Raw genomic sequence first — 72,089 nt, forward strand, 5'->3', positions numbered from 1 at the left:
GTAATGGACAAAAGTATAAATAAATATGCATATTCCGTTGGATAGACAAAATACAGCAGCCACGTTTTACCCAATAAACGTTCTCGCTCATATCGGTCACAAAAGCCACAGATGGAAATAAAGAAAGCGATAAACGTGGAAGGCTTAATCACGCCAGTTGCCAGAACCGATAAAATATTAAATGTAAATAAAAAGTGCATGTGAGAGTTTTGAATTCCTCTTTTTTCAACGCACAAGCAAGGCCACGTATCAACTTGAACACAGTGCCACTACTTTGTGCTATGCTAAAGCAGATTTGCTCCTTCTTCACGTGCTGAAAAAAACATACAATTTTGTCGCATTTGCCTTTGCTCTTTAGCCATTTGCACGTTGATCTTAGCGGGATCGCACTAAAAACAGTATTTTTATTGGCCACGAAAATGTCCTGGATCTCAGTGAAATAAATGACATATGCGGAGTAAGAAAAGTCGGTTCATGAACACTGAAATATCATCAAAATGTCAGTCGTTTCTCCGCTTTATTAAGGCAGCTTTCTTGAAACGAAATCCAGAACTGTTTTCACGCCCGTGTACCCTCGTGACAGAGCGCGATGACGGTGGCAGTGCTGCTGTTGTCTTTACTTTGTAATTTTGGCTTTTCCTCGGCAATGAGAGGTACGTGGGGCTTTGTTTTAATAATTACTCCTGTTGATGACCGGGTTTATAAAACAGAGCATTTGATTTTTTGACGATTATACCTTGGTTGCACTAGTTGCACTGCGGGAAAAGGACAGGCAATTATTTAAAATTTGTTGTTAGCTTTTATTAGTAACTTCTATTGATCTAGTTGCCATGTGGTATTTATAAGTTGCACCTAATCGTAAAATAAAATACATGATAAGTAAGAGAGCGTCATTTCAGTGATCTTGTTGGGCCTATTTCTAGCTGCTTAAATATAAAAACACAGAAAAATATTTAGCACTTCGGATTTGCGAGTTTTCTGTTTCTACCTTGTTGTGCCACGGTTTTTCCTCTGCTTAAATATTAAGCAGTTTTACGCTCCAAAACAACTTTCTGATCATGAAGCACGCCGTAGTGGTGGACGCCGGATATTTCGACCACTTGGGGTTCTTAGCGTGCACCTAAATCTAAGTGCGCAGGTGTTTTCGCACTTCGTCCCCATCCAAATGCGGCCGCCGTGGCCGGGATTCGATCCCGCGACCTCCATGCTCAGCAGCCTAACACCATAGCCACTGAGCAACCATGGCGGGTGCCCTATTTGCTTTGAATCAGCTTAGTGCAAAAAAAAACATATACTGATTGTTCGAACGTTCATTCCAATTAACCCCGGCATTTCTTGCAGTCATGGATGTGTTGCGCTTGTACAATCATTATTACTATCTATATCCGCGGTTAATTCCAGAGACTTACGTCAACCTTTTAAAACCTTTTAATTAACACCATCGCAAAATTCTCCATGGTTAATTATGTTCTTACGCAACGCACGGAATCCCATCCAACGCTAGGGCTAGTTCAAGTTCAGAAAAGAGTAACATTCTTTAAGCAGATTCCCGACCAAATTACAGAGTAATAAACCCATTTATGTCACGAAAGTGCACTGTGGACACATTTATTTTGGTGTTTATACGTTTTTTTTTATACAGCGCTATTTCAAACCCTCAAGCTTCCGTCATGCGTTACGCCAATGAAACAACATTGCTGATTGCAAGCAGGGCATAAAACAACGCTTGAGGGGCCGTGTAACCTGTTTTACATCACTTTATTTATTTGACGGTAAAAAAAGAAAGTTTCAGCAGAAGCAAGAAGCGTGGATGGAGATGGTGAAGTTAGTGTGGTACTCGATATCTTCGTCGGGTGTGATAAGTTGAGACGATCCCTGCTGGGTAGACGGAACAGTGTCCTGGATCATAGCCGCCACGTGTCTCACTGCGCTGGCGTGATGAGCATTGCCAGTGGGTTCACCTCGATGATGCACGAGACGAGGCAAACACGGGCGTTAGCTTGAAGTCTGCTGCTCACACTAGACTATACACACACCACCTTAGCAGCAACACTGGTGTGCTTTTCTACAAGGGTCATGACAGCAGCTCTTGACAGCTGCACTTGCTCCGCCACCAAAACGAGTGGGCGTAATACGTTTCTCTTACAAAAAAAAAATGGTTCTTGAAATTCTGGGTACATTTTGATACCTTGATGCATCGGGTTGTTGTCATAAACTTAACAGCTGATAAGTCAGCTGATAACGTCAAGTTGGCAGCGGTCATTATAGTCAGTATAGATTATATGTCAGTTTTTTTTAGACAAACCTATGCATATGTTCAGCTTATATGCATGATGTATAAACACGAAAGACAGGTAGGTCAAGCTTACCGCGGTATCTCACTAGCGAATACAAACTAGTATTTTCGTCAACAAATGCAAAGAGGTGTCTGTAGCAATTACTGATGTACATACACCTCATTTGTATATCCTCCAACCAACACACGCAAGTGTTATCTACATATATACATAGATATATACATATATATACATACATATATATAATATATATATATATATATATATATATATATATATATATATATATATATATATATATATATATATATATATATATATATATATATATATATAAGTGAGGTTGAGGTTTTATTTCCTTCAGAGGATGAAAGAGGGAACTGCGACAAAAGGCGGTAAAGCCTGACGAGGTCACAGTTCCCCAAAACTGTCGATACAGCAGTGAGCAACACAGAAATAAATATTAACACAGTATGATAGTGAACAAGATACATTGAATCAAACGACAGTATTACCTTGAGATATATGACGTTTCATACAAAGACAGGGCACCGTAAATCTAAGGCAGTGCATAAACATTGCATGAAGGATATATATATATATATATATATATATAAGTCATATCATACGAAACCAACAAACACTGACACCAAGATCAGCGTAGGGTAAATTTATTGCACTTCGTCGAATAGGAAAACGATAAATTAATGGAAATGAAAGTGGATGAAAAAGCAACTTGGCGTAGGTGGGGAACGATCCCACAACTTTTGCATTTCGCGTTTGATGCTCTACCATTTGAGCTACCTTGGTGCTGTTTCCCCATCCACTTTCTAGAGTATTTATGTTTCCTAGTAAAACACTTAGAGTGTTAGCCAGCGCCACCTGTCACAGACGTTGGTGGCGGATGTGGAACATCCTTTTTGCCGCAGGCGTCATGAGAACCTGATCTTTTTTGAGCGAAGGCAACCGGTCAATAAACCCACACGTGCCAGCTGAAGGCATCAATGTTGCCAGATTCGCAGCCCTCCTTAATTTTTCGCGGTCTTTTACGATTCTTTGTGTGCACTACGGCTTAGATACGCGTACTTGGTATGCAGTTCATAGTTATCTCCAAACGTGTCGCTACTCATAGCACTGCAATGCATACACCTCACACGCTGCCCCATTCACCTCATAAGTATTCTGTCTCGTACACATCATGAAGTCTGCGTTGCACATCGCACAGATTTCGCTCATTTTCAGCGATGTCTCATTGAACATGCGCAGCACATACTTCACTTCTCGTCAAATCCATGTGATATGCACGCTTAACTTACGTTTCTCGTACAAATATCATACAATATTTTCAGTATTGTTGTTCAACACCACTTTGAACTCCGTATAGCAGCCACATAGAACCTGTGCATATTTAAGTGCTAATAATAGCTCATTACGAAGCAATGAATACCAAGACTGCCCACCAGGAGCAACCAGAAGTGAGCATGCGCTTGCATGCATGCGTGTGGTCTGACTTAAAATTTCGCTTGATGCGAGGCTAGTTGAGTGTTCAAAACTAGTCAAAATTAGTGAGACCCGTCGGCTACGATACCGACAGGCAGGGTGGCCAAAGCTTAATTCCTAAGCGGGTGGTCACAGGTGATCGTGAGCGCACGACAGTCGGCTTCTTCAGGAAGTACGCAATCATTATCGAAGTTCGAAGGTAGCGCGTAGAAGCGCACTGACCCAAACACTCTTCTTAATTGATGTTAGCTATTGGCCAATAGCAGCCTCGTATAGGTGTCTGCTATATTACAAAAGAAAGTGTCTACAAAAAGTGAGGAGCAGACTTTTGTGGTAAAGAGAGCATTTGTCAGAAAGGTGTCTGTGAGTTCATTTCGCCGCGCATGACTAAAAAAATTTGCTTGAGAGGTTGACCGCAGCGCGCATTCCCTTTTACATCAAACGTGAGGGCTGGTTCCGGACCCCTTTAAACTATGTACATAAAAAATTCCCAGTTCCGCCGGAAACACCAAGCAATGATTGCGATAGCAAATTAGGAGATTGCTGTTTGAAGTATTAAAGTTCTTTGTCTGTCTGTCTGTCTGTTCGAAGTAAAGATACTGGTTTTATCGGTCGTATAAACTTGCAAACATTTGCTTACTAACTCAATCAACAATGATAGAATGCGTAGCGTGACTAGCGTAAGCGGACGGACGCAGATAGAAACACACAAGGAGACAGCGCTGTCTTTATGTGTCTGCTTCTTTCTACGTCCTTGTTCAGTCGCGCTTACACATTCAAATCAAGGATTCAAACCAACTAGCACGTCAATGTGTTTTAACTACATTAACCAGCAAGGTGTCACGCGCGCACAACTAAACATGAACACGCATCACGCGTTGACAGCGGAAACTGTCTGTGAAAACGCTGGAGTTAGGAATCGCGCCAGCATCCGCGAGACAACTGATCTCCGTGCATATGTCGCTTCAACGCGTACGAAATGTCGAAAGCACAGCGCATTTAAAGCTACCGGCCCTACGTGCACTCTGCAAACATCGCAGATCGCTTTGAAGATAAAGTCCGCCGGGCGCGCACTCTAGCCACGTCGTAGACCACTTCCAAAACACGCGAGCGCCGGCAATGCGTCCCCACGGCTTACGCCAAAGGCGTCTACTACGATGATGATAGTGATCTAATAAAGGAAAGTCGCTTGATTCTGTAACCCGTCAGGGAGCACGGCGAAACGTCGTCAGGGTAGAGGGCGTGGGAAGTGAAAGACCATATAGAAAGAGCGAGGATGTGGCCTAATAGACTCCATTATGCGCTACAGGTGGAAATCCTTAGTAAAGTTGCCAGCGTTGGCGGCCGCGATTCGCGTGTCCAACGCCGTAGTAGACGGCGCTGTTGTACGGAGCTGCGGGTGAGGAGGACATAGAGGCACCGTAGCAGCCGCCGAAGAAGAACGCCCCTGCTCCCTCGCTTCACCCCATGGCTTGGCGCGTCACAGGAGAGGGAATGCATGCGCGCCGCTCGCGCAGGCGAGACTGAACCGCATTCGCCGGCTCACCGTCACGCTCTTTCGCTCATACGGAACCTCATCGCGACGGCGATGGCGACGGCAGAAATTGGCCTGGAGTGTCCATATAACTGCTATCGCAATAAAATGTGTAAGTGGTAGGACCACTAGTTTGCCTCATCGATTACGGTTTCTAGATGCAGTGCGTTTGGTGTAGCGTCGCACGCTGCTCAATCGCCTCTGACGTAGCCAGGGTAGCGTTCTGGCTTCCACTGAGCTGGCATCCCCTTTGTGCGTAAGCACATGAGCGCACCTGCCGAGAAGCTGTGTGTGCGTGTAACACAGTCGTGACTGCACAGCTGGTGCTGAACGTATGGTAAGTCTTTCTTCGAGCGCTGACAAACGCCGACGCTTTTCCTTCAGTGACATCTCCTGCGCGCTCGAAGGGTGATGCCTGCAATGCCTGCAAAGCTGTTGATGGCTACATTCCTCGCGCCAGCGTTCTGAAAAGCCTTCAGGACAATAGTTAACATTATGATCACTTTAAATCGTTTGGCTTTGGGTGAGACTGCCGTTTGCATTTTATGCGCAACACACTTTGCGTTTTATATATATATATATATATATATATATATATATATATATATATATATATATATATATATATGTTGTGTAAAACTGCTCAAACTTAGAACTTAGCACAACAAGCCAATTGCCATCCTGCGGGAACACAAGCGCTCGGCATAACTCAGAAGTTGCGCAATCTTGTCAGAGGTGGGGGGGGGGGGGGCGTATTCTGTAAGGGGCAACCTAGTAGACTTTACATTTTAGCCGCTGCTCATTGGATGCAGCTGTACGAGAGAAGAGGAGACGAGCGGCCCTAGCCACTCAGCTTTGGCCGAAATGGGCAGTCCACTAGGTGGACTCTTACAGGATACCTCCACTGGTGACGCCTTATTTTCGGCACCCTTCCAATTAATTTCTCTAAATGTCCAGGCGTCCTTAGTGTATAGAAGAACGTGATTATAGCCGATATATTTTAATGACAATGTATCGTCTCATTTTCATTCATGAAGATTTCTCTTGGGAATTTCAAAATATCAGCCGCAGCCCCTTTGTTGTTGTACTTAACACGAAAACAATAAATCAAAAAACAGTTTGGGAGCCCCACATTTGGTCACTTGTTTTTTGTGACAAACGTGTTTGAACTTGATAAGCTAAACCTATCATATTCCTATAGCGCACCATCTATCGTTGTTTATTTATACATACCTTCTTTGAAATTTCTTCCAAACAGAATATGGCATTGTCTATCCAACCTTACTTAGCGCACGAGGATCTGACGAAGAAAAATCTTTGAGAATAAATGAGCATATGACTCTCAATCTGAAAAAGAGCGAGGTGTTCACTGATGACTTCATGTTCATATCTGAAGAAAATGGTGAACGAATACATCTCCCTGTAAGTACATGTGCTGTTTGCTAGTCCCAGTAATTATTCACTCAAGTTCAGCTCTGCTTTTCGCAGTTTCCAAATAACAACCTTCATTTCTTCGCAGATGCGGAAGGACAACTACGAGAAAGATTTGTATCATGACGCGGAGTTGATGTCTTCAGTTGTGGTTCGCACGGATGGCGGTGTCAGTGTGGTAAGGGCCACTTACTGCTGATAAAGATTTCAAAATACAGGGGAAAGCTAAGGCAGTAAACCCTATCGCTTTTTACAAACATAGGCCCTGGATGGCTTCCTGTCTTGCTCACTGACGTAGGCCACTGAAAGTAGCAAGTAAGAAAGGCATTCGTGGTGACATCGAGTAGCAAGAGTGCGTAAAACTCTACGCCCACTCATTTTCAACATGTTTCCTCTGTACATAACGCCTCTTTTGAATATGAAGGTTGCCGTAAGCTAAACAAAAGATTTGATGTCGGTCTTGAGGCGAGTGTACATGTCTTTTATCGCAAAACTGAAAAATAGTCTTTCCACACAGTGAAACAACTGAAAAACGCGCGTTCTGTTCCGGCACGGTAGACTGATAAGGCCCGTTATCGGAAGTTCTCGTGGTATTGGGGCCGCACTCCAGCTGCAGTTGTCGCGCGAGGAAAACCGTCTGTACAAACTCTTTCGATGGACTTATTTTGCTCATAGCTTTCATACGACGATGCTAGTACATAAATTGTGCCGTATCATAAAACATTCATGTTGCAATAACCAAGGCCTAAAGTGCACTGTTTGAGCAATGTTTCCATACATGTAACTAATGGTGCCCAGCTAAGCACATCTTACTGGGGACGCTCTGCAAGTGACGTTGTTCGCAGGCTTGTTCGTGTTGCGGTTAATCCCATGCAGGCACTTTTCTGAGAAGCTGAAGTACATATTGGTTTTCACTTTCTTTCCTTGATTTAAAACAAAAATACAGCTTGGAGCTTTGAAAAAAAATTACTACGAACCTGTCAAGCTGAATGGTGATAATCATAGAATTTCGCGTTATATACTTTACTAGGTAAAGCGGCAAAATATTTAAACAAGTTTCCCAGTTTTGACGCAAAGAGCTGTCTTAAAAGGAACCTTTAGCTAAATAAATCCAAATCTATCTAATACATGAAAAGGAAGAATTCGTTTTTCGTTGCAAAAACTGCACTAAAATTGACGAGGTTTGTTGCATTTAAAATAGAAACTCAAACACTAGTGACTGTTTGTTTCGAATTTTGATTTAGGTCATCACTTATTATTGAGAGTGCCAAAATAGAAAATTTTCTAAAAACGAAACTCTGAGGTTTATAACTCTGTAACTCAATAGTGAAAAAATGATATCACTACTACATGGATTACATTTGATAGTACGTCTAAGACGGACAAAATTTATATGCTACACATGAATCTAAAAAAATTAGTGATATCGAAATACAGCTTTTGCAGAACCATTGTTCGCAACGCGAAAATTCACGTAAAGTATAAAAAGACAAGCTGAATTGGTCAGTTTTCAATGGTCCATTGGATGTCGTTTAGAGCACCGCGATATCTGTCCTTGATTCAGAGCTATTGATTTGTAAACTTCATGTTTCTATATTTTTTTGAAATTCTCGAGCTTCTAAAAATCTTTTAAACAAAATTCAAGCTCCAAATCAATATTCCGCTTCCAACAGTCACTAGAGTTATCTTTCTTTTTCAAATACAACAAATTTCATAAAAATCAGTCCGGGGATTATCTCAGAAAAGAGTTTTTGCGTTTTACGTGTATTTGAATAGGCCACATCAGAGTTGTGCCCGAGCTAAAGCTTCCTCTCAAGTCTTTATAATGCAGCATACAAAACTTTTGCCCGTCCAGAACTTCAATATTCAAGACCAATATTTGTTTTTTCGCTAACAATAAGTCTCATATGATCATATGAGAGCACGTGCTAAACGTACATGTTCTTGCTTGAATATACGACATCATTCTATTTGTACCATTTCTATCTTAACACATTTTTTGATACGGTTGTGAATTATATCTAATCCAAACACTCGGATCTGTCCAGAGCAGTGCTACCAGCTTGTTATTTTTACCTCAATAGTATCGCTACACCGCAGTCGCAAATTCACCTTCGAGCTCTGGCCGATGGTCGCTAAATATCTCGACTAAATTCATATCACAATTTTTTTTTGTCATTCGCTATCGCTTAACAACTAACTCATCGTACCCATATATCGTCGTGTGTACCACCCACCGAAATGCTGTCGTCCCAGCAGGTTCCCATACCGAATCGTTGCAGCAGTCATTTTTAATACGTACTTCGATTTACTGAATTTGCATTCCCAGCCGTTTTGCTACAATTACTCATCCTGCTGGTTTGAAATCTATAATCGAAGAAACTATGTCTGCCTAAAATAAGGCATAGGAAGGCTTACGCTACTGCACTGTACCTCAGGTTACTGTATTCAATTTGACTGTAGGCTCCGCTCATTAAATATCTCAAGCGGAGCGCTTGGGATAATATAAACAAAATAAATTAAATAATTGAGAACGCAGTTACTTCAAAATATCAGTAGGCAGCCAGTAGGTGGCACCACAGCGGGGAGCAGTCGATGCTATTTGTATATGACTCCCAGCAGGACTAGAAGCTTGCTACTTATTTGAAAGATGTTCCAAGCATGCCAAAAATTTGCACATCAAAATGCAAAACATTTTTTTGGTAGACTTAGGCACGCAGCCCTGAAACGGCGAAAGCCATAGTAATGAGCAAAGGTTAATGCTTTGGCTTGCTCTCGACGCAGCTTATGTGACGAACAACAAGCGAGCTTTAGTAAGAGAATTCGTCGTTTAAGTCTTGCAGTAGCTGTCCTAGAACTCATAGAATGAACCGCGTACTGAATTAACTGCGGCATCATACTGAAGAATGAAGAATGAAGAACGCAGTAGCGGAAAACGGTGAATCATGAAACTCACTCTTTATTGGAGGAACCTGCATCCATAAAAAGAGACCGTTGTCAAGCGGAGCGATATCTGCGAGCACAGTCGGCTATCATAGAAAATCTGCCCAGCGGGGCAAGCGTGTTGGCTTGTATACGTGACTCGTGGAAGGTTCCACCGTAATCGCTAGTGCCCGCGCGTCTCCCAGAAACTACTGCAAAACTCGCGCTAAGAATACAATCGCATTACACAAATTCAAATGACAACAGGCAACGGATAGAACCATGAATAACATTCAGACTACTTCTGATATATGCAGGCGCGGCTTGCTTCGAGCGATAACGTTTACCATTTGTTAGACGGGAAAGGCGGTCACCGGAGGAAGATAAACAAGTACACGTGCCGATATCACATACCTCGTGATGACAAAGAACACATGAACGGTTCTCGGGCTGAACCTGCCACATGAGACAAACCTGCGGCTGCCTGCTTAGGAAGGCAATTTGAATTCTCCCGACCACCTAGCGGGTTTGACAGAAAAGCTTCACATTCAAGGTACAAAAGCTGGAAATTTTCTGGCAAATAAAAGCACTCTGAGTAGATGGCGGACAGATGAATGCGACTTTCCTGGGAGTGCTGAACCGTTTCAGTTTGTTAGGGTATATTGGATGACCATGTTTTTACTACAGTTCAGCTACAAGAAGAACCGTAGGCAAGATCCTAATGTAATTTGTGGGCTTATAGCCCGATGCCATAATTTTATGAAGTTGATCCTAACACTGTGGCAAAATAACTGTTAGCTGTAGCGGTAGTAAAGCCACTGCGACGCTGACATTCGCTAAAATCACAGTTTATGCGCAAGTGTGGGTCTCTTGTACGAGAAATGTTGGCCTTATAAACAACGTTCGGTTTGCTTACAGCGACGAAGAATTGCTAGACAATCTAAAAGATGTTTTAGCAATCTCTCCTCACCAGCAGTCATCGTCCCGGCAACACGACGATGGTGAAACCTAGACTACATTCTACAAGAGCGTTATACTACCTTTCCGTTTCCGACCGATGAATGTCTGCTCGTTTGATATCGGGATTTACAAATGATCAAATTCAAGCAACGCAGTTTGCTGGCGTTATGCAGGTTTTTGTCAGCGATGACAAGGTCATGTTGCAAAGTACTTTCCGGGATCACAGCGCCTCTAGGTATGAATGGAATCGCTTAACTGCAAGGAATGCACCCTTAGACGTCAATGTCATTGCACAAAGTCCGCCGTCCACACCCTTTTTATAGAAGATGTCCGAAGAAAAAGGCTGCTGCTGAGTAGAATGGGGAAGATATGTTGAACGGCACCAGAGTACAAAGCGAACCACCGAGAAACCGAGACATGGTGGGAAGTGCTCGATCATAACGTCGCCCTTACTAGTGCTGCAACTCTGTCTCGGAAGAAGGAGTCTCTAGCTTTAATGCCTTGGTGTCTCAGGCGCGTCTAGGAATTGCCGCCCCGAGAAAACATTTGAACTCGAAGTCAGCTGACCAACGAATAGTTGCACCGGAGGAAGACATCAGGGATTATTTTGGGCGATTCCTTTGGCCCCTAATATATGCGGCACTCAAAGCTATAGCGAGTCGGTCAAGTCAAGGGAGACTGAGGAGCGCAGGCTTTGGCGAATATCAACAAGCGTTTTATGACGTAGTGTTATTCCAGCAGAATGCCAATAGGCTGAAAGCAAAGCTTGTTAATTTTGGCGTCTAGTTTATGAACAGCACTTCCCAGTGTAGTCACTTCTTATGATTGTAGAAGTTCCAGCTTTCGCCTTTCAATCTTTGTCGTTTGTCCTCCTCCCGCCCGGATAACACACCAAAGAAGCTGTTTTACGGGTTTGCAAAGACTTAACATGCTGAGTCACGGAATCTCCTAGCACTGAAGTTTCTGAATATGTGAAAAGTGGTATTTAATATGGCAAAGAGAATTGTGTCATCATCATAGCTCGCGTTGAGCCTATAAAACGAGTAACAATCGGAGCCTGTGAGCTTTTGTTAGATTCACTGCCTGCTCGCATGATTATCTGTGGGGATTTTAAAACACATCACACCATCACAAATTGTTCGTTTAAAGGAGCTATGCCATGAGAGCGGCCTTCAATTCCAGCTGTTATGGTTTAGCTGAGGATACTATTTTATCGCCAGGTCGCACACAGCCCTGTGCAGCTTTCGCGTTGCCTCTCGTTATTGTAATGCCATGCAAATAGGTGATATTCGTAGGACCAGATGGGGTTGTAGACAAGTAATGAAGATGCTCTATCTCTATTCCAGAAGTGTGGAGAGTTACACTTGCACCCTAATAAATCCCTATTGCGAACAATGCATAACATTCCGGCGCAAATTAGAAGTATGACAGCCACGCTCAAGATTCGCACACATCTATGTACATCAGATGCGGCAGAGACTGGCGTTGCATGAAAAATATATCTGCACAAAGTGAATAAATAAATAGTTTACGTTTCATTGAGAGTAGGGAATGCGTAGAAATTATTGTTACAATATCGTTGCTTTTTCTTCAGAGGAAGAAATGGTTAGCACCTCAATAATATATTTATTTGATTTTTGCAAGAGATGTGCACATGCCCGAACAGTTGGCGATATCGCTGGCCATCTCCACATCCAACAAAAATACCGTATTTAAGGACTGGAAATCCCTCAAGAAATATTGAAACACCGCAAGTCTCCGATACTTGAGCCGTGTGCACCCTTGGCCACAAATCACTGGCGAGAAGCGATGGGGCACACGCCGCATCGCTATGTCATAGAAGCCGGCCATTCCTACCAGAGGAGTTGCGAAAGGCGACGAGGTCCGACGATATTCCTAAGAAATGCACGTAAATTCTGCAGCTTTGCAAATTTGAAAGAAATGTATACCCCTTACCGCAACCCATACAAACTAGAGAAAAGACGGTCGCTCTGCGGCGACTTCTAAAAAATCCCTGTGTACACGGCATTATAATGAGTATATTTACCCAACCCGATTTCCATGCTTGTGCTGGTGCTGCGCGCCATAGGACACCCTTCGTAACATGGCGATGGGGTGCCCTAGCCTTGCAGAACCCCAAAAGATCTGCAGATTATGCATATTAAAAAATTATGCAGATCCCACGCACACTTATAACCAATGTAAGCGAAGCTTTCTGTGCTGGTTGCCTTGCGGTAATGTTCACAGTGAAAGTTTAAATTTCTTAAACGTTTAGTCTAACTTAAGAGGGCTAAGTTGATGATAAACGTTAACTTGCATGAACCACACAGAGAGAGGTGTGTGCTTGAGGCATTGTTGTGCGCCATATTTCATCACCTTTGAGAGGGTCGAGCATTGTCCTTGCCTCACATTGCATATCGCATTGTCGCAGAAGTATTAAACTTGAATTGTATTATGGGACTGTACGTGCTAAAACCACAATCGGATTATGAGGCACGCCGTAGTAGCAGCCTTCGGATTAATTTGGACACCTTGATGTTCTTTAACGTGTCCCAAAATCGAAGTCCACGTGCGTTTTCTATTTCGCCCCGTCGAAATGCGGCTGCCGCGGTCGAGATCTAATCAGTGACCTCTAGCAATGCCATAGCCACAAAGCTACCACCGCGGCAGACGAAGTGTTGATTTGACGGTGGACCGCTTCCGTAGGGCCGCGTGGACCCTGCGAAGAGTGCCTGGTCAGATTTCAACAAACTCACTCCGACGCAAGTACTATCCTGTGAGGTGCTTCTACTCCGTGGCTTGATGGCTTCGTATCGTTCCTAATTCCGATGATGCCGTTTTAAGCATAGAATTTTAATTGAGGACAGTCATTCCCATGCTCCCAAAAGGTATATTGAAGACTTCTTACTTAACATAAGATATCTAAAAAGCAGGATGCTTCAGCGAGATATGGGGTGTACGCGCGACTTATTGATTGCATCGGCCATATATCAGAATACAAAGATAAAATGTACCGATCATAAATCTATAAGCGACACTGTGTTATTGTTTTTAATATCACTTATTAAACAGTGATGACGCCTGTATGAAGGACACGGCACTTATATCACATTTATGGGGCTGTTTCCTTGAAGCTATCTTTGTACTGTTTTGCCATATGGTAACTTTGCCTATGGTCTTCTCTTTCTGTATTTAGGAAGGCATACTCAATGACACACTGCGCATAAAGCCTCTGTTGGAAATGGCCCGGTCTTCAGATGGTCTCATTGCCCATAAATTGTATGAAATGCCACTCGAGAAGGAAAGATCTCCGGATCGTGAAGACTACAGTAAGGCAAACTGTTTTACGTGAAATCTACTTATATGACTAAATTTATTTCGTTATTATGTAACACAATGTTACCAATTACGTTAGTACCGCTTCTTATGTCTTTTTTGTTTTCTCTGCAAGGCCATTTTTCGCGGCAGCAAAGAGAATATTTTCTAAACACTGAGTGTGTTGGACAGAGATATCGTGTTGCACTATTCTGAATTCCTTAAATCTACAATTCGCCAGAGCTGATTCTCCTATTGGCTCATGGACAACAGTCGTGCAACATGTCGTAGTTAGTTCACGAATGCCGTGCTCTCACGCTTACTTCGTGTCGAAATATGCGGAAACTCATATTCATTGCGTGCAACCTAACCACCGTGCCTTTCTTTAAAGTAGCTCTTCAGGTAAATCTCCATTGCGACGAAAATGTTGTAAGAGCGTCGAGGAGCCGTAGTTTACTGCAAAAAGTGATATATATATATACACATTGAGTGAACATTTCCAAAACATTTGTAAAGGTTGCCTGTGCCAGATACAATTCTAGCCTATGTGCTGGTTGCATACCGTTATCCAGTAGCTGCGCGGTATTTCGCATTAGCTTAAGCAGATAGGGCAGAGAGCGCGAGTTTTTGTGCTGTTCTCTGTCCCTCATAAGCTTTCTGAGCTGTGCGCTATAACAAGTCCCGTGCACAAAGAATCAAGCAAATGCACAACAGCACTGAAAGAAATTTGTTGAATGCTCACTAGGCGTGGTATATGACACCCCCTTCTCCAGTGGACTAAGGTACATGGGCTAATAGGCACATGCTTGAATGTGAGACTGCAGGAACATAGCCTCAACGCACGAGCAGGGCAAGAGGGATTTCTTGATTTACATTGTAATCAATGCTGCAGCGCACCGACATTTGAAAAGATGGCACTAATATCTACATACGCATGTGCCAATAATAGGGTCATCATTGAAGCTGCGGCTACTCCAAAGGTTAACCATTGGTCGCCTTGAGGATAAGGGAATTTTATTTCTATGTTCAGCTGTACGCGGTGTGCCGTCTTATGCTTGTGCTTTTTGCCAGATTTAAATTATCTTTTTAGTTAAGCTATTAGGGATCAGGAGTTCTCGTTCTGATAACTTGTATGGGGGAATAAATATAAGTTCTTCTTTATAAACAAGAGTTAAAAGTCAGCGTTTGCCCCCACTTGCGTGTTTGCGTTCGAGGGTGCCTCATATCCACTATTGGGGATTGGCCAAGAATCGGGTGATCTAGAAAAATGATTACGGGAGTGTTAAAGGAACCACTACTGAGAAATTTTGAGGAGTTGAAAAGAATAACTTCATATAAAATTTAAGAATTTAGCAGGAGAATCGTCCTGATTCAATTATACATCTCAGAACAGCTGCATCAACGTCCCTTTGATAATTTCCCAGAGATGAGGGTGCAAAAGATTATCCCGAATCATATTCAACCCGGCACCATGAAATTTTCTCGCAAAAGTACGTTTTATTAATGGTGAAAAACGGTCACACGAAAAAATGAAGTGTTCTATTGTTTCGTCCTCATCGACGTAGGAGCACAAAGAGGAGGGCGCCAGACCAGGCTGACGCAAATAATATGTTAACATGGGTATTCTACATCATGATTTGGTAAACATGACTCCAATTTTTGTATTGCGGTAGAAAATTTCGCTCCTAGAGAAAAGAAGGGGTCGGTAATCAGTTATATTTGTTAATGATGAGTTCTAAGAGTCTTGCATGACTGCCCGTCTCCTGAACCCTCCAGCAGTTATCAAAGCTGACACAGGAATGGCAGGGAGAATTCGACCACTGAGGGCAGCTCTCGCCAAGCTGTCTGCTAATTCATTTATAACTCATTCTTTGTGATCAGCAACCCATACCAATCTAATTAGCGTTAAGTGAGAGCGTATTTGACAATGAAATGTACCTGAAGTATGTGAGTGATTATTTGCAGTAGGAGCTGAGCCTGAAGGATCCCTTTATATTACCTCGTCGTTCGTTTTTCGTCTTTGCCAGCCGCGCTGTCCACATCTTAATGGATTACCAATTAGACCAGTCTCACACCTTGCTTTAGCAACTCAGTATGCGCCTTGTATCCATGCCTCTTCTTGGCTAATTCTCCATAATGGACATGTCCCACTACGATTCCTAAATCAAGCTGGAGGTGTAGTGTTCGTTGACAGATATTTCTAAAGAACGCCAATTTGATAATATAATGGTCATCATATTTTACGGATTCTCATATTTAGTCATCTTTATTAGCCCTTTGGTGTGAGGCACTGCGGATGCGCTCGTTCTTGGCCAGTTCTGAAGAATAGGTATTCGCTACTATGACAGAAGAGCTATCAAATCACTGAATGTTGATGGACACGTTTCGCACTTGTCTGCGCGAAACACGTGCCGCCCTCTTTCTTCCTTCGACAAGCATCGCACAACGCATTCGTCGTTGTGATATCGTTGCGTATGCGTCTCACACTGTGCCTCCGCGTGATTTGGACTTTGCATTTCAGCACACCGTACGAGTGATGCAATCCCTAATCATAAAAATTGCATGGCAATAAAGTTGTGACATTTGTTGTGGATAAGCATCGTTGTGTAATGGTGAACTCAGCGGATTTGTTCATAAAGCATTTAAGCAAACCCCTTTACTAAAGCTTCGCTTCACATTGATTCCAACATGTGCGGCAGGTTTGTGATTTCAAATCTTAACATTCGTATGGTACTTCGCGCACATACCTGGGGCTATCTATTTGTGTATCTGCGTATGTTTGCATATAACCGTTTTCCCGCCAGTCTTGGTAACATTGTAGTCCATGGAGGAGTGCGGGCTGCGTTGCCTCGACAACAGAGCTAGAAACCAAACGTCTTACCAACTTGAGTCAGTGAGTATGTGGTACGCGCCTTCGAGACACCCAGGCAGTCTTATTCGAGAGGACAGCGAGGAATTAATCACTCATGTTCCACGACCTTGCACATGTGTTAATAGGTAATGTGTAGGCATGTGCTACTCTTCAACGAGCCTCTTTCCCGGTGGCATGGGTCACTGTAGACACGGGACCGCGTATGTACCGATTTTCAGTGAAGCTCTTTGACGTTGACTTGGAGCACTAGGTGTGTGCCATTTGGTCTCTACTGATCTTCAATGAATGTCTTCGATGCCAACTTGAGACTCTGGGCATGTGGCAGTACCTATGTGCCGTTATTTATTGAACGCATTTGACGCCATCTTGGGTAACTAGGTATGTGCCACTGGAAACGTGCCACTCTACAATGGCGAAAAAGATCCCTTAAATTTATACAATGTTGAACAGAATCGAACCCACGTCACAAAGATTTCTCAAGTAGAGCAAACCTGCGATTAAGCAGGCCACGCCGAAAATGCACTAGGTATGTACCGCTTTTCAATGAACATCTTCCATACCAGTGCTTTTGAGAGCTCCGCCATGAATGCGCTGGTTATGTGCCGGTCTGCAATGAACCTCTCGCCAACTTCGGTCACTGGGTATGCTCGCTAGGCCTGTGGCAAGTCAGAGAACCATTCTCAGTGTTCGGAGGCACCAGCGCGGCATGCTTCTTACCTCGGAAGCCACGTGTATAGTTATCGGCAGTGCCATCAGACGGCGCGACGCGTCCAGAAAGAAGTGAATGGAAGGAGCAACCGTTCAACATTCGAGATAAACAAGAGAAATTTAGAGTATTGCTGGCGAAAAAGCCGGAAAGAGATTGATACGATGGATCCACTTCAGACATGGTCAGTTGTAGAAGTTAGATAACGAAGCTTTGAGGAAGGGAAAAAGATTAGGGAGATGCATTCGAAAATGCTAGAGTGAGACGCAAGTATAGCATACGTGAATAACTCAAGCAGGCTAAGTGACTACGTTGCTCCACCCCGTTTCAAAATGGATGCCAATTAATGATCATCCTCATCCTCAGAAGACGAGAGTGGAGCATGGTTGCCGCAGCCCGCTTTTTCAGCATTCACACGCACCGGCAGGCCTTGCATCTCAGAAGCTACGTGCAGGCGTCGGGAGATCTCCGATAGATGGCGCTTACTGCGTTTAGAGAAAAAATTGTCTTTAAGAAAGGCATGGAAGATGGATCAAAATAAACGAGCGGCTAAAGTGCACAAGTACCTGTCCCCGAAAAGCGTGGAGAATCACATCACATCACATCACTTTATTTTCCTTAAAGACCCCTTTCGGGGTGTTACATAAGGGGTGGGGTTTACAAGATGCAGGCGTTCACAGAAGTCGAAAATGTGGATGGACAGGTTATGGCAGCGACATGGTGGGGAAGGCCGTTCCAGTCAGTTGCTGTTCGTGAAAAAAATGAGTTCATGAAGGTAGCAGTACGGGCTCGTGGACGCAAAACTTGAAGAGGGTGACCGATGCGATGGGATCGGCGTGGTGGGGGTGCGCAGATGTATGGTTCTTGTCTTAGGGGCGAATAAAAAAACTTGTGATATAAAACAAGACTGGCAATGCGACGGCGAGCAGAAAGATCACACAAACCTGATTGTAATTTTAGCGATGATATGCTAACGTCGTATGAGTATGAAGAGTGAATAAATCTGGTAGCTCGGTTTTGTACAGCTTCGATGGCATTTGTTAAATATGCTTGATGAGGGTTCCAGATGGGCGATGCGTATTCCAGTTTGGTTCTGATAAGTGAGATGTATGCTTGTAGTCTGACGTGTTCAGGGGCTTCCCTCAGGTGGCGTTTTAAGAAACCTAATGTTTTATTAGCTGATGATATTAGGTTAGTTACGTGCAGTCGCCAAGATAAGTCATGAGAAATTGTGATACCTAAGTATTTGTAAGACTGGACGAGGTCAACAGGGGAGTTAGAAACGGAATAATCAAAAACGAAAGGGTTGCGACGGCGGTGAAAAGACATGTACTTACATTTGTTAGGGTTGAGTGTCATCATCCACTGCGAACACCAGTTTAGCACGAGGTTTAGGTTTGCCTGAAGGGATTCTTGGTCAGAAGGGTTAGTTACCGAACGATAAATAACGCAATCATCAGCGAACAAGCGGATATGGCAAGATACGCGCTGGGGTAAGTCGTTTATGTAAATGAGGAATAACAAGGGACCGAGGACGGATCCTTGCGGGACGCCAGAGGTGACTGGGAGAGGGTCGGAGGATTGGTTATTAATGAAGACAGACTGAGAGCGATGCGTGAGGAATTCGTTAATCCACGCGATGATGTTTGGATGCAGGTTTAACTGGGAAAGTTTAAGAAGCAAGCGTTGATGAGGTACTTTATCGAATGCCTTAGCGAAGTCTAAGAAGATGGCGTCAGTTTGTAGATTAATATCAAGGTTGGCGTGAATGTCATGAAGAAAAATGGCTAGTTGAGTCTCGCACGAAAAACCCTTACGAAAACCATGCTGTGACGGATGAAAGAAGTTATTGGAATCTAAGAATTGCATGATTTGGGAGTAAATGACGTGTTCCATGATTTTGCAGGGAATACTTGTTAGTGAAATGGGCCGATAATTAAGAGGTGAATCAGTATTACCTGTTTTGTGCACGGGAACGACCTTCCCCACTTTCCAGTCGTCTGGAATGGTTCCTTCGGAGAGGGATTGTGAAAACAATAAACAGAAAATACTGGAACAGGCTGGGTTAGCGTTTTTCAAAATTTTTGGATTGATGTCATCTATGCCGGCGGCAGATGAATTTTTTATTTTATCAATTATGCACGAAATTCCAGTACTGCTGAAAGTTATGGCGTCCATGGCTGTAGTAATAATAAGTGGTAATGTAAAACATGGTGCATCGGATTCGTCTGTAAAAACAGATGAAAATGCAGTGTTAAAGATGTCTGCACAGTCGGAATCAGCCACGATTTCACCAGCATTGTTAGTGAGGGTGATAGCGCGCGCTTCCTTCGGGTTTATCACCTTCCAGAATTTCTTGGGGTTATCAACTATCATTTTGGGTAGTACTATTTCGTAAAATGAACGCTTAGAACTTTCGATCTCGGCCAAGTATGCGTTCTCAGCTTCATAATATTTTTCCCATGCGTGGGGGTTAGCGTGGCGTTTCGCTGTACGAAATGCGCGTTTTTTCTTGTTTTCGAGCCTTTTCAGTGTCTTCGTGAACCAGGGTTTCTGTTTACTTTTTCGTAAACTGCATGACGGAATGTATTTATTTGTTAGTTCGATAACTTTATGTTTGAAAAGGGTCCAGTTCTCATTCACACTTCTGGAAAGATAGGATGTTTCAAAGACCGACAGAAAGTACGTTATTTCAGAGTTGATTGCTTCGTAGTTTCCCTTACCATAGAGCCTAATAGTTTTCTGGGAAGTTTGTTTTAATTCAGGTGAGAAGTTAAAGTTTGCATGGATTACTTTATGGTCGCTGATTTCTCGGAGGCCTGTAATGAAATTAAGACTGTCTGGATGAGTGGTCAGTATGAGATCCAGAATGTTCGCTGCTTCCCCTGCGACGCGTGTCGGTTCGGATACAACTTGGGTCAAGTTAAAATTAAGGCAAACGTCAACGAAGTCATTCGGCTCTTCTTGACTAACTATGGGCTGGGGTTGGTTACTCCAGTCGATATTGGGGTAATTGAAGTCCCCAAATAGTAGGATGTGTGCTTTAGGGTGCTTTGATACTAGTCTGTTAAGAACATTGTGAAGCTTGCGGGGAAAGTCGGGGCTTTTGCGAGGTGGCCTATAACACACACCGATTAATAACGTCAGAGGTGAGGCACGGCACATAATCCACAGCATTTCTAAGTCTGACGCGACATTAATGGCAGAACAAGATAATTGTTCGCTGACTGCAATTAGGACTCCTCCCCCACGAGAATATTTGCGATCAGCGCGAAATAGATTAAAATTGGGCAGGTCAAACAGAATTTCTGAGTCAGTGATATCGTTGTTCAGCCACGTTTCGGTTAATACTAGTAGATTGCTGCCTGACGAAGTTACAAGGTTCGATACGATATCGCGTTTCGGCAGGAAGCTGCGAATGTTAGTAAAGATTACTGATAGTGAAACGTTGGCACATGGCGTAGGTGGGGGATACCGCGATGACCGGCAAGGATGAGTTGATTGTTAAGATATTTCTTTTACACATTCTGAAAGTTCATCAAAAACGTAACGTTTGGGGCCAATATGCAAAGTTTTAAATCTCAGGGAAAAAGGCACTGATTTCGCCCTGGCAAAAGTGACAAGATGTTTCCGGCAGTTTTGAACGCGGCGCGAGAAGTCTTCACCTACGCTGTAGTCTGTGCCTTTGAATTTTGAGCCTTTAGAAAGAATTGATTCTTTAGTTTTAAATGATGTAAACTTAACGATAATTGGGCGTTTCCTGTCCTTAGAGTGTCGTCCGAGGCGATGGGCGCGTTCAATGTCGCTAGGGCTCAACTGGGTGTCCAGGTGGTCAGAGCAATGGCGAATGATCAAGTCTTCTGTTAGCGAATACGTTTCAGTGGGGTTGGTATCGGGTAAACCATAGAAAAGTAGGTTATTGCGCCGAGAGCGATTCTCTGCGTCATCTAGACGAGCTTCCAGCACACCAACCAAACGAGACGTTGCAGCCGAAGTGGCCTGAAGCCCCTCCAGATCATTGCGGACTGTAGTAAGACTTTCGCAGTGAGCTTCTAAGGCGCTGAGACGCGTAGTTAGATGACTCATTTTCTGGTCCATTGAGAGCAGTTGGCCCTTAAGTTCCTGCACTTCCTTAACCAATTCTGTCTGGCCAGTAGACATCTTTTTTAGTTCGCCAAGGATTACGTCTAGCTTGTCGGGGCCGGGGTTGCTCTCAATGTCACCGCACATGAGTAATAGGGACCGAACAACATGAAAGCACTCGATACAGGTAGCAAGGCAACACTGGGGGCTCGGAAGCTGTACCAAAAAGTAGTTGCTGGTTTTTTTTGTGAATAGAGTTCGATGGTTACCAACCTGCATGGCGAACACAAGCGGATTAGGCAACCGTGTTGTGGCACAGCCACCGAGCCCACAGAGTGCGGTGGATGGTCGCTGTTCCTTTATAGTTGGCACGGTGATTGTTGTTGCTGACGATGGGGCCACCCAGTCTGCGCTGAGTGTCAAGTTGATTTCAGTCGGCGGGTTGGGAGTTGCTGCGCACAATGTCCAGCCGTCAGCCGCGCCGCGCAACGGCGCACGCTCAATCGAGGTCGCCCAGGTAGCGCAAAAGACAGCAGGGAACATGACGCAGAAGATCGAGGGCGAGTGCACCTGCATGGCGAACACAAGCGGATTAGGCAACCGTGTTGTGGCACAGCCACCGAGCCCACAGAGTGCGGTGGATGGTCGCTGTTCCTTTATAGTTGGCACGGTGATTGTTGTTGCTGACGATGGGGCCACCCAGTCTGCGCTGAGTGTCAAGTTGATTTCAGTCGGCGGGTTGGGAGTTGCTGCGCACAATGTCCAGCCGTCAGCCGCGCCGCGCAACGGCGCACGCTCAATCGAGGTCGCCCAGGTAGCGCAAAAGACAGCAGGGAACATGACGCAGAAGATCGAGGGCGAGTGCACCTGCATGGCGAACACAAGCGGATTAGGCAACCGTGTTGTGGCACAGCCACCGAGCCCATGAATGGAAAAGAATGGAAGAGAATGGAATGGAAGAATGGAATGGAAGAATGAAAGAGAATGGAAAAGAAAGAAGGAAGAGGTCAAGAAATTTGGCAACCCAGTAGAGGGTTATTGAAAGTGTAAATAGACAACCAGGAGTCATCAGAAGGATAGAAACAGAAACAGCGAAGTGGATGCAAAGAATGGAAACAAAGCGACCATGGATATTTACATGAACGGGAAGAAATCAAAAGGAAAAATCTGTACGACAACTAGAAGGAAAACTTCAGTGAGTTGATGGCAATTCATGTTTTGGAAAGTAACAGCCCTAAACGGAGATGTACTGAGACAAAGAAAAACACCACACAGGCGTCCTTGTCGTGTTCTTCTTTCTCAGTTTAGCGCTATCACGTTTGAAAACATGAACTGTACGAGCACACAAAGGGCAGTGCCTTGTTGTTTGAGTTTCGAGCTCGTTGCCGAAGCAAAAAACATACCGCAGCAAATATTTGCAACCGAATGAGGTGTTTGCACGGTGCAAGAAAAATCCGGAGACCACTCACGACTTCCTAATTGAACGCAAAGGGATTCACCTAGTGAGCCCCGGAAGTAACTGACACTTTCCGGGAGCGCTTGAATTTATTCTGGACGGAAGCACAAACCGATCCGCAGTTTACATAAGCACGAGACGTGCAGAGTATTGGTCCGAAAAAAACCGAGGAAGAGATTCATACGACCACATCCGTTGCAGACAGAGCCAGCGGTACAAGGTACATAGAGGAGCGTTGAGGGGAAGAAGAGATTATGGAGATGTATAAAAATGCGAGGACCGAATGCTTGTAAAGTATACCTGAATAAATCAAGCAGGCTGGTTGACTCTGTGTCATCGCCCCGTTTCACAGGGGATGCCAATATTTCATCAACGTCATCACTATCGTCGTCCTCATCGTGGTCATCGAAGAGCAAAAGATCGAGTCCAGCTGCAGCACCCGTATCATACATAATTCGTTTCGACGGTGACAATACGTTTTGGCCCTGTATTGATTCAATGCTAAGCGCATTACCATTGACAGTGATCATGGGACGGGCTCTGCCAATTTTGAAAAAGAGAATGAAGGGGCCGCCTGGACCTCTAAACCACCAAAAATAACACTTAGCGTCCAACCACCTCAAGTGGTTTAGAATACCAGTTTTTATTGAGCCACAAACTGGTTCGTTTCTACTTGTCATGAACTTACGAAGCAGAATTGAGTCAAGTGGTAGCTCAAGAATTCAACATTTTCACACATACTCCGGCCCACTCGGTCGTCTGTTAGGCTCCTACATCGGCCCATGCAACAAATAGCAGCATAGAATTTGACCGAGCGAGCCGGAGTGAGTGTCAGAACCTTGCAGTGTCTTGAGCCAACGTGATCACATTCTGTGTCATGCCGACACGATACAGTAACCTCCTGGAAAACAGAATGCTAACTGTCCGTAGAAGAAAAGTACTACACTATATACTTAAGGTCCTGTTAGGATAGCGAGCTCTTTGTTATGTCAAGTTAAAATAATTTTATGATTAGCACGATTACTTCTCTCCTTGATAGTATATTTTCCAAGGTAACGGCTGGTAACATCAATATAGCATTGCTATACGGTTCTATTTTTGTTGTTTTTAGTGTCATGTAAATTCCTTCTTCTGCAGAACCTGCGAACGTAACTGCAAGGGATGATGAGTTCACGCCTTTCCTAGGTGAGCTATTATTGTTTGTCTATCGCCATCCTTCTACAATGCTTTGGTAGGAAGAAAAAGAGTACAAGATAAGACAAATCGTATAAGAAGTACTCAAAACCGTGTAGGCGGGTAATAAAGTATATATATACCTTTGTCTTCAAGTACATTGTTGTAGAATCCTATATACAAAAGAATAACTCTACCAAATGCCGATTCATTCATTCATTCATTCATTTATTTATCAAAATTTCTTTGTACAGGGTGGATTTACTGGTCAATCTAAGCACGCAGTGCTTGTAAAATGACCAGGCAGTTGGTGAAACAACATAATAAATTCATATTACTACATAACTACAATTACATTACTACTACACTACAATACTACAATTAATACATTCTCTCGCATATATACACTGAACACCGTCCAATGCAGTAAACAAAAACAAACAAACAAAAAACATTTTGAGTTCCTGTTTCATTACACAATGTTGTCAAGAAAAACATCAAAGTCAAAACAAAGTCAAAACATCAAAGCGATACATAAATACACCAGTCACTTACAGGACTACAACTCAATTCTTTAAACTGCTGAATTCAAAATTATACACAGGTATCGAAGCAAGAACAAACAAAAGTTGAAAACAAAGCCGGTAAACAATTCCGTATGTGTCAACTGGCTTTACCTACTAAATGTTTATTGAGCTTGCACACCAATTTCTGATCGCTTTATTCATTTTTCGTTTCGTGTTTATTGTACATAATTCATCACTCAATTGATTAAATACTGAAGGGACATAGTAGTTCCGGGTTCTTTTTCCATAGTGAGTGTAGACACGTGGTTTCACGTACCTCTCAGTTTGTCGCAGTGTCACGTTCTTTTTTACGGCAACCCTGAATTCTTTGCTGAAGTAGTGATTCTTCAAAACTACATAATTAAATAGTTCTTTCACTGGTAGCATACCCAGGGCTTGGTATTTTTCCCTTGTACCTGCGCTATCTAACGCTGTACCGTAGGTTATGCTCTTGACTATTTTACGAATTACGCGATTAATTTCTTGTTTTTTGTTTTCAGAGCAAGTGCCGTATAATGTAATGCCATACATAAGTAAAGACTCAGCTAGCGCCTTAAATACAGTAAGCTTTACTTTAAATGGAGCTCTGCCTCGAAGGTGATACATCATGGCAGCAATTGATCTTAGCTTTTTACATATGTATTTAACGTGACTATTCCAATTAAGACATTGATCGAAAAGCACACCTAAATACTTTACAGTTGATTCGAGTGGCAAAGGTAGGCAGCGGCATGAATTACAGTCTGACGAATGCAAAAAAATCCTCCTAATTATTGTGATAGCTTTGTGGGGATTCTTAAAACAAATTAGCTTTGTTTTCCCTTTATTTATGTAAATATAATTTTCCTGAAACCAACCACATAATTTAACAATATCACTTTGTAGTTGTTCGAACCCTGTATCAATGTTCGCAACATCTATAGTTATCGCAGTGTCGTCCGCATACTGGAAAATTTTAGAATGTAATGGTAGAAGGCTGAGGTCTGTAACATAAATGTTAAAAAGCAGGGGTCCCAACGTACTACCCTGAGGTACTCCATAGTTTAGCGACTCCAAACTGCTATATGTCTCTCCTAACCTAACACACTTAAATCTGTCAGCAAAATAACTTGAAAAAAAACCTAATGAAGTGTCCCCGAAAACCCAGATATTGCAACTTTTTCATCATAATGTTATGGTCTATGGTATCGAAAGCTTTTGTTATATCTAACATTAAAGCCAGGACCATTCGGTTATTTTCTATCGAACTGTTGATGTAATCGGATAGCTCGTCTAGCAAAGAAGTTGTATTTTTATTCTGTGTGAAACCAAATTGCGCATTATTGTTCAGTGAAAATCGATCACAGAACGACAGCAGCACGGATGCTACATGCTTTTCCATTATGTGGGCAAGCGCTGAAAGGATAGAAATTGGTCTGTAATTTCCGCAGTCATTCTTTTTTCCGTTTTCGTATATTGGCCTAACAACAGAAATTTTCATTTCTTTCGGTATATCTCCAGTTTGAAATATTCCGTTTAGAATTTTTAATAATACGTCTTTAAGTTCCTTAAAATTACTACGGAGGTCTCGATTACGAATCTTATCAAAACCCGGAGGCTTCCATTCCTTCAAACCCTTGATGATATTCCATAATTCGACTTCAGATATTTCTGGCAGAAAGGCTGTGTTCGCGCATGTGCGTTTAGGTTTGTATTCGGTGTGCCCATCGCGACTTGTTGCTCTTAGTTTTTCCGCTGCATGCAAGAACGTGTCATTGAACTTATCACACATTACTTCCGTGTCTACTGTGGGGAAGTTCTTTTTTATCACGTCTTCAACGCATGCGTGTTTCGATCGGCCCATCAGGTCGTTTGCCAATGCCCACGTTTTCTTTACGTCGTTTTTATTTAACGAGAATTCTCGTGAGAGGTATCTTCGTTTCGCAAGTCGCAATTTCGCTGTCACCAGATTTCTTAGTGAACAGTATTCTGCTCTTTTCGTTACATCGTGCGGTTCTTTCTTGCTTTTCTGCCATGCTTTGTCCTTAAGGTAGCACAATTCTATGATATCTGGCGTGATCTATTTACTGTCAGGCTTTCTCTTCTTCACCTTTACTATTTTAGTGGAACCTTCGTAAATCCTATTGAATGTTTCAATAAGACTACTGTACGTGGCTATATGATCAAGCGGTAAGAGTGCACTCCAGTTTGTATTTTTGATTTTTGTGTCAACTTGTGCATTATCGATAATAGTTCTTGTAACCAAAGCCTTTCCTTTCGTTATTGGTTGTTCAGACATAATTGCTAACATGACAAAATAATGGTCAGCCAGTTTGTGCTTAACGACTCCGGATGTATACCGCTGGTTGGTTAATCGAAGGATGATGTGGTCAGTGCACGATTTGGAAATTCTTGAGCCCAAGTATTCCTCTCTTGTGTACTCATGTATTGCGTTGTATAACCCATGTTCAGCTAGCAAATTAAGGTAATCAGTTGCAGTTCTTTGAGACTCTTGGAAGATATCTATATTTATATCGCCTACTAAAATCAGGTGTTTCTCGTTCATATACTTATTTAGTAAAAGCTGCAGTTCCTCGATATATTTGTGTGTATTCAAGTTTGGCGGCCGATAGATAATACACAGAGTGTACGTAGTGTCCACTTTACTAATCGACAAGTTGAGCAGCTCGGCATTATCAAATTTTACCTCAATACTGTATGACAACCAGCTATCTTTAACAAACACCAAAACACCTCCACCTTTCCTATTTTCCCGACATACGGCATATTGCGAGTATCCTCTGAGGCAATACAAACTTAACCTTTCCGCTGTAATGTTGATTTCAGACAGCGCAATGACATCCACATCAGGCATTGTTTGCAAATACGCACACAAGTGATCCCAATTTTTCTGCAGGCTACGAATGTTCACGTGTAGTAATTTTAGCTCTTCATGCAGTGTTTCTTCCCTTAATGTTTCGAGGATATGCTTATCCCATTCGCTGAAGGATTCAAATGACCCCATTAGTTTATTTTTGCAAGATCAGCCACGCTATTGACACTAATTACATTAGAACCTGCTTCCTTCCTGACCAACACCTTGCCGTTCTTTGTCCAGACAAATCTGTACCCTTTCTCCTTCGGCAGCTGTCGAGTCTGCCAAAATAAGTGTCCTTGGATTTTGGTCAGATTATCATTCAGGAATATTTTCTCAGCCCTGAGAGTGTTCTTTTTGGATATCCAGAGATCTTTGGTTGCTTGGTCGGTGAATCTGACAATAATTGGTGTGATTTTGCCTTGACGTGGTTTCAACCTGTGCGCTGCTTCCAAGGAATGTCGTTCTAGCGTCGGAATGTCAAGTTTATTGCTAAGGTTCACCAAGACCTCGAATAGGTCTTCCTTTGGCGATTCGGGAATGCCATGAATCTCAACATTTTTCCGGCGCGAGTACAGCTCTGCTATTTCGATGCTATCTCTTATGCGAGCAACTTCAGCATCCTTTTCAGTAAGCCGTTTCTCAAGTTCCTCGGTTTTTGCTTTTAGTTTACAGATCTCAGTTTCCTGGGAGCCGAATTTGGCAAGAAGTTCATCATACTTTTTTGACAGCAGTTCCATGAAGCTTTCTATTGATTTCGTCGTTACGTTTTGCTTGTCAACTTTCTTATCAACACTATCTAACTTGCACAAAACTTTGGCTGATTTCTGATCCAAGCTTTCAACTTTTTGAGCCGCAGCACTTAGCTGCTGAGGCTCCTTGCCGCTTTCGGGGTTTTGGTCACTTGCATTGCTGCTGTCTGAATCCGAATATTCAGTTTCCTCATCTGCGCATGACTGACATTTCCAGATGTCAATGTCACCTTGTTTCATACCTTTAAATCTTTTTTTCTGAATGCCTGAGCACTTGCCCAGATTTTAACAATGTTTACAGCGAAAACATAACAAAAACTGCTCTTTGCCAAGCTTCTTCTGGCATGCAAAACACTCTCGTTCCGCCATAACTTCTTCGAAAGGGCTAGAACACTACAATACTAAATTATTTCAATACGGCAGTCAGTCCAGTGGAGCATGAGGTACAGGCAAGTGTGTCTCATTGAGGCACAATTTTCTTACCTATAACAAAGAAAACACGGTCAGAGCTCGGTCGCTGCTCCACCGGACTGCGGGGCGTTCTTCTTCTGAGCGTCGTTTTGTAGCCCGTAGAACCCGTGGTTTGTGACGTCAGCGCCGCCCCCTTTCGCGGCGTTATCGTCCCGTTGTCATCCGCGCTTGCTTGGTCCAGATGCCCGCGCACATATCTGCCGCAGGCCTAGCACATCGACGCTTCCATGGTCATCGGGAGATGCGGTGGTTCCACGGCTCGGAGCTATAACAAAGAAAACACGGTCAGAGCTCGGTCGCTGCTCCACCGGACTGCATTGTTCATTGTCATGGACTGCATTGTTCATTGTTCATGGACTGCATTGTCCGGACTGCATTGCATCATTGTTCAATTTAAAAATTTCCTATCCTATGGCTCAGTCAGAAGAGTCTACGCACTTTGCGAATGTATTTGAGAATAGTACTCCGAAAAGCGAAATTAAAAACTCGCTTATTTGTTGCTTGCATCACTTGAGCGCACCTTGGAGGCCAACTACGAGAATATTAAGTTACATCATTTAGGCTGCTTAGATTTTCTATCAGAACAATAAATGCGACCAAGGCTCATAGACCAATTCATCAGGTGTGACCATGCATTGTCGATCGACCAGCGGGCATCTGAGCAACTCGAAGTGGTGCCACATGCATCGTGCGCACTTTTAACGATGGTCGATTATGCCTAAACCTAGGACGCTTCTGGACCAATTGTAGTGGTATACCCACAAGTGACCCCGTGTAAGTGTTGAAGCAAAATAGTGACAGCGAGCAGAAACCTATAGCAACAGCTGTAAAGTCAGTGCTCATGGGATTGCATGTATTGCGCATGAAGTGAGAGCTGGAACTGTGTGTTATGTTCAAGACACTCGTGGGGGAGGGGGTGGGGGGCTTTATAAGTGCATCGCCAAAGATGGAAAACCTAACCTCGTATTTGATGCTAAGCTTGCGTCGTAAACTTTTATCCAGCGTAAATAACTCAGAGCACTTCCTTTTACGGCACGTTCGCACGGCAAGCATATCAAGATCAGCATGTTGACTGTTATTGGCCCCAATTATTGCTAAATTTAGAGCTATAAATTTTATAGCTCTAAATTTTCGCTAAGGGAAAGCACGAGTAGAAATATATCAATTTGCTCCAGTTCCCGTTACTGTGAGCTTTCCATATTTGTACTAAATAATTCCATTATCATAACCAATGAATCGTTTAGTAATAACAAAAACAATATTGCAAATATTTAGTACTATTGTAACTGCAAACGTTGAAGTAGACGCAAAATAAAATTTCTGAGTGCACTAGTTGAAAGCTAAGGAAAACGTTGACGTTAAACTAACCGTCCAATGACGCAATTCGTGTAGATGTAGTACTATAATTATGGTGAACAGTGTCCGTGTATGGTGTTTGGTGAAGAAATATAGATAAGAAATTCATTCATCTAGAGGCGAGAAGCACACGCAAAACATACTACCCTGAAATACACATTGTGCAAGACTATGCCCACGCTCAAGCATTTGGATTCAAGAAGGATGATGTCATCCTCTACTTCGCCATTTTCTTCAATGCCGTAAGTATTGCACTTTTGACAGTAGTTTGGGCTATTTTGCGGCTAAGATATAACAGGTAGTGGTGGCAGAATGGTTTTCATCCAGCAGCAGCCACAGTTTCAACGAGTAACAAGTGCATTGCTTAGAATGGAGCCGATACCATCAGGCCGCCGCAGCGTGTACAGCGTGTACTAGCATTCGTGAGATATAAGCCGTAATATCGTGCGGCGCGTGTAGTGAGGACTAAAAGAGTTGAAATATGTTCATGATCTGCCACCGCTTGCGATTGTCTTGAATATGAAGACATCTTGAAGACATCTTGAATATGAAGGTACTAACGCTCAAATACGATGAGCAAAATGGGAAGAGGGCGAAAGCAGGAGCCAACGCCTCGACGAGTTGACCTGTCTTTTTCATAGCGCCAATTCCACTTGTCGAAATGTTGGTTAGTGCTGTCACCTTGTTCTCATTCAGCTCATCGTGTTGAATTTCACTCTAAAGCATGAGGAGTGTTAACGCTAAAAGATATACTTTTTTAAGCAAGTTTTTTTTTCTTTTTTGTTGCTTGACCGATGTCGATTATGGAATAACTCGGCCTTCTTGGTATGTGGCATTGAGTACGCGCGTAGGGGATATTATGGGCTTCTTGGCTTGTGCACGTAGGTAACAAGCAATGGGCATCTGCACTTGCAAATGTGTCCAAAGATACAAGCTGGGCTTCCGAGTATGTGTAGCTTCGCATGTGACACTGCAAGCATGTAAGCATTGGAAGTGCTCATGCTGCCTCACCATCGGAAACAGGTAGCGAGAAAAAATCGGGGAAGCTTTCTAATAAAAAAAACATCAGCCTAAATGTGCGAGCCAGCCATCGATAAACCTCTTCGACACTTAGCTGCTTTACAACTTTGATGACAACAAAAAAGTGTCATTGCTTTCTTCTTTTCGTTTCGCGGCTATCCAGTGCACAGTACAACCATATTTTGTTCTTTTTCTTCTTTTTCGCTCTTCGATGTTCTGTTGTACTTACTTACGCGGTTAGCACGCGATATATAAATGTTTACTAATGAATTCGACAGTCGAGAACCAGCACATTGTCCGGTCATACTGTCTCTGTCGTTCCTCGTCAGTTATAGCGGTGCCCTTAAAATATAAACCAGCAAAAAGTCACCCAGCTTAGCATTCACACGCAACAGTCACCCGGAGTGCTGCGTTTGAGCCAACGTGTCGCATCTACACGTAGTTGCAACTGCCTCTTAAGAGTTTAAGTACAACGTTATGTCTTACAATCATAAACAGTCCTTCGCTCTCGTGCATAACAGGATTTCTTTTTTTTTCACTGCGAAGGAGAACATAATACAAATATTGAGTACGCTGTGCCATATGCAGCAAATACGCCGTGCTTTGGTTGTGAAAAAGCAATTCTGTCAAGTCCAGCGTACACTGTTTCACTTCAGGGGGCTGACTGTGTGTGCCAACGCGCAATAGCATTAATCACCATCGCAGACTAGAGGAAATTTTGCCCCGCCGTTTGATCGACATTAACCTGGGCGCTCTTTCTCGTAGATGCAGGGAGGACGGGTGCAGCAAAAGGACGTGGCCTCATTTTTTTGGCTGATCCGCGCATGGTACATGATGCCAACGCCAAGTCTCTCACTGCTTGGTCTACTCTTAGTCGGAGCGAAAAAAAAAAGCACATCTTTAACGTTCATGACCATCGAAGGTACCTTGCAGGTTATCTATCAGGACTGAAGTGCGCTCGTTTTAAAGTTCCCAATGCTGGGCTTGCAACACCGGATTGATTGTTTCACTTATTGGAGATCGGTAATTACATCATCGGTAGCCTCCAATGACGACAATAGGAAGAGCTATAAACCTTGCTTCTTTTGTGAACACGCTTTACAATGTCCCATGCCACTGTGTTGCCCTCATGTAATTGTATCAGACAAAATGCGTACACATCGCAAAGCGAGTCAAAACGACAAAATATTTTTCATGTGCATGGCATGCAAGCTTGCAAAGATAAAAAAAAAGAAACGCCACGAGAAGCCATGCTCAAGTATTTTATCTTTCATTCTCAACATATTCCTGAGACAACTAGAAATCACACAATAGGGCGTCACCTTTTCATCTACACGACGAAATATGGTTCGTGCGCGGCTCCTTGGGCATGGGCATGTGGAGTCATCTACAGCAACTACAGATGCAAAAGCGTATGTTACCCACGTGCACTCATGCAGTGTAACCATGCTGGAGCCTTGTAGCCAAAATCTGAGCGTGCGACAACGTAAATGCGCTTCTACATACTGTTGTAGCTACAGATCTCAACAAGAATACGTGAGAATGCTGTCAAGCTACAAAAGGTGTATGTTTCATTGTCGTGGCCATGCCATACAAACTGTAGTTCTGAGTACGAACTGTGCTCACCACGCATTTAGAGTGATAGGTGCGATTTATAACTACGTTATACAGTTATATAGTGAGTTATATTTACAAATACACGAACACATAGGCCGCCTGAAGTAAACGACTATTTCGTCAAAAGTTTCGCGTTGGCATCCATATGTCTCAGAATCTACGCACGGCGCCTGTAACTTTTGACGTGTTGCTGTGACCCGGCGTAGTGGCTTTGGAGCTAGCTGCTAAGCCGTAGGTCGCAGGATCAAATTCCAACCACGGCGGCCGCAGTTTAATGGGGGTGAAATGCAATAACGCCCTTTTACCGTGCATTAGTCGTGGTGAAGAATCCCAGGTGCTCAAAATTTATCCGTAGTAATCCCTTATGGCATACCTCATAACCATATCGTGCTTCTGGCACGTAAGCTATTATTATTATTATTATTATTATTATTATTATTATTATTATTATTATTATTATTATTATTATTATTATAATAACAATTATTATTATTATTATTATTATTATTATTATTATTATTATTATTATTATTATTATTATTATTATTATTATTATTATTATTATTATTATTATTATTAGATACGAAAACATACAAAACACAAATGAAACAGGGAGGAAGCAAGCTGACAATTCCCACCGAGAGGGGCACGACGCCTGCCTAATCTTTTGAGAGGGAATAAAAAGAGGAGAAGAGAAGAAGATAGGAATCAAAGAAATAGGAAAGGAAATACGAAATAAACAATTGACAGAGACATGGGCAAAAAAAAGTAGGAACATGAAACAAATGTCTATAAACGGGAGGCCAAACCAGTTTTCTGCATGAAACTTAGCAAGACTCTATGGTCTGGTTGCATTGAGCAACACTTCCTCTCGGAAACAGGCAGTCATAAAGGGTCGTACACTTGAGTCCAACCAGTCCATATTCCTTAACTGTCAGTGCACGGTGTGTGACGAATGCGGGCCACTCCAGTATAAGGTGTTAAAATGTCTCACAGGAGCGACAGGACGCACACGACGGACTGCCCACACGTCCTTGATAGAAACGTTCGCGCACCAACACAGAGGCAACTCTTAATTTCACTAACAGTGTTCTGGCGCTACAGGGCGAGCCACGGCCATGAACATGTAGAGGGAAGAAGCCGTTTACAGCACGCTGGTCTGAGCGCTGCTTTAGGAGATATCGGCGGATTAACACATGAGCTTTGTCAATCATACAAGAAATTTCTGGGCAGTCACTCTCGTTGTGAGCAGAGCTTGAAGCGAGGCTATCAGCCTTCTCATTTACACCAATGCGCACGTGCGAAGGTATCCACTGGGCAGCGAGGGACACTCCACGAGAAGTAATTTTGTCGGTCGACTCTAATATATTGCGGAGGATTGGACTATTGGCATCCTTTCTCAACAGCCTGCTAAGGGCCACACGGGAGCCTGTAAGGATGACGACCTTCGATATGCTCATCTCTTCCTGTACGTACTTCGGAGCAAGATCAATCGCTGTCAGTGCCGCTGTCGTTGATGGGGATGGTTGAGGTATTCGAAACACCCTTTTTATCTCAGTCGGAGGGCAGAAAAAGCTGCCGCAGTGCCATGAGCGTCACTGCTTATTTGATTTCCCTATTTTTAAAATAAGTAGCGTTGGGTCAACTGGAATAGTGCCGAGACAGGCTCGTCTGACTCTTTGTGTATCTCGGCAATCGAAAGATAAATAGGGAAGGGGCATTTGTTGCATTCCTTCGGACTCGTTAGGGAGGTAGTATCGTCTGAACGGCCAGCAATGACCACGAACAATGCTGCCATTTTGCCCATGCGAGAGAACGGTCGCTGAGTCAGCCGGTTAATAAGCGTTTGTCAATCTGATGCTCGATGCAGACGCTCGACGCGATGTAACGTTCTCTGGTGTGCTTGCAACCCCAGGTGTGCTTCAGTGAGTAATGGAACAGACTGCGCCTCGCGAGGTAAGCCAAGAATGACTCGGAGGGCAACAAGATGGTCCCGTTCGAATTCAGACATCAAACTAGGCGGCACGTTCAACACTGGCAAGGCATACATCATGCCAGAAAGTACAGATGATTGATATACCTGTAGTGCTGTCATTAGGTCACAGCCGTCGTCCCTAGCGGTCAAGGCGGCCATGTATCTAAGTAGGGACTGTGATCTACGCAGTACAGAAGTGATGGCAGGGTGCCATGACTGGCGATCATTGATAACTACAACCAGGTAGCGGCGTTGCTGTATCCAATCTATCGGTGTATCTCCGAGGTATAGCCGGCTATGGTTCGACGAGCGCATTGTCTAAGATGATGTGCAATTGCGGCTGATTTAGTGGGTAAAATCTGCAGAGCGACTTCATTCACGCACTCTAATGTGACATTCAGAGCTCTCTGCAAGATTCCGCAAAGACGTGGACCGTGTTGTGAAGGACCGCTGATCCACAATGCGATGTCATCAGGATGTATTGCTATGCCTATTGGAAAGTAACATCCTTGAGGCGACCGGCTTGGAAGATCAGCAAGTACGCTGTTGAAGAGAAGCGGCGATAAGACGCTGCCTTGTGGGACACCACATCTAACATTGCGAGATTCACGTGTTGCGCCTCTAATGTGCACAGTCATTTTGCGCTCCGATAGGAAATGGCCCACAAAACGAAGCAAACGATCCGAAATTCCTGCAAACAAATGGTGCGAAAACAGTCGCCGTATGTGGTACCGAATCAACTGCTTGCTGGATATCTAGGAACAGTATATATGCAGAGTGCTTGTTTTCTCGAGCAAATTCCAGCGGTGATACAAGGTCTGCAATGCTGTCAAGGGCAGAGCGATGGCGACGAAAGCCGCTCATGACATCAAGAAAGAAATTCAGTTCTCAGTTCCTGTAATGTGCTATCTACACGAAACAGTAACATTCGTTCCATCAGCTTGATAACAATAGGTGTTAGTGATATTGGCCGGTATGGCTTGATGTGTTTTGCAGGAAGCACGGGATTTAAAACAGGTATCGCCACAGATGATTTCCATTCGTTGGGAATCAGACTCGTTCGCCACACTACATTATATTCGTCCAAGACAAGCTGATGAAAGGCCTCATCGATGTTTCGTAAGGCTTGCTATGTCACATCGTATTCGCCTGGGGCGGTGTGGCGTTTGAAAAGGCTAAGCGCATAGCATAGACCCTCAAGAGTAAAGACTGCCTCATCCATCTCGCAAGCAGACCATAGCAAGCACTTATGGCACCGTGACTTGTCACATAATTAAAGTTGCCGTTTGTGTTGTCTTTTGACGTAGCAGATACGAAAAGGTTGGCAAATGCTTCAGCGAAAATTTTTGGCGACCGGCCGATCGTTATGCACAAAGCAGCAGTTCGATTCTTGCATATCTCCGGAGTTAGGAGAGCCTTCAGCATGCGCTACATACTTCCGAAACCGCTTGGCGTATGCAGCGAACTACAAAGTGTGTCCCAGCTCATTCGAAGAAGATGTCTTGCGTGCCGCTTTATAGCTGCGTCTAGGCGGTTATATCATAGAGTAACATAGCAAACGCAAAGAGTGGACACACTCATAGGCGCCTGCGGCCGACTTTGGCTCTCAGCGCACCATGGACCATAGTGCAAATAGGCTGCCTATAACGTGGCGCTTACAACGTTTTGTGATTGTTCTTTTTTTTACTACTGTGGCTTGAAGCTTGGTACGGGTGGCTTTCGATATACTTTTACGTTGCCACCATCGCTGTGAGTTTAGGATAGCTCTATGAGAAACTAACGATATGTTTGCAAAATTTCCAGAGCTAACCTAGACTCAGTAATAAAATTTGTCTTTTTTTCTGTTGTTTGCCTATGGCCTTCACTCAGGCTGCGGCTTACTAAAATTCTACTCGGCCCGGCTCGCTTCATGTCAAACTCACCACATATCTACTCAGCCGGACTCACTCAGGCTGGCATATTATTCTGAGCCTCAGTGAGTCTTATTTAGTCCACTGACGAGCTAATCAGCCATTCTACAGTAAAAAAAGTGGATGAGATTAAATTTGCGGCTACTGTGCAAAACTGTATATGCGTTAAAGGCGCTGACGCGGAATGGAGAAAGATGTCACGAAAGTTGGCAATGACGTACAGGGCAACCAAGTGTAATAAAAAGAAACTGAGAGGGAAAAAAACGATGGTAATTTAGATCCAAAGTATAGAGACAAAAGACCGTGGACATTTAAAACACGTACCCCGATACCACACAGGGAGACGTAAAGCCAGAGCACAACACATGTACCAGGGATACTCCAACGACAAGGAGGCGGTCTTCGCCGACGCAGCGCGTTATCGAGACTGGGAGAGTTTCGTGGTGGCAGTTACTAGCCACCGAGGCAACCACCTCACAAGCGTCAGAGTAAAGACGGCACATGCCGAAGCGGCAGAGGAAGCAGCCATAGCACTGGCCCTCACACAAACCAAAGCTACATACGTGATCTGTGATTCCCAAAGAGCAATTCGCAATTTTGCAAATGGGCGCATCTCGCAAGAGGCGTATAACACACTCCAGCGACATCCAATACGCCAGGGAGAAGCCGACTTCGATAACCGAAGGTGTTTGCTATGGATCTCGGCACACATTGGATTAAGCACCCCCAACGAAGCGGCTCACCGCGTTGCTCGAGCCCTCACTCACCGAGCATCATCGGAGGAAGAGCCCCCGCGGGGTATTGCAAACGTCTGGGCTAGGAGGTTCGTATGACCAGGTTCCACGACATCACAACACTACCTGTTACGAAAGGACTTCTTCTTGGGCAAGTTGGTGCTTAGATTTCCAAGGTATACTTTGTGGCGCAAAATACATTTCTTGAAAAGGGACAGAAGAAAGGAAGACAGTGACTGCCACTGTGTTCCTTTCTTCTGTCTCTTTTCAAGAAATGTATTCTGCGCCATAAAGTATACCTAGGATACCAGTTACAAGGACGCGTATACCCATTCCATCACTCTAGGTTAGACAGGACGCAAGCAGTACACTACAGACAAATAAAAATGGATTCTCACCGAAGTCCCTGACTTATGCACGCCATGTATCCAGACATGTACACTACAAACATATGCACATGGTGTGACGAGGTTGCCACACTTAATCACATGTTATGGGAGTGTCAGGACTTAACAAACAAGCCGAGCAGTGCCGACTCCTCCGTCCCTTCCACGGTCAGCCTCCACTCGCGCTGGAAGACTTCACTGCTCAGCTCGAACCTGACAGCTCAACTCTGGGGCGTCCAGCAAGCCGAGGAAGCCCCTTCGAGATAAGGTCTCCGAACCGTGTCCACGGCGGGTGCCCACACCCACTAAGAAGACGCCGGACTCGAATCGCATTGATTTGAAAATAAGGTTTACGTTCTTCTTGTTCTTCTTTAAAAATGTGGCAAGAAAGAAATCAGTAGGGAAAATCATCATGATAAGACAAAGGAAAGTGCACTGCTGTCTGACATCCGAGCCACCTGGGTCAGAGCAAAAGCATACCGGAGTGTACATTGGAAACGGCTACGGCATGCGCCTCCAGCAGCAAAACGCCGGAGCTACCTCATCATATTGTAATACAATGCCAAGATATTGTCCCTGCAAGACCTGTAGGAAACGTCCAGCTTCCGGAAGCACTGGTACTCGAAGTGGATGGTAGTATTAACTGGTCAGTGCACTTGAGAAAATTACGAGACGCTTAGAGTACTGGCGGAAAAAATCAGCGAAGAAATTAATTGAATCGAAGTCGCTACAGTCACAGGTAGAATTTATTAAAGAGAGGAAAGATCGAGGGCATAGGCAATGTTGTAGACTGTGATTCGACAGACAAAAATCTGATTAGATCAAGCAGGTTCGGTGACTGTTAGCGCGCCATTTCATAGCTGTTGCCAATAAAGATCATCATTATGATCGGCATGATGGTGCCGCTGTAGCATCACATGAGGCATTTTTCTGTAGTATGTATCCTTATGAATTTCCTGCTCTCCGGCATTATATAAGCGACCTTTGCGCTTGGTCATGCACTCCATAAACGCAAGATCACAAGCTATATATTGAATATATGGCAGGTTCACTTAAACAAAAACCAAGCTGCAGAATAGGCGATGCGCTCTGCCGAGCAGACTATTTAAGCTGAAGCCTTTCTGCTCCAACCACCTGTGGGTTGGCACTGTCCCTGACCCTCACTGCTAAGCTATCTGTGGCCTGTGTCCTTGTCAGCACATCTTTAAAGGCGCTCGCTTTCATGTCATATAAAGAGAAAGCCCACGTGACCACAAAAATGCGCTATTTGATGCAATACGAGGTTAGCTATCGATGACTGGAAGTTGACTTGGTATTCTGGTATGAATAAAAGAAGCATGGTGATGATGATAAGATGATGAAGGCGATGACATATTTTATATGTAAAGAAACCGTTTTTGTCTCACCAGGTAAACATCAGATACGCTTTGAACGAGTCACCAAAGATACAGCTCCGAATCGCAGTGATTACTATGTCAACAAAGGTGAGCGCGACGTTATTGACGATTCTAGTTTCATTCTCGAAGATTTTAGTGACACTAAATAATTTTTTTCTTACAGGTTGAGCAATATCTTGTTTATGCAGGGCAGAACAAGCATCAAATTTTAGATGAAGAGACACTCGCTCAATTCAATTCGTATTATGAAACAAAAGCTGAATTCATTTCCACTGACTTGACATATCTGATCACCGGGTAAGCTGTGAGACATATCAAGTTTTGGGTATTCAGCTTATGCAAGAAACCCAGCGTTTTCCCCGCAAGATTGCGCCTGTTGTCTAAATTCAGGGTAACCAAGTAGCAAGAAAGCGTCAGTTACCAACGAGAGAAAAAACTACCTTTAGTTAATATTTAACATGTAGGTTCCGCGAACACAAAAGCATGGCTAACACGCATTTCGTCTCAATAGCATGAGTTGCATAAATCTTTGTTTGATATTATTAAGCGAAGTGGTAGAAAGCGAATTGCGGTAACATTCAGAATCTGGATATAATTTGTCAAATAACTGTATTTTTTCCAGGCTAGACATGACCTTCTATGAAAACGGAAAGCTCCAGACTTGGGTGGGAGGTAGGTGTACTTGAAATGTGTGCTCATGATAATTTGTTTCGGAAAAGTAAGCCTGTAACTGGAATTCACTACAAGGAATTGGTGAACAAAATAGACTGACGCATAAGAATTTACGCAGCGCTTCAACCATACATTATGCTTTATGGAAGTATTCCAGGATACTTTTCATCCTTTGGTGCTTTAGAATGGTCTTGAAGATCATTAGCACATCGCACTCTCGTTCGCAAGTTGACACTGCATCCGAGAACTGTGTTCGCATTGGTGATCTCGTGTTCAGCATTATGTCTCGATCGTTATTGGCATAACCTCACAGGTAGTTCGAACGGTCAAATACATTATACGAAATTACCGCTTAATGGAAGTCTTACATTATTAACGCAGCTTTGACAGGTGTCCCTTTAAAAATTGGTGGTGTATCTAAGAGTATAGCACATTAAATTAATTTTGTCCATTTGAAAAGTATTGTCAAGTACAGCTTGCATATTCACGCCATTGTTTTTTATTGCTGAGTTAGAGTTGAAAGCTAACAATGGTGTTCAAATATTATTTTAGATAATTGTTTGAAAGCAGTTTCCAGCTGTAATTGAAAATTATCTTTGCAACATTACGGCAGATTTACTTTTCCCTTTACAAGCAAGAAGTGCCAACTAGATATGTGCATTACTTTTCAAAAAGAAATGTTTCCTCTTTTCCAGCGTATATAAGTGGCAAGTTCCGAGCTAAAGCTTCATCTTGAAGAGAAACACGCATCTCATGCTGAAGTTAATACAGAGGCGAAAGCCATCGAAAAAACATAAACCTCTCCAGAAGAGTTCAGTACTAATTTTGCAAATCTGATGCGCGCAAAACACAATAGGCCACTTAATCCCCAAGAAACGTTGTCATGATCGCGTTTGATGAAGTGGCAGTAATTTTTCTCCTAGCCACAATGGCTGTGGTTAAGAAGTTTGCGAGCGGAGATAATGCTTGCCAAGGTCGTTCTAAAACGTAGGTAAAGGTGGTTCTAAGGTTGTTTCCCTGCAAGTCAATGAGCTAGCCCACCGTCATGGTGCCCACCGTCTAGGCAAATAACCACCCAAAATATCACCCAATGATAAAGAGTATAGTAATTCATAGGCCCACGAAATCTTATTTGAGTTTGCTAACTCACACAGAGGCTCGGCATAGTTTAAGGGGACACTAAACGGAAAAATTAGGTGAATTTAGATAGACAGATTCGTTTTCTCTAGCAACCAATTCGTCAGTCGTAGCGATAACAAAACTTTTCTTACCGAAAAAAGGATGAAAATGAAAACCTTGCCGTGTCTCCACCTGTTGGTTACTGTAGAAACTATTAGGTCGCGTCTAAACTACCTGATGCACGGGGAGTGGCATAGAGGGCAACCACATGAAGATTACGTCAATTCATCCCTATGACGCGGGGATTCAAACTTAGATGTCATGGTGGGAGGATCGGCAGCAATATTCGACGCAACAAATTGATATATTAGGACACGGAAACGATGATAGACTTCTCGATAAATCATCTATTGATCTCGCTGAACTTTTCCACGAGTGTCGCTTTAAACACAGCTGCACAAGTACAAAAGAGCACTGAAATATAAGAAGTGTTACAAGTAGCACATGCAGCCAGATTGTACAAATTAGGCGCAGGACCATGACGACGGTGTCAAACTTGCATGATAGGCTCACGATTCATTTTTACTTCAAGTTGCGGGGAAGCTACTGGCCATGAATAAATTCATGAGGTGACTGTTCTTTGTACGGATATTGGTTGCTCTTTCAAGCGTGGCATCATTATCATGCACATCCACATATTCACAGCCAAGTAATATCTTGTACTAAAGCCTACCCGTTGACTGACATTTGCGATTTTCAGCTGCGTGAAAATATCAAGCCATATAGGGCAAGTCACTGCTACCGAACGTATTATCGTGCAAGTGGCATGCTTCTTGCTGTACTAGAAAATGTTCAGTCGTTATATGTTCACACCCCTCTTAATATAGGGCTGGCTACTGAGGCTCTCAACTGTAAAAACATATTTCCTAGCACTTTATGTGGTCCACATTAATATGTATCCATATCTTCTATATAATCCTATGCTCCATATGTTAATATTCTCAAAGAGGACACTCCTAACAATAGGAAAAAGATATGTTTGCACGCCTGCATCCTTCTTCGGAGACTTCATTTTCCGAATTTGGTAATGTCTTTTTGTTTTCTGAACGTCGCATCCGCCTCTTTTATTTTTCCGACATCAACTGTATCCACCATTAAAATATTAACCTCCACTTCAGGACGCAAGGAAATTGTTAAAAATATGTACTGGGTTTTCGTTAGTTGAAACAGAAACACAAATGACAAGGGTATCATCAAATTCAACCAATGATGTTAATGGTTTTCCTTTTAATTCATTTCCCTTGAATATGATTCTGGTGTTCAAGGTAGCCTTATGGTGACCACTTCGTCCTAATGAATCTGTTTTGCTTTATGCTCCGATTGAAACGTCTCAAAAAAAGAAACATGAGTGAATAAGGAAGAGCTATCTCTTATGCAACTGGGAGAAGGATTGTGAACTTGTTAATCTCATTCTAAAATATTTAAATATTCATAATACACAATAAATATATTTGGACCATCTGATCCATGTGATCAATGAGGCAATTGATGAATCTGCGGAATATAACGAAACATCTCTACATGGCTCTCGTAGGTTACGCAAATGCGTTCGATCAACTGCAAACGCAGCGAAGACTGTACTGGGCACCCGTGACACAATTAATATTGAGAATGACATGAACTGTGCATATCTCAGCATTCTTAGGTTTGGAGATAAGCTTGTCACTCGCGGAAACGCTGGAGGGGACTTGAGAAAAATTTTGTACCAGGAAAATTAAAGAGCAGGATTGAAGAATAAGATGCAGAAGAGAAAGGAAGCATTAAATAGCCTGACCGGTAAATGAAAACTCGTAATTAACAGTCAGCATACAGAATCCTTGCACGAGCACTTTAACGTAAGCCAACCACTTACAGGCAGCCCACTTTACCAGAATATAACTTGAAGAATATTAAAAACATGTTTGAGCGCATACGCCATGCGCTACCAACTCATGCATGACGGGTTGTCGCTTCCTTTGATAAGAACAGTGCAGAAACATTGCATTAGTTGTTGCTATCATTTGGAACGATAAGAAAACGAAAAGAAAAAGGCTTCAGGAGAAGCTAAGAACTACGCAAACGAGTGGTAAAACAAAAACGATAGGTGTAACGCTGAAGTACAGGAAAAGCGTGGTGCTGATTCGTGTGGAGACAGAGGTCGCCAATGTACCACGCGACATTAAGAAGAAGTAGGCTTGAGGTGGCCATGTATTGCGTACGCCCTGTAGTTGGTGGTCAAATGATGTTACAGACTTGACACGAAGAGAAACAAATCGCATTCGATGACAACCAAGAACAAGAGATGATCATGTTAACATTCACATCCCCCACAATTACACAAGTCTCACTAGTCGATCGGGTCAAAAGCAGTAGCCTTTCCATAAAACTACAAAATGTGCCCTTGTCTCCAGTTGGGGGCCCACGTACGACACCTACAATAGTTTTATATGGTTGCACGGTCAAGTATTCCACATCACTAGTAGTAACAGAAAATTCATCAATGACAACTAAATTCAACGGCTCTTTAACATAAACTGCCACCCCTCCACCGGCTTTATTTTCTCTTCTTACATGATGCGAGCTATACCCTGGAAAATGTGAAGCAGGATCATTTGCAGTTAACCATACTTCCGCGAAAAGCAAAACATCAAAATTTTCGGTTTTTGATTAACTCATTATTTTTCTCCAACTTATTTCTAATGCTTCTTGTATTAATATGTATACAGTATAACGTCTTGCATTCGGAGTATTCCTTGCTCAACTTTTGCATGTCATAATAAGCGTCTGTCACTTGGTGATCAGAGGAATGAGTAGATGCCATATTACTCTCACAGTTTATCATTAGGTCATTTTAGCTAAATCCTCAATAGGTGGTGATGCGCAGAATGGGCGAACCTTCATCTTTCTGTGCAGGCACCACGCCATTGGCAGTCCAGACATATTGCCACTTTGTTTCCTTGCTTTTCTGCCGCGCAGACGCGAGAAGCTTTTTGTTTTGTTGCGTCAAATGCTCATTGACGTTCTTTGATGACGTTGACGTTTTCTTGCCTTCATGTGCACATGGTTTCTTGTCATTGTTTGCACGAAGCGCACAACAATGTATTTGACGCCAGTCTTTGCAGTAGACACCGAGTGACACGTGTCTACATTGCTGTCTGAAATGCTCTCGCCAACCGCTACTCCAATTCTTTCTATCGCTGTCATGACGTCATTTCCTCCGGGAACACTTTTAATTTCTAAATTATTGGTTCTTTGATACTGTTATAGTTCGTTCACTCTCTGTGACAACCTTTCGTTCTCTGCCTTTTAATGAACATTAGGTTTCACTAGCTCCTTTATCTCAGCCCTCAAATCAGCTGTGTCTTTCGTGAGGCCCTGCATTCCATCGCATGCAGTGGAACAAAAATTTACGCTGGCTTTCAATTCTCTGAGTTCCGTTCTCATGTCCCGCTTAAAATTCTCTAGTTGTCGCCACAACTCTTTCACATCCATTTTGCCTGGCTAGCTCAGACAACAAAGCAAGTATACACACAGTATCAACCACGACCTGTATCAACACACACTTTGTTCGACAGCAGCGCACAGGACAATCCAATAAAACGCTCGACTCCTAAATAGTTAGCTCACCTGCGAAAGCAGACGATGGCCATAAGCGCTGTAAGGACGGTGCGCTGCTGCCGAACTCTAGCCCGTGCCAGCCGTTCCTTCGCCTTTTATAGGTGCACGGTGACGCCCTTTTCTGGAAGGTGGCAGTGGTAGCCTCGGCTGCCACGTGATGCCTCCGATTAGATCTTGTGTCGCTCCTTCGTTTCTTGCTGATATGTAGGATCGGTTGCAGCACGCTTCCTGCGAAAGCAGACGACGGCTATTAGCGCTGTATGGACGGTGCACTGCTGCCGAACTGTAGCCTGCCTGGAGGGTACGCGTGTATGATAATAAACTCTGTGCATACTTTATTCACTGCGTTCGGAAAGTAATCCGAAGATTCGCAGAATGAGGCTGCGGCAGAGCGTTCTCCTTACGAATCCGCCATTCTGACGTATCCTTAAGGCGACATACACTGCACCGATTGCGCTTGCGTCCGACAGAGATCTAGGCATGTCGTTTTGCAAAAGGATACCTGGAGCAAATTCTGGTTATATATATTTAAAAGTATTTTGTGTGGTTGCGTGCAAAACTTTTGAGAATGTAACAGTACTAAGCATTTAGTCTATCAAGCTGCTTCAGCCTTGTAGCTCTTGTGTTTTCAACAAGATTGCCAATTTGCGCTGGTGTGTTTTTTCTTTCCTACTTTATTACCAGGGTATTCATATGTTGGAGGGTTTTGCCAAACGAGCAAAGTCGCCATGAGTGAAGACCCTCCGGCGAGCTACTTTGGTCTAACGGTGTTTGCACACGAAGTTGGGCATTCGTAAGTCTTGAATTTTCAATTTTTAAGCCACCATAAAGCACGAATAGCTGTTTGGTTACGGACGAATATGCTGCTCCTAAAGCGCATAGTGCCGCTAGACTTCCTATTCATAACAATTGACGATAAAAGTCACGCACGTGCAAAATGCCGCAAAGAAATAATCCAAGCATTTGTAACACTTACGCACAGGCAAATTATGAGACCTCGCTATAAATGATGGTTGGATAGAGTGGTGAAAAAAAAAAAACACTGACGAGTATTTCGCCGCAGTGTTCGCCAGCCACTAACAATAAAGTGGTTTGTAAGGAAGCTCTCTGGTTGCGCTACCTGAGAGCACCCGTAAGCTGCGGTCCTGGTGCAACATTTCCGTTCTTCGGCAGTGCCACCTTAGGCAACATCCTTGGTAGTTTTGAATCTGAGACGCACGACAGTCGATCGCACGGCAATGCCAACGCCTTAAGCGACCAGATAGGTGACAGTATGCGAAAGTGCACAAGACACTCTCCCGTATGAACATTGTCTGGTACGCCCTTTCTATAATGAGGACACCGGCCCTGTCCGCGTTATCTGTGCAGTCCTGTTGGTGAAAAGCCGGTGCAGTAAGGAGGTAAGGTCTAGCACATGGGTGTGTAAACAAGAATAGGATGCTTCATCTGCAATGCGCTTTTAATTGTTTCTTTATTTTGCAGGAGCCTGTGCATCCGCCGGGAAATAACGATTGAAAAATAACATTTATGTGCACGAGGAAAACATTTTCCTGAAAAAATTTGCGACGATTGCAATACTCCATAGTGCAAAATTCTAACGAAGCTGTATACACGTTTTCATATGGGTAGTGCGGCACATTGAAATGTGGAGCGAAGTCCGGCGCTACTGCCTCGCTAATGGTTATGCGTGCGTGCGATTCACAGCAGCCACCGCAGACGGACTTTCGCTCAGGCAGCGCTTTGTTTGCACACAGATGACGCGTGCTACTCTGCTGCCGTCTTGTAGCCATGGTCGCCGAAAAGCCCGTCGTGCACGGTGTTGTGCTTTTCTTTTCGCGCATTCGCCAAATCCTCCTCCTCGACTTCCAGCCTCTTGGTGCCGCTTCACCCTCCCTCTCCGCTTTCTTCCTCGCGCTCTATTCGCTATCGCCGCCTTTCATCCGCGCTCCGCGTTCGGTCGTTTATCCGTGCTCTTTCGCTCAGTTACAAGGACGCCGAGGGACGACGCCGACGCTCGCTGGGCCTACGAGCTGCGCTTTAAAAAGCAGAGGTAATGGTTGCCAATAGTAACTGTGTGACATGGATGGTTTGAGGCAATAACAATATTTATGGCAGCTCGTTCAGTCTTTATAATCATTTATATCAAAAGCAGGGTGTGAGCGCTCCTGAAGTGGATAGCGCAGCGGATGACACTTGATCTGGAAATTGCTTATGGCGTTTGCGCCTATTACCGCCGATGTCACCGCTTATCGCCGTTATACCGCGATGTCATGTCATGCTGTCGATGCTCGTGTGTTCTGGTGAAACATTTCCAAGCTTTTACACTTCTACGATTCCTCCTGCGCTCTGACCCGATTTGCAACCAAGATTTGTCCAGAAAAGCTTGTGTAACCCAAATCTACCAAGTGAGACACTTAATTGCTAGCCATGAGGTTAGGCGCTCTTGCGCAAGCGGCTTGGTAATAAGTAAAATGTAGATATGCTTGAAAGAGAGTAAGTTTGGCCATGTTGTTAGTCCATCTTTTACGGTTTTAGCGTACGAAAAAGGACGAGAGAGAGAACTACTTCTGTCTTTCGTGCCTTCCGTGCGCTGAAACCGTGATTGCTGTAGATATGCTGTATTATCTTCACTCCTGCTCTTGTGATATAAGTATCGCCCGAGTTGACGAAGGATGCTCTCAGATGGCAATGAATACATGTATTGCTTGACAGCACTACAATAGATGTTCACATTTATTTCACAAGGCACGAAGATTCAAGGCACTTGAGACCTATGCGTAGAAAGGTGGTGTTGATTACAACATGCAAAGCTGATGACAGTCCACAGCTGGCATTAGTTTCAACACATGGCAACACGCAACCACATTGAATGTTTATGTTTATTCTCAGAAAGGCAACACCTGTATCTATAGGCAAATTTTTGGATTGATGTATTACACCGCTAACAAGATATTCCGAACCCAAAAAGGGGTAGATGAGTACTTTTAGACATCTACACAGCCAAGTCACGAAGATCGTAGGGATGTCTGATGCTTCTCTTAGACTAATGATGACCATATTCCTATGGACGGGGAATTGTCACGCATATCTAGCACGTTTAACAATTGAGCTTGAAAATAGTTGGCGAAAGATGAACTTCAAGGTTGTGTGACACCTGTATGCCGTTTCGTTTATGTGTGTCATGAAAAAAAAACAGTGATGTACTGCTTACCTGAACAAATGTGTCGATGCCAGTGTTTTTTTGACAGAAAAAAAAAGAACAGCCTCCGTTGCCTAACTGTAAGTAACTGTCACTTGATGCGTTTGAGGATACCCTCAGCAGTAACCTACCGTAAAGAATTAGTGTGCCTTGCTTTTAACAGCATATATTTGTCTTTTCAATGCTGCTGATGTAATAAAAACGACTAAAAAGTGCGACCCCAGGAGTGAAAAAAAATTATTTAGACAGCAGGGGGACTTTTTTTTCGTTACAGCTATTACAAATTATAAGTCACTATTACAGGGACTACCTAGCTCTTGCGAATTTTGCGGAAGACTTGTCGTGTTGTGCATTTTATTAGTGTGCTTAAGATATATATGTTAGCCAGTTCTGGTGAAGTAGGTGAACACAATATAAAATGACGTGTTTCTTCTTTTTTTGCAGCCTAGGTTGCGTTCACGATGGAAAAGGAGCAATGTCAAATTTGCCTGGACACAAAGGTTCCGCGAGCTGCCCCTGGGCAGACGGTTATATGATGAGCTACGAGAAAAAAAATAGAAACCAGTACATCTTTTCACCGTGCTGCATCGCTGACATAAAGAACCTGCTGAGGTATTTCAGGAAATACATCTGTAGAATCCTAAACCGTTGAGCTTACGCTTTCACCAGTGTGTTTGTGGAAGCTTAAGCAAATTCAATTGTTTTACGCTCTAAACTCTAGAGTTTGCTTAAATGTCAATGTTTCTCTGAAGTTACCTAATACAGGATGCCTTCTACACACCTAACATTTCTGCGCATTTGCTAGATGTGCTCCGGAGTTTCAAGGTCTAGCAGCCTTAAAAGACGAGATTTCCTTTTTAGAAGTCTGTAATTGCAGGTGTTTGTCATTGTATAATACCCAAAAGTTATACTGTGCGCTTTATTGGGGGAATGGGTGGACGAAATGGGATCGGTTTCTGCTATAACTATTTAACTTACAATGGTTCAGCATGGCTGACTTAATAATAATAATATTTGGGGTTTTACGTGCCAAAACCACTTTCTGATTATGAGGCACGCCGTAGTGGAGGACTCCGGAAATTTTGACCACCTGGGGTTCTTTAACGTGCACCTAAATCTAAGCACACGGGTGTTTTCGCATTTCGCCCCCATCGAAATGCGGCCGCCGTGGCCGGGATTCGATCCCGCGACCTCGTGCTCAGCAGCCCAACACCATAGCCACTGAGCAACCACGGCGGGTATGGTTGACTTAGGTATACAACTTAGTTCATTGGCAATTGCTTGCGCTTCTTGTAAATCATCGTTATATGGCTGCATTTCAAATCGCATGACTGCAACAGTTATTCCTTTTACTATTTTTATTACACGCAATTTCACAAATGTTAGAGACCCTAAAATATTGCACCATGATGTGAATGTCGTATTCCTTGTAACACACAAAACCTCTTGGTCAAAGGCGTAGCTTGGGTATTGATATTCATATGCATATTCGGTGATTACGTAGTAAAGGTGTTTTCGAAAATCGCATCTGACAATAATCGCAAGTGATGAGTTATTTCATTGTTAAACGTCTTTTAAACGCTACCCTCGTTACCTAACTCGAATAGCTATCAATTTCTGTCCAATTTTGTTCTTTTTGTATTTTATTTTTTGCATCGCCTCTAGAGTTGGTGTGCGCGTCGTGATGGATCAATCACCGCGGAGGGATATAGTGGGCTCGTTACGGGCGACAGTGCCCCGCTTCTGCGCTTCCTGCAGATTCGCACGATGCATCAAACAACATTGTTTTACGCGTTGGCGGGCTAGTTGGTTAGAATCCATGGTAGAGTGTATAAGCTCGACTGGACGAGGACGAAGAAAGAAACAGATACGCAGACACAGCGCTTCACCTTCAACTATAGATTTTATTTTCGCACGCATCGATAAATATATACCGTGCGAGCGGAAACAAGCGTAACAGCAAAAAATAACATTGAGTGGTACATTTCGTTGAACCGGACACGTGTGCAAGGCAAGGGAAAAAAAGAAAGAACATGTACTACAATCGTCACAAGGACAAACCAAGGAATCGTATCTCCTTTTCCGATAGTGACACTGAAGGCTTGCTTACGCACTTTTGCTCTAATTTTGCTATCTCGTAGGCCTCTACAATCTCCCTCGTCATCCTGCTATGAGCCTTATACAGAACGGAAGTGCTTTCAAACATGGGCTTGCAGGAACAATCTCGGCAGTGAATACCCATATGACCCGGGATTACCTTAGTGAGGTTATATTGATGCTTCCTTAATCTCTTAATGCATCAACGAGAGATTAAGGGAGCATCAATATAACGTCACTAAGGTAATCTCAGGTCATTTGGGTATTCACTGCCGAGATTGTTCCTGCAAGCCCAGGTTTGAAAGCACTTCAGTCAAACACTCAACCTATCTCTCTAGTCACGCTTTGCCCTTCTTCATCGCCAGCACCAACCTCAGGTTTGGATGATTCTTTCCCTCCTCCAGCTGTTCTTGGTTCTGACCTAACAGCCGCGCAGTCCGAAGCCTTAATGGTGGTCTTCTCAAAACACAAAGCCTGTTTCGAGAGCTGTTCCCCTGTGTTGAGCCAAACTCCTGCGGCTACACACCGCATCGAAACCGATGGTTCCGCTATCATACGACGACGCCCCTATCGTGTATCGCCGTCCGAACGAAAGGTCATTGAACAACAGGGCGCTGACATGCTTGCGCGAAAGATAATACGACCTTCATCTAGCCTATGGGCGTCTCCCGTGGTCCTGGTAAAGAAAAAAGATGGCTCAGTTCGCTTTTGGGTGGATTATCGAGCGCTCAATAAGATCACACGCAAGGACGTATATCCAATACCTCGAATTGACGACGCTTTGGACACACTACAAGGGGCGGAGTATTTCTCCAGTCTTGATCTTCGATCAGAATATTGGCAAATTCCGATGAACGAGACTGACAAAGAAAAGACCGCATTCGCTACACCGGATGGCCTTTATGAATTTAACGTGATGCCTTTTGGCCTTTGTTATGCTCCTGCCACATTTGAGCGCATGATAGACAACGTACTTCGTGGTCTAAAATGGAAGACATGCCTCTGTTAGCCGGTCGATATTGTCATCTTTTCGTCTGACTTCAGCCAACATCTTCATCAATTAGACGAAGTTCTCAAGTGCCTTGCGAATGCTGGTCTCCAGATCAATACAAAAAAATGCAAATTTGCAAGCAAAACAATAAAAGTATTGGGTCACGTCGTCTCAAAAGATGGCATCCAGCCTGACCCCGAAAAGATTAGTGCCGTTCTTCAGTTTCCTCGCCCCCAGCAACAGAAAGATCTACGTAGTTTCCTCGGCTTGGCGTCATGTTTCCGTAGGTTTATACGCAACTTCGCAGCAATAGCAGCTCCTCTACACAAGCTACTGGTTACGGGTGCCTCTTTCACGTGGACTAGCGACAGCGAGTCGGCTTTTCAAGCTCTTAAGCGGCATCTTAGATCCGGACCAGTGCTTCGCCACTTCGATAATCGTGCTCCCGCCATACTCCATACTGACGCAAGCGCACAAGGTATTGGCGCAGTACTTCTGCAACGTAATACAGCATCTAAAGAGCAAGTCATAGCATATGCCAGCCGAACACTTTCTCCAGCTGAGTGGAACTACACCATTACAGAGCAAGAGTGCCTGGCTATCGTTTGGTCGATTCAGAAATTTCGCCCATACCTTTACGGCCACCACTTCACCATCGTCACCGACCATCATGCTCTGTGTTGGCTGTCATCAATGAAAAACATGTCAGGACGCTTAGGACGCTGGATACACCGCTTGCAGGAATATGACTTCGCTATAACGTACAAGTCTGGAAAACCCCCTCATGATGCAGACGCATTGTCTCGCTGCTCACTCTCTCCAGGTAACGCGCCGTCGTCGTCCCAACCACGTCATTCCGATGCTACGCCTGCCTCTCACCAACTCTCGATAACGCCCCTGGACCAAGTTACGCTTTCATCACGCTCTGATTTCGTCTCACTTCAGCGGGCCGACTCCTACTGTCGAGCTCTCATGGATCGCCTTAGTGGGTTCGCCGAACCACACAACAGCCGCTTGCGACGCCAACTTCGACAATTCCGCCTTCAAGGTGGCGTGCTACACCGCTATGTTTACCACCCAACAGGTCACCGGTGGGTCCCAGTTCTACCTCGCTGCCTTCGTTTGCGGGTATTAGAGGCACTTCACGACGATGTAACGGCTGGCCACTTAGGCTTCCACAAGAGTTACGACCCCATAAAGACCCGCTGCTTCTGGCCTGGCCTATCCTCAACGGTGGCCAAATGCATTGCCTCTTGGCGTCATGTCAGCACCGCAAACGCTCGACATCCCCTCCTGTCGGTTTACTACAACCTCTCCCTTGCCCGGACGCACCTTTTGAATTTGTTGGCATTGATTTATGTGGTCCCTTGCCGTTGACACCCTCCGGTAACCGTTGGATTGTCCCTTCGGTCGACCATTTAACAAGATATGCCGAGACTGCCCCTCTGCGATCCGGCACCGCTTCTGAAGTCGCCGACTTTTTCTTGCGCGCCATCGTCTTGCGCCACGGGGCTCCTCGCGTTCTTCTCAGTGACCGTGGCAAGGCGTTCATTTCACAAGTTCTCGAGGAAGTTCTTCGAGCCACTAATACCGTCCACAAATCTACTTCTACTTATCATCCGCAAACCAATGGCCTTACTGAGCGCTTCCACCGTACGCTGTCTGACATGATTTCCATGTACATCCGTCCTGACCACAGTGACTGGGATAAAATTCTTCCTTTTGTGACATTCGCACATAATACTGCTATTCAACGGACTACCGGCTACAGCCCTTTCTTCCTTGTGTAGGGACGATCTCCTTCCACCATATTCGACAGAGAACTATTTTTCGCACCTTCTTCGCCTAACGCGTCGCTTCCAGAAGAGTTTGCTGCCCGAGTTGCACATTGCCGTCAAATCGCCCGGCAAAGCACACAAGCTACCCAAGCTGAGCGCAAGCGTTACTGCGACAACAAACGCCACGACCTACGTTTTCACCCTGGAGACCAAGTCCTGCTATGGAATCCAGTCCGCACCCCAGGCCTCTGTGAGAATTTCCTTCCACGCTACATTGGCCCATACACCGTTGTGCAGCAAACATCTGCAGTGAACTAGCTCGTCCGCCCAGTACACTCCGTCACTGACCGGCGCCGCCAGAATGCCGAAATTGTTCACGTCTCGCGAATGAAGCCCTTCACTGCCCGCTTAGATAATCTCTAATCTGCGGCCAGGCTGGCCGCTTCCATGACGGGGGGGAAGTTAGTGTAAGCTCTATTAACGCACTTCGTCGTTTTCATTTGTACATAGCCATCATTATCTTCCCTGTTCTTCGACGTCTTCGCGCGTGAGCTGGGGGCGTTGCCTTTTGTGGAATAAACAGCGCTGGACAACTCGATTGGTCTCGGTAATATAATATATATATATATATATATATATATATATATATATATATATATATATATATATATATATATATATATATATATATATATATATATATATATATATATATATATATATATGTGTGTGTTTGTGTGTGTGTGGACGTGTGCGTGCCACTTCTACGGGTTTTTGCGCGTGTGCGTGAACATATAGCATGTCAGTGTACAATATAGTTTTGTATTGGTGTATGTACCTGTAAATGTTTTCTCCTTCTTGACAGCTTTGTACGAGCAGTTTCTTTCCTCTTTTCATTTGTTTCTCGTTTTGCTTTTTTCTCTCATATGAGTGTACGACCTACACTGCTGTTTTGCTGCTGTTGCCGCTGCCTGTAGGGCTCCAGGCCTCGTCAAACTGCTCAATGAGCAGGTTTTTGTCTGGGCTCCATTTTTCCGTGAGAAACAGAAAAACTGTTTTTGATTCCGATTCTTATTTGTGACCTTGTTATGATGGCGGCATAACCATATTTTAAACGAAGCTCCCGAACATAAAGTCATCAACAATAACCAACTGTGTCATTTCTTTATTTCCGTTTGCTAGACAACCTCAATGGGGATGTCTCAAGAAGAGGCAGCGTAAATCGATCAAACGTCATGGTTTCCCCGGTCAGTATATCTCGGGCAATGACTACTGCAGAAGAGTCTATTCAACTATACCCGACATGCAGTACAAAAAGGTAAGAATACTCGTTCTTTATGCTGGCAGGGAATACTGAAACTCATCCTGTTTCCAAACTGAAATGTTTCTCAGGAATATGGCATCGTAGACTGCAAGGCACGCTGCCAAGACTCCAAGTATTATTATCTAATTGCTGTGCCCGACGGCGTTCCGTGTGATCCGGAGCGAAAAGGAAGCAAGGTATGCTCTGTTCATAAAAAATAACTGAGACAAAAAGAAATACTTTCGAATGTATCTCTAACGCACGGAATGAGAAACAATACTTCATACAAGAAAAACGCACTAAGCAACACGATGACGGAACACGGTCAATGTTTTCGATGTTATCAGCAAATTAGGTGCACTGTGCTGTCTTTGTGATTGTGACGTATCTACTTGTAGTGCAGGTGTTGCCAAAAAAAAACTCAGCATGATGAACGTGTTAGTGTGAATGAATTTAGATTTCAATTTAACACTCGTAAATATTAAGTGCCTGTAAAATATATGAGGCGACTCCCCAGTGTCTGCAAACAATCTAAAGGTGATGGCGACGAATGATTGAGTTACCATTCGAGAATCATTTTCGGGCTACCACATATGGGCGTTTCAGTGTACAGGGTGCGTCATTGTGAAAGGGAACACCAAATTTGTGGTTATATCTTACATATTTGCTTGTTGCGTTAAAATAATCGCTCCACGAGATGGATGCATCAACATCATAGTTACTACATGGTAAACAACAGTAAATAGGTTTCGGACTTCAACATTTCCAACAATCGCTCTCTAAAGACAGAGTAAGTGTTGTGTTTCTTATTGATGCTAAATGTATTACTAATTCAGCATATTTATGTGTGTGTGTAGATATATACAGCTGCGCAAACAAGTTGTCTCTAAGAATATGTCACCAAAGTTTCATTCGCTTTTTACTACCTCTTATGGGCATGACGCCGCAATGGTTCAATGTCATCAAGTGGTATGTAGGCGTATAGCAACTGGAAAGAAAATTTCCAGTCATTCATTGTAGCGAGTGCATTATTATTGCAGGCTGCTTGCCAGTGATAATTATCGATTCATATTTGTAAATGTTGATTAGGTCCTTCGTTCACGCGGTGATTCCTGCGTGTTCAAATGTTGTATTATTATCAACTTTCTTGCGTATCGTATTAGGTGCGAAACCCCCAAGTCGTGTGAAAGGTGTATCGCACCAACTGCGTGAAAGAGGGCTACTTTGAATAGGAAATTTTTTATTTCAGCAGTGCACGTAAATACAAGCATACTAGATCAGAAAAATACCGGATCATTAACAAGACTTCGGAAACGCGGGGTGCTGGTATTAGATGCAATATCGTTCGAAACTCTGCGTCAATGAAGTTTGTTGCTTAATGAGAGCGGTTACAGAACTGCCTGTATTTGGATGTCCAATGTGGTAGCAGGTGTTGGTAGCTGTAATCTCAAGGCTTCTTCTGGCTTCGAGTTGATCGATAAATATAGTGATCAGTCTCACGTCAAGCAGAAGAAAAGGTTATTCGTGATCTAGATGGTGCCCCCACCCTCCCCCGATGGCGAAGGGTAAAACAAGGTTACCTTTTTCTTCCTCTGTTCTATTCTATGAAAGAGAAGAATACAGGTAACCGAGGGGTTCGATTTCAGTTAGCCGCATACATACAAAATGACAGGCCTGCGGTTAAATGATCGTTCCACATCCGCTGCCTTTTACGTTAGCAGCTCTGGCTTAACACTCGCAAGGCTAACTTTGCACACACACAGCCCTAAAACTGACTGGAAGGAAGGCTCCACGTTAGATTAATAGCGCGCAGCAACACACGCGGGATGTGCTGCGGTTTTGGTTCCCTCCTTCCGGAAGTTACTTTTCGTCGTCATTTATTTCCATTTGCCTTATATATTATTTCTCCAGTTATCTTGGATGTAATTGTCGTCCCACCGAAAGTCTGTCAAGGATTTGTTGACCTTTTTATGTGACAGTGGCCTACTAGCAAGACTATAACAATCCCATCCTTTTTTTCACGCCTTTCTTTTTGTCCCCGCTCCTCTTTCTCTCTTTACTTCCCGTTTCCCTTCCCCTAGTGCTGGTTAGCAAACGGGAGGCTTTAACTCTGGTTAACCTCCCTACCTTTCTCTCACTTGCATCTCTCTCTATATATTAAATATATAGAGTGACTTGCCCTGTATTTTCACTGAATCCATTCTCTCGCCTTTCGTATGATTCGTACGTATTCTGCATTTTGCACTTTAGAACAGACTTTCTTTAAATTGTTGGACCTCGGTTCTCACACACATGTGCTGGTCAACATGGCGTCATCCAGTGATTGCACCTTTCACCGCTACCACGCTCTCTGGCTGCCGTATTCTTCTCTGTTTATGGTACTTAAGTGCAAGCAAAGCAGCACACTGACAAGGATACTTAGCAAATGCTGAATAGAACTTGTGAAAGGGACTCCTAGCTGTGCTGTAAAAAAAGCAGAGGCGCCCGGGAAAACTTGGTGGTTCGCAACAGAAAATGCGATTGGCCGTCGCAGCTATGCAATAAACGAGACGTTCTTGTTTGCAATAGACAGTAACATGCTCCAATTTGCCATATTTGCTGTAGTTACTACTGCTGACTGCTCGGCGCAGGAGGTAAGCAAAAGCGCGATGCCTGTCTCAGCGGCGTATGCACATTTCCCATAAGCACTAGCGCGGTTCCTGGTGGCGCTCGTGTGTCGGAAAAATGGCTATTTGCCGTTTTGTGACGCGGCGAATGCTGAAAGGAAAAAGGTCAGGGAGGTTTAGTAGGACACGTAGGAGTGGAAGGAGGTGTCACCCGTCGCAGTCTCGGGAAAGGGGGCGCAGAATAAGTGGAATAAAGGGGAAGGTGGAGAAAAATAGTGTGCTTCCCCAGCGCCATCTGCATAACACGAGTCCTATTCGCTCTGCTTTACGACGTCATGCTACTCGACCCTAAATTTTCGTTGCCAAGCCCCGCGTGACGAAAGCGGCGACGACATTATCGCCGTGACTTACATGGGAGCACCCCTGTTAAATTCTACGGCTGTCGGGCCAGGTAGCATGACGTCATAGACAGAAGTGCACAGGCGCTGTGCCCTCTCTGTGCACAGGCGCTGTGTTGGCTCGCCCCACTATGGACGCTGACTTTTCGCCGCATACTCGCCTTGATTCCATAGATATGCCCACTCTATCAGCTCACTGGCTGAATGCCCGTCTTTCAACATGTGTATGGTTCAACAGGTCTATAGAGCACAGGTTCGCACGAGTACAAAAGAAGGCACACTGAACGCACAGCGTGCGGTGTCTACCGATACGCGTGCCTAATAATGTCGGAACTCTAACCACGTGACCGCGCCACATACCCACTCACCGTAGCGTCCAACATACCTATGACGCCTGGTAGCCTACGGCGTTCCGGCGTACTGTTCATGATGCGCAGCAGCACAGTTGTCATTTGCTTCCTATCGCTGTCAATGTTTCCCCCATGAAGCAAAGCTCGAAGTACGGAGAGAGTGCCCACATTTACGATATTTGTATTGCTGAATATGTGACAAAACTGCCACTGCTTAGAAAACACCTTCAACTTTATTGCTATTGGCAAATATTATGAGAGAAGGACCAACCAACTTTGCCACTTCCTCATCCGTAAGCATTGCCGTCCAAAGACCTGGCCTTCTTCGTAGTTGTTTCGTAAGCTCGTCCGATTCATTACACTTACCTGCAAATCAAATGAAGAATTCAATCCTATCGAAGCTCATGCGCTTACTTATATGATCAGCATAGATGGTTAATGTGTTATATTCTGTACGTCTGCGACGCCATTTAGCGTTCCATGGCGTTGAATGTTTACGTTCTTCCGTTTGTCTGTCTTGCCACAATTTTTTTTCTAATTGCGTTGCAGAATTGTCGCAGTGAACTTTAGGATTGTGCTGTGATGAGCCATGTCTATACAATGATGCCTCCCGCCCCGTGAAATTCCAACTGCATAACCGAAAACGACGCACACATAAGTTCAGAATTAAGTTTTCCTCATCTTCACGACAGGAGGTCGCTCGAGCGCATCTGCTCATATTTGCCCCAATTTATACCACGGTGAACATAACAGTACGTGACCTACTGCGTCTAATACTGCGCTTGTTATCACGCAAGTGCTTTGCGAATATTTGTCATTCTTCAACGGGCAGAAGAAGCAGAAGCGGTACCACCTGAGTAATTATTTCCGTACTTATTCACTTATGTGTTACTTAGGCGAGTGTTGTCTGCAGTTTCCGCGCACTGTAACATATTTCTTCTCTTGGAAAAGACGCTGTCATTTACCACATTATTATCATCTTGTACTTATGTTTGTACTTACTCTCTCTTTCCAGCGATGTTTCCTTGGACAATGTGTCACACCGAAGGATGAATGATGTATAAGAAAAACAGTTCTGTTTTTTTTTCATTTTCCATTTAACGCTGACCTTTAACATCAGCTAAAGGTCATGCAGGGAGAGTACTCTCAACTCCTATTTTAAGTATTCCCAACAAAAATAAAGATTTATTGTCAGCAACTTTATCTGAATTTTCTTTACTGTAGCCTTAAAGGTCAAAATTCTCTAATGCGCAGTGTCGTGCATACACTACATAACAAAAACTATAACAACAAAGAAGAAATGAGAGAAAATCAGTGGACCTAAATATTTGCCGTGCCGCTGAAATTTTCTAACACCACTGCACGAGGCTGTCAAAATACACAACGTAGCTATGAAGGCAATAATTTCTTTGCCGTGCACCCAGCTTATTCTTCTGCAGCAGTAGTTCTTCATAGCTGTGGCCTCAGAAATACATACAAAGATGGCACCGCCAACAGTGTGTGCGTGAAACAAAAACTAGCCCGGCAAAAATAACGGAAACTTCACCATTGATAGCACCTATAGTTTCTTTAAAGTGTATATAATGCACGATTACTATCAATAGTGTAATGAAGAAAGGAAGGTAATGACATTCCGATGATCATCATGAGCGGAGGGCACGAGATCGGCACTCGAACACCACCATCTTGTTCTCCCGACCTACTGTTCAGAGCTTCCCCCCTGTTTGTTGGACTCGTCCAATAAACCTCCTTACATTTGGTGGATTGTGCTGGCTACACACATCGCCGGCACCCTGGAACTCCCATACCGCACGTTACGCTCGGCAATGCAAGCTGACGCTGCCCAACCGCCACCATCTCCCCCGGCCGCCGTTTGCCCCGGCCCGGTTCGCCAGCGAGACACCCGGTATTTTCGGGTACAGAAGACCAGGCCGTCGAGGACTGGCTTTCGGCCTACGAAAAAGTTAGTGGACCCAACAAGGGGGTAGACGCGACTAAGCTGAGTACCGCGAATTTTTACCTGGCTGGTGTGGCGAAGCTGTGGTATACGAACCGCGAATCGGAATTTGAGAACTGGCCCGCTTTTAAGGAGGCAATATCTGCCGTTTTCGGTCGCCCTGCCGTGCGGAAGTTACGCGCCGAGCAACGGCTGCGCACACGGGCACAGGAACCAAACGAAACCTTTACCGCCCTTATTGAGGACATAATCGATCTCTGCAGGCGCGCCGATGCTTTAATGAGCGAAAGTGGCAAAATTCAGCACATTATGAAGGGCGCCAACGACGATGTCTTTCAAATGCTTCTTGCGAAGTCTCCTGGCACAGTGTCTGAAGTGGTAACTCTGTACCACAGCTATGACGAATTGAGACGGCAGCGGGCTCTCACCCGACGTTCATCTCACACGTACAGTCAACCAATCGCTTCACTGGACATCGGGCCTGACGAGTCATACCTTCTCGCACAAATGAATGAATTTGTGCGTGAGGAGGTGGCCCGTCACTCGTCTCTCCTGCCGTTTGCTCAGCGTCAGGAGCTCCAACAGCAGCAGCAACTGCAGCGACCAATCCCGTTGGCTCCCGTGCTTCGACACGTCATCCGACACGTCTGAAGACCGCTCAGCTGATACTAAATTTCAAGAAGTGCCGCTTTGCTGCGCGAAAACTTACAAATCTCGGTCACGTCGTGTCAAAGGACGGCGTGCTTCCGGACCCGGCTAAACTACGTGCCGTGATCGACTTCCCCAAACCGACGACTCTAAAGCAGTTACGAAGCTTCATAGGGTTATGCTCTTACTTTCGTCGGTTTGTGTGCAACTTCGCCGGTATAACTGCGCCTTTGACCCAACTTTTAAGCAGCGCCTCCAATGTTCCGTCATGGTCCTCTGAGTGTGACCAAGCCTTATCCCCCCTTCGCCTCTCCTGGCGTCACCACCTATACTGCGCCACTACGATCCCACGGCCGCAACTGATGTGCACACAGCCGCCAGTGGTGTCGGCCTCGGTGCTGTTCTCGCACAACGAAAGCCTGGGTTCGCAGAGTATGTCGTCGCATACGCCAGCAGAACGCTCACCAAGGCTGAGTCAAACTATAGCGTCACCGAGAAAGAATGCTTGGCAATAGCCTGGGCGCTTGCCAAGTTCCACCCTTACTTATATGACCGCACGTTTGATGTAGTTACGGACCATCATGCATTATGTTGGTTGTCTTCGTGGAAGGATCCGTCAGGTGGCTTGCCCGCTAGGCTCTTCGACTTCAAGAGTTTGACATCCGCGTTATATATCGTTCCGGACGCAAGCATGCCGATGATGATGCACTGTCGCGGTCACCACTATCCACCGAAACTGCGTACATATCCATTATAAACCACCCATTGTCAGCTCTTGACGTCGCCGCCATCTCCTCTGCACAGCACCACGATCCCTGGATCGCTTCCCATCTTGACGTTTTATCCGATGCACCCACCCTTTCGACCACTCGAACACTGCGACGCCAAGCTTCGCACTTCAGCCTCCGTGATGGCCTCTTGTACCGGCGCACCTACTCGCCAGATGGTAGGAAGTGGCTCCTAGTTATCCCCAGAACGCCGCGCTCTACAATCTGCGCGTCCTTTCACTCCAACCCGCAGTGTGCTCATGGCAGTGCCTTCAAGACCTATGAACGCTTACGCAAAAGGTACTACTAGCGCGGACTGTTTCACTTTGTCCACAAGTTCATTCGCGGCTGCCACGAGTGTCACCGACGAAAAAAACCCCCGCATCCTGCTGCAGGTTCATTACAGCCCCTTCCGTGCCCAGACCACCCATTCGACCGCATTGGGATTGACCTGTATGGACCTTTACCTTTGACCACGGCGGGAAACGGATGGGCTATCATTGCTGTCGACCACCTTACACCATACGGCGAAAGCGCTGCTCTTCCCACGGCGACAGCACATGATGTCGCCTCTTTCATCTTCCAGCGTTTTGTGCTTCGACACGGTCCTCCTCGCGAACTCCTCAGCGACCGTGGCCGCGTATTTCTCTCTGATGTAATCGAAGCACTTCTCCACCAGTGCAACATTGTACATCGGACGTGTACTGCCTACCACCCTCAGATGAATGGTCTCACTGAGCGGTTTAATCGGACACTGGGCGACATGCTTGCGACACATGTTGCATCTGATCAGTCAGACTGGGACCTGGTTCTTCCATTTGCGACATACGCGTACAACACCGCTACGCAAGTCACAACCGGGTATTGCCCCTCCTTCCTTCTGCACAGTCGCCAGCCGACGCACACTATCGACACGTTGCTGCCATACGCACCGGATGCCTCAGAGTGCACGCCCGTGTCGGAAGCCACCCGTTACGCTGAAGATTGCCGATAACTAGCCAAGCGCTTTACTATACAGCCGACCAACAACGCCAGAAAAACGCTCGCGATGATGACTGCTCTCCTGCCGCAACATTCGCTCCTGGAGGACTTGTGTGGCTGCTTGTACCACCCTGCGCCCCTGGCTTGTCTTCCAAACTACTCCCAAGCTATCATGCTCCCTAACGCGTCGTCGAGCGTACATCGCCCATAAACTACGTCATTGAACCTCTTACGCTGCACGGCGACCGTCTTCGACGTGGACGTGTTGTTGTTCACGTAGACCATCTCAAGCCGTACTTCGACCCTCTTGTCCCCACATGTTAGATCGCCAGGATGGCTCCACCTTTCTCGACGGGGCAATTGTAACGAAAAAGGAAGATAATGACATCCCAATCATCATCAAGAGCGGACGGCAGGAGATTGGCGCTCGAACACCACCATCTTGTTCTCCCGACCTACTGTTCAGAGCTACCGCCTGTTTGGTGGACTCGTCCAATAAACCGCCTTACAAAAGTATTATTATCGATATCACTAATGATACCCGCTGCAGTGGCGAGGTAGATTTGGCGTGACGCTGGTAACCCCCAAGGGCGTGGGATAAAATCTCGGCCATGGCGGCTGTATTTATGTAGCAGTGTGCATAACAGAACTCCAGTTCGTTAAATTATTCTGAAGTCCCCTGGCATGGCGTATCACATAATGTTATTGTGGTTCTGATGCGTCAAACCCCTGAATTTTATGCTTCAAAGTGTTGTTTTTACTGGCTTTACTTAACGAAAAATAACAAAAACATAAACGTTTCGCCACCTATGCGGGTGGCATCGTCAGTCAGAGCGGAGCCGTTAGGCGCCCGATCGTGCGGCGAGCAACAGAGGTGTCCGACGGCGTCAGCGCCACCGAGTGAACGAGCGCAGCGAAGAACGAAAATGAACGCGAAGCGCAGCGCGAGATGAAAGAAAGACGATGGCGCAGGAGGAGGGTACAGCGGAACCACGAGACGTAAAGCGGAGGAGGAGTGGAGGCAGATGACCTGCGCATGCGCAGAGTTGCCGGTGGCCTAGGCATCCGCGGCCACGTGGACGATTTCATCTGCACTTCCGTGGGGAGGGGGGAGGGGCGCAGTTGCCGGATGTGGAGAGTGCTAGTCCGCGGCGTCATCTGCCGAGGTCACTCCGTAGTACGAGCGTGCGTGACGGGGATCTCTGTTACTGCAAGGGGCGATGATGAGCGGCTACGAGTAAGACTTGATGCGATGATCCCTTGGATATTACCGCCGCTGACACTGCAGGCACGACTTCCCCGCGAGGAAGGGCCACTCTCGACGTTTTGACATTGGTGGAACGACAGCTTAAGAAAAGCGCAGTGCCCTGCAAGACGGGCTGTGCGGCAACGATGTCTGTGATATGGCACCAGTGTAGCGCGCGTCTTCTCTATGGAAACAAAGCGCCGCATGAGCGGAGGTCTGTCTGTGGCGGTTGCTGTGAATCGCACCTACGAGTCACCCATGCGCTACATCTTTTTCAATCTCCCGATTAGCGAGGCAGACGTGCCACACTTCGCTCCGTTTGGAACGCGCCGCACGAGACAGATTGTATACGCCAGCCAATATATCGCGAAGTGAAAACACGCATAGAGTTGCACTAAAATTTCCTATTGGAGTATCGAAATTGTCGGTGAATTTTTAACTGTGAATGATATTCCAATTCAGTGTGGATTTAATTTGTTCCTGCACATCATACATCAGAAATACAGGGAACAAGGACAAAAAGCTTTGTCAATTGACAAGCTTTCCCGGAGTCCTCTACACTTACCCTTACAATTGGCTGTGAAACTATCGATGGCATTGTGATAGTTCCATAGTGATGGTGTGATTACCAGAAAGAGTGCAATAACTGACAATCTGTAACGCTTGGTTGATGCAGGTCGGAGCAGGGTAAGATCGGCACGTGCATACTGAGCTATTTGCGTGCTGTACGCTGTGTAAAATAACATTACCGACAGTGCACTATCGATAATATTATCGATATTAGCAATGCGATATTGACCTTACTATCTATTGTGCGCTACTAATGGTACTATATTCAAAAGTTTGGCACTTCTTCGGGCAGACATTTGCCACAGCGAGCAAACTCTAAACGTGCAGCCAAAATCGACTTCATTCTGCTGCAGCCAATCACCAACTGCAACATGTTCTTTCCCCGTATTTCTATTCGGCGCCTACATGCGTGTAGACCATGGAATAAAATGTTGGTAACAAGTCAAAAGGCGTAATGGCTTGTCTGCTATAGCGCAAGCGAACTGTTTCATGAGAACGCAAGTGGCGAAAGTTGCGCTGAAGTGTCAGAACGAGACCGAAATAAATTTTGGGCACGCTGTGACGACTTGTCTTTATAAAGCGAGACAGCGGAGGCGTGCAATGTGGAAGGAAAAGACCGAGGAGAGAAGGTACGGCGCAGGGTAAGGGTAGCAGTAAAGTGCAGCAGTTGACGTAGCAGTTGATGCATGACACGAGTTCGGAAAAAAACGTGACACGTAGCCGGTGGCCGATTTTTCGGGCAAGTCTCCCAGGTGGTAAGTCATTGTCCCTAAACGACACACGGCATTGTAAGAGCCGCGGAACTACGGCAGAAACTGTAGGTTGTCAAGGAAGCCGCACAACACGTCGAACCAGAACAAGGTATCCAGGCTTATACGGTGGAGGCGGCTGAGACTTCTTTGTACTGGTTACTTAAACACGAGCGCTAGCATCAATTATGTGTGTTGCCTGACATGCCGGTAGTGCTGAGCAACCGCTTGTATTTTGTCGACTGGACATTTCCACAGCATACCAAACAGCGAGTCGAGGGGAATCGAAGACCTTGGACCATTAAAAAGAGAAAATGTTATGGGTAAATATCAAATGACCAAGCCACATGCATCATCATCATCATCATCATCATCATCATCATCAGGAGTGACTATGCTGTAAATTAAGCGCTGTGGATGCAAGGACAAAATGAGGAAGAAGACGGTTCAGAAGCTCGAAGATGGCGACGACTACGGTTATTACAGAGTAGTGTTGTAGACCCATGGCCTCTGCTTTACCATTTGATGGCAAGCGGTGGAGTAACTAAATGATGACATAGCAATCACGTTCAAGAAAGCTTTGCAGTAATCCGCTCGTATGTGGATGGCTTTATTGGAACAGGCACTTGCGCGTATGATACATAGAGATAGACCTACAGCTTTCACCGTGAGTTGTGTTTCTGGAGCACTAAATGAGAAAAAGGCAGTACGTGAGGGAAGGAAGGAATTAAGGAATAACTTCATTGAAAGGGTTTGGATGGTAGGCTCGATGGTTGGGGCCCCAAGTCCAGGGTTCCACTGCTTGCTGCCGACTGCCTGACGTGATCCAAAAGCGCAAGCTGCACCTCTGGGTCAGAAATACCTAAAAAGGTATTTAAATTTGGTGGTCTATTCTCACAGCCCCACGAAATGTGATGTAGCGATGGTGAGCCGCCACACCACGGACAAGTGTGCCCATACAGCGTAGGAAAATTTTTGTTTAATAGACTGCCCTTTTAATTCTGCGGAGGTCTATGGGGTCCTCCCCTCCTGGAAGCTTGCTGTATTTTTGTCGCGTGCCGCACTGGTGAGCAAGAACTTCGCGAGGGGCCATTCGGGATAGGTTGTTGTCCTCCTCGCTTGACTCCTCCTGGAATGTTTGGGGGGATCGACGGTGCTGTCGAGGCTCTGCTCGGTTCGTGAGCCCTCGAGCAAAAGCGTCCGCAATCTCGTTTCCCCCCAGGCCTGTATGTCCCGGAAACCAGATCAACTTGTATCCGTTTGTCAATATCCCGCCTAAAAAAATTTTAACTTTTATCGGGAGGCGGCCGTTCAAGAAGAAACGGCACGCATCTTGCGAGTCGGAGATGATAATCGTGTGTTTCCTCTTTCTGTTCTTGCTCTTTGATCACCAGGGCAATGGCAAAACATTCCGCCTTGGCGATCGAGAACGTGTACAAGGAGGCACTTGTCATTATTCTCCTGTCTCTGCAAAAAACTGTTGCTATGGCCTGTCTGCAGTTGTACCTGGAAGCGTCCATATACAAAACATTTGTTTTGTTTTTTAGGTGTTTTCGGAGCCATCTTAATCTCTCCTCTCTCCACTTTTTGTCTTCGTTCGGGTTCATATTCTTGGGCAGGGGAGCGACCGAGATCTTGCGTCGGACGGGATCCGGGATTGCCACCAGTAACTCGTCCAGGTTCGGGGGGTACGGTGGGAAGCCCACCCTAGCGAGTATCTCTCTCCCCTCCCTCGCCTGACTTAGACGGCTTCTCTGCGCGGTCAGTACCGTAATCTTTAGCTCGGAGTAGGTATTATGTATTCCGAGCTCTAATAGTTTTTTGGTTGGTGTGCCTACCCGTAACCCTAGAGCCACTTTGTAGGCTCTCCTAATAATAGACTCAATGTTTGCTTCATCACTTTTGATTAGTGCGTGGAAAGCTAGAGTGTGTGTTATCTTACTCACTACAAAGGCCTGTACTAATCTAATTGTGTCCGCCTCGTTCATTTCTTTTTTGTGATACCTTATTCTTTGTATCATTCTGGCAACTTCTTTCGTTGCTGATTTTAACATGTTTATTGTGTGGTCTGCTCTTCCGTTACTCTGAACCCAGTAACCCAGAATCCTTGCAACGGTCACCTCATTCATTTTGACTCCACTCCCTCAATTTGTATGTCTATGTGTCCCTTACTTTTCTACTTTTTTCGTGTACCCTGATAATTTCGGATTTATCTGGGGCACAACTGAGCCCGCTGGCCCTGGCGAAATTTTCAACTGCTGCTGCAGCCTATTGGAGTGTCTGCTCCTTGATAGCCAGACAGCCGCGCGTTGCCCATAAAGTGGTATCATTCGCATATAATTTGTATCTCAACTGTGGTATCTCATCCAGGGCCGGAGTGAGTCCTCTCATGGCGATAATAAAGAGCAGTGGAGAGATGATGGCTCCTTGAGGGGTACCTTTGTTTGTCATCTGAAAAGGTTGCGACGTGACTTGTGCTACGCTTATTGTAGCGCTCCTCCTGTTAGGAAAGCCTTTATGTAATTGAAGGTGTTTTCACCAAATCCGACGTTGTTTAATTTGGATAGGATGGCCTTATGCGAGATATTGTCGAATGCTCCTCTTAGATCAAGGGCTAGTATTAAATGGTCTCCTCCTTCGGGTACAGAGCTCAGGACTTCCTCTTATAATAGGTGGAATGCGTCCTGAGTGGAGAGACCACTGCAGAAACCCAGCAGAGTGGCTGGGAATGGGTCGTTGTCCTCTATGAAGTTTTGAAGGAAGTATTACAGATTGTGATGAGCGCAAGGCTTTACCCACGGATCAGAGAGGGACATGTTAAAAACCTTCATTGAATTTTGTTGAGCGCTTGGCAACAAGCGATTACAACGCGCATGCAGGTCCCCGACATCGCAATTAACAACAACAAAGTGAGCGATGCAATGAAATGAAAGAACAGCGAGGGTATTCGCCGTCGATGCCCGTTACACACACTTCTTGTCACAGCTGGCAACACGGCAAGTGCGACTACTGAAGCCAACCGGTCTGAACAGCGACGCCGCAGGAAATTCAATGCAGCTCCTGCATAGCGAAGCAGCATGTCTCCAGGAGCAATAAAAAATGGCTGTGGCTTAGCTAAGGTTAAGCCCAGGATGCGAAGCATACTAGCCTTTATTTTAGTTGTTGAACCACTGTTTAGCCTGGTGAACTGCTGTTGCTTGGCTATATTTGGTTCGGCTAGACGAAGAAACAACTCATGCAGGTGAGCGCACGAGCTGAGACCCTGCTATGTAGCTACGCGGCCGCAAGCGAGTGCATGAGTTGAGCCTCCGCTTTTGCAGCTGTTATGACGTCATATGGTAGCTACGCGGCCGCACGCGGTGCAGCAAGGAAGAGCGTGGTTGTGCGGCTAGTATGCTTCGCATAAAAATTGTGACAACGATAAACGATAAGGTGACTACGACTACTATCGTGCGTGCCACGTTCGAGCGGAAGCTGGCGGATCGGAATCCGTATCAGATGACGGAATGCACGAAGCACGTGTGTGCAGTAGAAAAGCGCAGTGAAGTGCAACTCCTGCTTCAGCAGTTCCCTGTTAATTGTGAGTGCCTTTCCGACAAACAGTCGCCTGTGGTACACCACAATGACAAGCTTCCGCTGTGCCTGCCGATGGATGTCCCCCCCCCCCCCTAGCATCGTCAGCCTTAGTGTAAGTCGCTCAGCAACCTGCAATAGAACCTCATAGGTGACAACATCGTAAGAGGGACCTTGAGCGCGTCGTACTGTTCACGCTGCAGAACAAGGCCAATGAGCCAAACGACCCCTTCCACTTGGCATGACATCCTGAAATGCAGCTCAAGAGTGCGGGTATAACATTGCCCAAGAAAAAGGTCCATGAAGAGCTTACTGTTTTCAACACGTACAAGAGGCGAGTTGTCAGGCCGTACGAGAATAAGATGGCGAAGCACGACCGTATCGTCAAAGTAAGCAACACTACACCATAGTTGCAAGTACTGCCTACTCAACAGGCTGTATGTTACGTAACAAGCCTATACGACTTCGGAAAGAACGACCGATGCGTGTTTTCCCAAGGAGACCTTTCACAATGTTTTGTGTGTTGACCCACAGAAATAGCGCTGTACTTCCTTACCGGCATTTTTATTTATTTATTTATTTCACAATACTGTCAATCCCGATTGGGATTATTACAGGAGTGGGCATATTGTCATCAAAAAAGTGCAATGTGAGCAAACACTGAGCAAACAAGGCGTTAGCATAGAAAAACATGGACGCTTTCATTTATTTATTGAGTAACACACTGGTCTTCACACAGTTGCTCTTGCAGAAGAGGAAAAAAAATAAAATAACTAAAAGACTAAGTTATGATTTGCAATTGATCTTTTAGATGATTGGTAAATGTTTCTAGTGTGGGCTGGGCAGTAATAGCAGGGTTTAAGCAGTTCCACTGTCGCACAGCTCGCGGAAAGAATGAAAAGAAATAAGTATTGTTGCTACAAAGAAATTCCTCTAGCGTGAAAGCGTGTTTATGCCGAGTCGGTCTAGTGAGCTTGTACTTTAGAAAAGTGGCGGGATCCAATTTCAGTGCACTGTGTAATACCAAGTATAGGAACTTCAATCGTTGAACCTTGGCTCGAATTTCTAGGGTCGCGAGGCCTGCGCGAGAAAGAAGTTCGGTTGGTGAATCTGTGCGTTTGAAGCGGTTATAGATAAATCGGGCAGCTTTTCTTTGTATGCGTTCCAGCGTATGAATTCGGTTTTTGGAATGTGGAAACCATACTATGTTGGCGTATTCGAGTGCCGGTCTGACGAGGCTGACGTAAGCAAGCTGTTTTCTCTGGCTGGTGGAATGCGATAAGGTGCGTTTGAGGTAGAACAGTTTGTTCAAGGCTTTTTTAGCTACGTACTATATGTTCGCATTCCAGGTGAGGTCATATGAGATGATTACGCCTAAGTATTTATACTGGGTGACGCTTTGTAGAATAGTGCCGTTGAAACCGTACGGGAACTGCAGACTTGATTTTTTGTTAGTGACCGACATGCAGACAGTTTTATCAGAATTTATCACCATTTGCCAGTCTGCACACCACTGCACTACCTTATTTAGGGATTTGTTCAGTTTTGCTTGATCTTAGTGGTTACGCACAGTATGATAAAGAATGCAGTCGTCTGCAAAGAGGCGAATGGTGACGTCAACCTGGTTGGTTATATCATCTATGTATAATAAAAACAGAAGTGGGGCCAGAACTGAGCCCTGGGGAACGCCGGACAAAACAGGGACAGCATCAGAAAGGTGATCATTGTATTCTACGTATTTGGAGCGGTTTGACAGAAAGTCATTGATCCAACCAACAACAGGGCCATTACCAAGTAGGCGGTTAAGTTTGTGAAGCAATTTAACATGAGAAACACGATCAAACGCTTTAGAGAAATCCATAAAGATTATGTCTACCTGTAGTTGCTCATTAATGTTTTCAGTTAAGTCGTGAAGGGTTTCCACGAGTTGGGTGACTGTAGATAAACCGTTTCGAAAACCATGCTGGTTTGAATAGATTGAATTGTTTGCTTCCACGAATTCTGTTAAGTGTTTCAAGATTATGTGCTCTAGTATTTTGCAGCACGTGCATGTTAAAGAAATTGGCTGGTGGTTAGACAAGGAAGATGTGTCACCTGATTTTGGTATGGCAATTATTTTGGCAACCTTCCACTCTGCAGGAAGGCGGCTCTCACGGAGTGACTTTAGGAAAATTAAATGAAGAAACTTGTTCACTGGTTCTGCGTACCTTTTCAAGAAACTGTTCGGAATTTGATCTGGACCATCACTTTTCTTTTCATCTAAATTCAACAAGAGAGATAATCTGCCAGCCTGTGATATTTTTGGGGTGCCCAAAGTGCTTTCTTGTCAGTGGCTAGGGACGAAGTGGTTGAGGGAACCATTATCGACGGTGAAAATGGATTGAAAGTACTTGTTAAACGCGTGAGCTTTTTGTTTACTTTCCTGAGCATTCATGGAGGGCACGTTAGAGCGCTTCACGCTTAGGTAGCGCCAGAATTTTTGAGGCGATTTCCTGATAAAGTTGTGTAATGAATTTTTCAAGAAACTGTTTTTCGCACAACGTACTTTACTTTTCAATGACGTCGTTAGCAGTGTTATTTCCGAGTCAGTTTTTTTACACATATGCGACTTTCTTCTTTTCCTAAGTCTCTTTATTTTGCGCTTCAAGTGGATTATACCACGACATATCCATGGACTGCGTTTTCTAGTTTTTCTTTGAACTCGTGGAACAAAGGCGTTTATACAATGCGTCACAATGGTTTTAAACTCGGTCCACACCACATCGATAGACGACTGCTGGTCAGAAATGAGGTCAAAAAAATTCTGATAATTGAAGGCAAGGTAGGTCATGATAGCTGCATCGTCTGCATCTTTGAACGAGAGCACTCGCTTTATAGGACCGAGCGTTCGTACAGGACTTGGCAATTGTAAAGAACAAAATATTGTCTTATGGTCCGATAATCCTTCAAGGGGTTCAACGTGAACAGTATTCTCAAGGAAATGGTCACTAATGAACGCAACATCTAAGAGTGAACTTGAGGTACCGACGACCCTGGTTGGGAAATCGACAATTTGTGTCAGGTTATATGCTAGCTGTATATCTGATATGGTGTCAAGCGTAACATTTCCTGGAGTCATTGAGTTCCACCTTATGTCAGGCAAGTTAAATTCTCCCGCCATTATTACTTTGCTGCCATAGGAGATGTGTTGTTGCATGTATTCTGAGAGAGATTCCAAGAATAGAGGCTCAGCATCACGCGGCCGATAAACTGCACCAATAAGGAAGACATCTTTCAGACGGACTGTGCACCAAACAGCCTCGATGCCTGTAGCCTCGGGCATGACGCTGTAAGGTATTCCTTGCCTAAACAGCAGTGCAACGCCGCCACCTCTTGTCTTTCTATCTTTGCGTACAATTGCATATTCCGGAGGCACAATTTTATGGTTGAAAATGTTCGAGTGAAGCGACGTCTCTGTAACGACGGCGATATCAGGCTGGTAGGCAAGTAGAACAGCTTCTAGTTCGTGGAACTTGTTCACCAGGCTGCGCGCGTTTAAATTTATGATTGTGGCTGATTGCGGTTTTGAGCACTGCGCGTCCGCAGGCTGATGTGTTCTTCGTTTTTTTACAGTCTACGATATCGTTTGAATCGTTGTCCCAGGCGAAAAGACGGCCATCAATGCGGACTTTGTCGTAGACTAGAAATACCTTTTCCTTGCGATCACGGTTTGCTTTAGTTTTTTGCCACAACTACTTTCTTACTTCCCGGATAGGTCGTGAAAAATCTTCGCCGATTGAATAGCCGGACCCTTTTAGCCTAGAACATCGCTTTAGAATAGTCGCTTTGTCACGTTGATCAAGCAACTTCAGAATTATGGGTCTGCTTTTATCGTCTTCGTTGTTCGGCTTTCGGTTTCCGAGGCGATGGATTCTTTCAATGACTGGGGTATTAAAGTCTAGCACTTCCCCGAAAACTTTCTTAGAAACTGTTTCGTGCAGAATTTCTGGGGTTTCGCCTTGTTCCTCTTTTGCGCCATAAATGATGAGGTTAGATCGTCGACTTCCATTTTCTAGTTCATCGATTTTCTTTCGCGTGAAGGCAAGGTCACCTTCAAGATCATTTAACCTTTTCAGACAGTCGGAAACCTGTTTTTCAAGCC

At 44.6% G+C, this 72,089-nt stretch overlaps 2 protein-coding genes across 2 annotated transcripts; one reads left to right on the forward strand and one right to left on the reverse strand.

Annotated features, from left to right (window-relative positions):
• The first annotated feature begins 549 nt into the window (after positions 1-549).
• On the forward strand, positions 550-58,660 carry LOC135900206 (venom metalloproteinase BumaMPs1-like). Its single transcript, XM_065429644.1, has 14 exons — positions 550-653; positions 6,590-6,753; positions 6,851-6,940; positions 13,841-13,973; positions 24,214-24,261; positions 30,366-30,490; positions 39,300-39,374; positions 39,451-39,584; positions 39,910-39,959; positions 45,420-45,528; positions 48,379-48,546; positions 53,983-54,118; positions 54,193-54,300; positions 58,473-58,660. Exons 1-14 carry the CDS (start codon positions 590-592, stop codon positions 58,512-58,514), a joined length of 1,446 nt encoding a protein of 481 aa, XP_065285716.1. The 5' UTR covers positions 550-589; the 3' UTR covers positions 58,515-58,660.
• Positions 21,042-22,185, reverse strand: LOC135900207 (uncharacterized). The gene has a single exon (XM_065429645.2). The coding sequence runs from the start codon at positions 22,161-22,163 to the stop codon at positions 21,042-21,044; it is 1,122 nt and encodes a 373-aa protein (XP_065285717.1). The 5' UTR covers positions 22,164-22,185.
• Positions 58,661-72,089: the final 13,429 nt, after the last annotated feature.

This window comes from Dermacentor albipictus, chromosome 4, assembly GCF_038994185.2.
Source record: "Dermacentor albipictus isolate Rhodes 1998 colony chromosome 4, USDA_Dalb.pri_finalv2, whole genome shotgun sequence".
NCBI lineage: Eukaryota > Metazoa > Arthropoda > Arachnida > Ixodida > Ixodidae > Dermacentor > Dermacentor albipictus.

Bases quoted from the DNA above. Each gene is read 5' to 3' on its own strand.
- LOC135900206 (XM_065429644.1), top strand. From the start codon at position 590: ATGACGGTGGCAGTGCTGCTGTTGTCTTTACTTTGTAATTTTGGCTTT. The intron at 54,119-54,192 runs GTAAGAATACTC...AATGTTTCTCAG, and splicing joins CCGACATGCAGTACAAAAAG to GAATATGGCATCGTAGACTG. The intron at 54,301-58,472 runs GTATGCTCTGTT...CTCTCTTTCCAG, and splicing joins CGGAGCGAAAAGGAAGCAAG to CGATGTTTCCTTGGACAATG.
- LOC135900207 (XM_065429645.2), bottom strand. From the start codon at position 22,163: ATGTTCCCTGCTGTCTTTTGCGCTACCTGGGCGACCTCGATTGAGCGT.